Source organism: Ranitomeya variabilis, chromosome 5, assembly GCF_051348905.1.
Source record: "Ranitomeya variabilis isolate aRanVar5 chromosome 5, aRanVar5.hap1, whole genome shotgun sequence".
NCBI lineage: Eukaryota > Metazoa > Chordata > Amphibia > Anura > Dendrobatidae > Ranitomeya > Ranitomeya variabilis.
The window spans coordinates 419595016-419667104 of NC_135236.1; positions in this window are offsets into that span (position 1 = coordinate 419595016).

Below are 72089 nucleotides of genomic sequence, written 5' to 3' on the forward strand. Positions count from 1 at the left end.
TATACAATCTTTCACTGGTATGGATCCCATTCACAAGCTTGGTGATCATGTGGTGAATCTAACCCAAATGATTCAAGATCTGGCTAAAGAACACCAGTGCCTTAAATCATCACAGTTCCAGTTGCAGGGCCAGGTATTTAGCTTTATGAACACCCCCTATAGCTCTCCTTTTCTAGCTGTAACTGCAATGTCTGTACCTTCAAACATTCAATTGACCATTCAGGGAGAACTGTAGGATATGTGTGTAACATGTAATCCCCTTAAAAGATTGACTTTTATTAAATAGATACTCTAAAAATACCAATTCCCAGTGAAAAACAGAAAAACAAAAAAACAAAAGAGATCCAATTGTGCACCTACCCTATAATATGTCCCTATGCTTACCTACTGTCCCTTCCTAGCAGTGGAGGTTGGCACCCTGATAGAGACGATTTTGGGGCCCCCACTCAACGGCGGCTGACCCCAGCTAGCCCTGTTAAATGACTAATAAACTACAGGTGGGAAAACAATAAGCTAATAAAAGAAATGAAGTAAAGCATAGAGAAAGCAGACTAAGGTGCACAAATATAACCCCCATGTATTGTCCTCTACCAAACAGTGGTTGTGTATCCTGCAAATGAGCACTGATATAGACCTCTAACTAATTAGCTCAAAGCATACTATCTGCTAATGACCAAATGTGTAGATGTCATATGCCTTAGTTAGGATTGCAGATAAATACATAAAGGACAATAATAACACGGGGAGGTAAAAATTACCTACTTATTAAAACCTGGTTCAAAAACAATCCTAGACTGTATAGAGCAGCCTAAACAGGCTTTAGGCAGGGTACCAACCTACATAGATAGATAGATTACATTCATGGACCTACAATGGTGTCCGATATTCTTGATATCACACTATACAGTAATGACAGGGTTATAGCCAAAAGACACACAACTGAAGGTTAGTAGCTAAAATATAGATACCTGACGATAACCAATATCGGCAATATACAGTCTAAAAAATACCCATATAAGGTTCCAAGGACAGCAAAGAAAGGGTATTAACCCCAAACAACAACACTTAGCTTCCAAGTCATCGCCCCGACGCGTTTCCCCGAAGTACGGTTCCTCAGGAGGCAAAGATATGAGAACCAGTCATGCATGGATGCAGGTGCACTGATGCCTGGGCAGGTGCCTGCATCCATGCATGACTGGTTCTCATATCTTTGCCTCCTGAGGGACCGTACTTCGGGGAAACGCGTCGGGACGATGACTTGGAAGCTAAGTGTTGTTGTTTGGGGTTAATACTCTTTCTTTGCTGTCCTTGGAACCTTATATGGGTATTTTTTAGACTGTATATTGCCGATATTGGTTATCGTCAGGTATCTATATTTTAGCTACCAACCTTCAGTTGTGTGTCTTTTGGCTATAACCCTGTCATTACTGTATAGTGTGATATCAAAAATATGGGACACCATTGTAGGTCCATGAATGTAATCTGTCTATCTATGTAGGTTGGTACCCTGCCTAAAGCCTGTTTAGGCTGCTCTATACAGTCTAGGATTGTTTTTGAACCAGGTTTTAATAAGTAGGTAATTTTTACCTCCCCGTGTTATTATTGCCCTTTATGTATTTATCTGCAATCCTAACTAAGGCATATGACATCTACACATTTGGTCATTAGCAGATAGTATGCTTTGAGCTAATTAGTTAGAGGTCTATATCAGTGCTCATTTGCAGGATACACAACCACTGCTTGGTAGAGGACAATACATGGGGGTTATATTTGTGCACCTTAGTCTGCTTTCTCTATGATTTACTTCATTTCTTTTATTAGCTTATTGTTTTCCCACCTGTAGTTTATTAGTCATTTAACAGGGCTAGCTGGGGTCAGCCGCCGTTGAGTGGGGGCGCCAAAATCGTCTCTATCAGGGTGCCAACCTCCACTGCTAGGAAGGGACAGTAGGTAAGCATAGGGACATATTATAGGGTAGGTGCACAATTGGATCTCTTTTGTTTTTTTGTTTTTCTGTTTTTCACTGGGAATTGGTATTTTTAGAGTATCTATTTAATAAAAGTCAATCTTTTAAGGGGATTACATGTTACACAGTTTATTATTTTTCCCTATTTTTGCATCCAATTTTTTTAGGTTTAGAACTGTAGGATATACCAGGGAGAACTGTAGGATATACCAACACAATCCAAAAATGCTGCCTTCTTTTTTGGGCCAAATCTCAGTTTTAGTGGATTGAGGCAAAATGGAAAACTATTCTGTGGTTGGATGAATCAAAACTTGAAATTCTTCATGGCAACCATGAACGCTGGGTCCTGCGGACTTAAGAGGAGAGTGACCTTCCAGTTTATTATCAGCACACCGTTCAAAAGCTGACATCTCTGATGGTATGAGGCTGCATTACATGGGCAGCTCACACATCTTGAAAGGCACTACCGATGGTGAGCATTATATAGAGATTTTAGAACAACATATGATCCCAACCAGACAATGTCAATTTCTGGGAAAAGTTTGCATAATTCAGCAAGACAATGCTAAACCACATACTGCATCCTTCACAACATAATGACATTGCAGGGGAAGAGTTTGGGTGATGAGCTAGCTGCCTGCAGTCCAGAGCTTTGATCATTAGATAATATTTGGCTCATTATGAAATGAAAAATACAACAAAGACCCAGGAATGTTGAGCAGCTAGAAGCTGACATCAGACACTAAGAGCACAACAATCCTCTCCACAAAACTTCAACAATTTGTGTTCTCATTTCCCAGATGTTTACAGACTGTGTGACAGAAAGTTATACAATGGCAGTCGTGGCCCTGTTCCAACATTTGTTATATTTGTTGTTGACATTGCATTCTAAATGAGTTAATATTTTCAAATGAAATGGAAAAATGTTTGACTCTCCGCTTCTGATCTGTGTTCTACACTGTGTTCCAAATTATTATGCAAATTGGATTTAAGTGTCATAAAGATTTAATCGTTTTGTTTTTCAAATAAACTCGTGGATGGTATTGTGTCTCAGGGCTCAATGGATCACTGAAATCAATCTTAAACACATGTGATATTTAGTTTTCCAGGTGATTCTAATTAAAGGAAAACTACTTAAAAATGATGTTCCACATTATTATGCAGGCCACAGGTTTCAAGCAATATGGGAAATAAAAAGGATCTCTCTGCTGCTGAAAAGTGTTGAATAGTGCAATGCCTTGGACAAGGTATGAAAACATTAGATATTTAACGAAAACTTAGGAGTGATCATCATACTATGAAGAGATTTATGACTGAAACAGAGTTCATGCAGATAAAGGCATATTGAGGAAGGTTTCTGCCAGACAAATTCATTGAATTAAGAGAGCAGCTGCCAAAATACCATTACAAAGCAGCAAAAAGTTATTTGAAGTCGCTGGTGCCTCTGGAGTCCCTCAAACCTCAAGGTGTAGGATCCTTCAAAGGCTTGCTTTGGTGCATAAACCTACTATTCGGCCACCCCTAAACAGTGATCACAAGCAGAAATGGTTGCAGTGGGCCAAGACATACATGAAGACTGTTTTTCAAGCAGTCTTGTTTACTGATAAGTGTCGAGCAACCCTGGATGGTCCAGATGGATGGAGTAGTGGATGGTTGGTGGATGGCCACCATGTCCCAACAAGGCTGCGACGTCAGCAAGGAGGTTGAGGAGTCATGTTTTGGTCCGGAACAGCTGGTAGGGCCCTTTAAGGTTCCTGAAGGTGTGAAAATGACCTCTGCAAAGTGTATAGAGTTTCTGACTGACAACTTTCTTCCATGGTATAAAAAACAGAAACGTGCCTTCAGGAGCAGAAGCATTTTCATGCTGACAGTGCCCCATCTCATGCTGCAAAGAATACCTCTGAGTCATTGGCTGCTATGGGCATGAAAGGAGATAAACTCATGGTGTGGCCACCATCTTCCCCTGACCTCAACCCTATAGAGAACCTTTGGATTATGATCAAGCTAAAGATCTATGAGGGTGGGAGGCCGTTCACATCACAACAGCAGCTCTGGGAGGCTATTCTGACTTCATGCAAAGAAATACAAGCAGAAACTCTCCAAAAACTTACAAGTTCAATGGATGCAAGAATTGTGAAGGTGATATCAAAGAAGGGTTCCTATGGTAACATGTAACTTGGCCTGTTGGGAGGTTTTGGAGTTAAATAGCTTTTTTGTTCAGTGAATGTGACCTCCTAATGCTGCAAATTCCACAAATGAGCATTTTCAGTTCTTTAAAACATATCAAATGTTTAGAAATTCTACTGTGCCTAATAATTTGGAACAGTGCATTTTAAGTTTTTATTCATTTTGGAGATTATACTGTTATCATTGGGAGGTTTCTTCAATAAAATTCAATGTATGTTCTATCGGGTGATGACTTTTATTAGACTGATTGTCATTTGGACCGACCATTTAGGAAAATCAGAGAAAAATGTCATTTGCATAATAATTTGGAACATAGTGTATGTTCTGTTGTGAATAAAATAATTTCTCATAATATATGTACAGGTCCTTCTCAAAAAATTAGCATATAGTGTTAAATTTCATTATTTACCATAATGTAATGATTACAATTAAACTTTCATATATTATAGATTCATTATCCACCAACTGAAATTTGTCAGGTCTTTTATTGTTTTAGTACTGATGATTTTGGCCTACAACTCCTGATAACCCAAAAAACCTGTCTCAATAAATTAGCATATCAAGAAAAGGTTCTCTAAACGACCTATTACCCTAATCTTCTGAATCAACTAATTAACTCTAAACACATGCAAAAGATACCTGAGGCTTTTAAAAACTCCCTGCCTGGTTCATTACTCAAAACCCCCATCATGGGTAAGACTAGCGACCTGACAGATGTCAAGAAGGCCATCATTGACACCCTCAAGCAAGAGGGTAAGACCCAGAAAGAAATTTCTCAACAAATAGGCTGTTCCCAGAGTGCTGTATCAAGGCACCTCAATGGTAAGTCTGTTGGAAGGAAACAATGTGGCAGAAAACGCTGTACAACGAGAAGAGGTGACCGGACCCTGAGGAAGATTGTGGAGAAGGACCGATTCCAGACCTTGGGGAACCTGAGGAAGCAGTGGACTGAGTCTGGTGTGGAAACATCCAGAGCCACCGTGCACAGGCGTGTGCAGGAAATGGGCTACAGGTGCCGCATTCCCTAGGTAAAGCCACTTTTGAACCATAAACAGCGGCAGAAGCGCCTGACCTGGGCTACAGAGAAGCAGCACTGGACTGTTGCTAAGTGGTCCCAAGTACTTTTTTCTGATGAAAGCAAATTTTGCATGTCATTCGGAAATCAAGGTGCCAGAGTCTGGAGGAAGACTGGGGAGAAGGAAATGCCAAAATGCCTGAAGTCCAGTGTCAAGTACCCAGTCAGTGATGGTGTGGGGTGCCATGTCAGCTGCTGGTGTTGGTCCACTGTGTTTCATCAAGGGCAGGGTCAATGCAGCTAGCTATCAGGAGATTTTGGAGCACTTCATGCTTCCTGGCACCTGCTCACAGTGCCAAAACCACTGGTAAATGGTTTACTGACCATGGTATTACTGTGCTCAATTGGCCTGCCAACTCTCCTGACCTGAACCCCATAGAGAATCTGTGGGATATTGTGAAGAGAAAGTTTAGAGACGCAAGACCCAACACTCTGGATGAGCTTAAGGCCGCTATTGAAGCATCCTGGGCCTCCATAACATCTCAGCAGTGTCACAGGCTGATTGCCTCCATGCCACGCCGCATTGAAGCAGTCATTTCTGCCAAAGGATTCCCGACCAAGTATTGAGTGCATAACTGAACATTATTATTTTATGGTTTTTTTGTTTGTTATTAAAAAACACTTTTATTTGATTGGACGGTTGAAATATGCTAATTTATTGAGACAGGTTTTTTGGGTTATCAGGAGTTGTAGGCCAAAATCATCAGTATTAAAACAATAAAAGACCTGACAAATTTCAGTTGGTGGATAATGAATCTATAATATATGAAAGTTTAATTGTAATCATTACATTATGGTAAATAATGAAATTTAACACTATATGCTAATTTTTTGAGAAGGACCTGTAAGTCTGAAGGTCTTAGCACAGCACTTTCTAAAGCCTTATATAAAAGAGTAAATACTTTAGCATTAAAGCTAAAACATAAACTCCATTTTTTTTTACTTTAGCTGTGAAGTGCACATGGCATCACTCAAAGATCTAAAAGTTTACTGTGGAATTGTAAATTGGTAGAACACACAAGCGCTATTTCACAAGTGATACCCCCAGCAGCTGGAATCAAGACACTGTCACAAGGTATAAACGATAGTATTGGTAAAAACTGAAACCGCGCTTAAAGCATAGCTCCCAACCATCCCTCATTGTGTGGGACTGTCCCGGTTTTGAACCTTTGCCCCGCTGTCCAGCACGGGACGCCCTGCTTCCCGCAGACAGCAGGAGAAACAACTGACACGCCCCCTTATGTTAAGCCATGCCTCTTACCCTTCCGTATGGCTGCCTGCTTTCTGTGCACAGGACCTGTGATGAGGTCACAGGAGGGGAGGAGTCAGGGGTCACATGATCGGGACCTCCGTGGATTGCAGGACTCGGCTGTGCTGGTTGCCAACTTGCCACATGGTGCTGCTGGATGAGGTAAGTAATGCCTTGAGTGGGATCAGGAGGTGTACAGTGTGGATGTAGCAGAGCCATGTGTGTATGAGGTGTACAGAGCGGAGCCGTGTGTGTATGAGGTGTATGGAGCGGAGCCGTGTGTGTATGAGGTGTATGGAGTGGAGCCGTGTGTGCACGAGGTGTATGGAGCGGAGCCGTGTGTGCGCGAGGTGTATGGAGCGGAGCCGTGTGTGTGCAAGGTGTATGCAGCGGAGCCGTGTGTGTGCGAGGTCTATGGAGCGGAGCCGTGTGTGTGCGAGTTGTACGGAGCGGAGCTGTGTGTCTGCGAGGTGTACGGAGCGGAGCCATGTGTGTATGAGGTGTATGGAACGGAGCCGTGTGTGTATGAGGCGTATGGAGCGGAGCCGTGTGTGTATGAGGCGTATGGAGCGGAGCCGTGTGTGTATGAGGTGTATGGAGCGGAGCCGTGTGTGTATGAGGTGTATGGAGCTAAATGTGTAAGAGGTGTATGGAGTGGAGCTGAATGTGTACAAGGTGTACAGAGCAGAGCCGTGTGTGTATGAGGTGTGTGGAGCGGAGCCGTGTGTGTATGAGGTGTGTGGAGCGGAGCCGTGTGTGCACGAGGTGTATGGAGCGGAGCCGTGTGTGCACGAGGTGTATGGAGCGGAGCCGTGTGTGCACGAGGTGTATGGAGCGGAGCCATGTGTGTGCGAGGTGTATGGAGCGGAGCCCTGTGTGCGAGGTGTATGGAGCAGAGCCATGTGTGTATGAGGTGTATGGAGCGGAGCCGTGTGTGTATGAGGTGTATGGAGCTAAATGTGTAAGAGGTGTATGGAGTGGAGCTGAATGTGTACAAGGTGTACAGAGCAGAGCCGTGTGTGTATGAGGTGTGTGGAGCGGAGCCGTGTGTGTATGAGGTGTGTGGAGCGGAGCCGTGTGTGCACGAGGTGTATGGAGTGGAGCCGTGTGTGCACGAGGTGTATGGAGCGGAGCCGTGTGTGCACGAGGTGTATGGAGCGGAGCCATGTGTGTGCGAGGTGTATGGAGCGGAGCCCTGTGTGCGAGGTGTATGGAGCAGAGCCATGTGTGTATGAGGTGTATGGAGCGGAGCCGTGTGTGTATGAGGTGTATGGAGCGGAGCCGTATGTATGAGGTGTATGGAGCAGAGCCGTATGTATGAGGTGTATGGAGCGGAGCCGTGTGTGTACAAGGTGTATGGAGCGGAGCCGTGTGTGTACGAGGTGTACGGAGAAGAGCCGTGTGTGTACGAGGTGTACGGAGTGGAGCCGTGTGTGTACGAGGTGTACGGAGTGGAGCCGTGTGTGTACGAGGTGTATGGAGCGGAGCTGAATGTGTACAAGGTGTATGGAGCGGAGCTGAATGTGTACGAGGTGTATGGAGTGGAGCTGAATGTGTACGAGGTGTACAGAGTGGAGCTGAATGTGTACAAGGTGTATGGAGCAGAGCAGTGTATGTACAAGGTGTACGGAGCGGAGCCGTGTGTGTACGAGGTGTACGGAGTGGAGCCGTGTGTGTACTAGGTGTACGGAGCGGAGCCGTGTGTGTATGAGGTGTACGGAGCGGAGCCGTGTGTGTACGAGGTGTACGGAGTGGAGCCGTGTGTGTACGAAGTGTACGGAGTGGAGCTGTGTGTTTACGAGGTGTATGGAGCGGAGCTCAATGTGTACGAGGTGTACGGAGCAGAGCTGAATGTGTATGAGGTGTATGGAGCGGAGCTGAATGTGTACAAGGTGTATGGAGCGGAGCTGAATGTGTACGAGGTGTATGGAGCGGAGCTGAATGTGTACAAGGTGTACAGAGTGGAGCTGAATGTGTACGAGGTGTACAGAGCAGAGCCGTGTATGTACGAGGTGTATGGAGCGGAGCCGTGTGTGTACGAGGTGTACGGAGCGGAGCCGTGTGTATGTGTGAGGTGTACGGAGCGGAGCCGTGTGTGTACGAGGTGTATGGAGCGGAGCCGTGTGTGTAAGAGGTGTACGGAGTGGAGCCGTGTGTGTACGAGGTGTACAGAGTAGAGCCGTGTGTATACGAGGTGTACAGAGTGGAGCCGTGTGTGTACGAGGTGTATGGAGCGGAGGCGTGTATGTGCGAGGTGTATGGAGCGGAGCTGAATGTGTATGAGGTGTATGGAGTGGAACTGAATGTGTATGAGGTGTATGGAGGGGAGCTGAATGTGTATGAGGTGTATGGAGGGGACCTGAATGTGTACGAGGTGTATGGAGCGGAGCTCAATGTGTACGAGGTGTATGGAGCGGAGCTCAATGTGTACGAGGTGTACGGAGCAGACCTGAATGTGTATGAGGTGTATGGAGCAGAGCCGTGTATGTACGAGGTGTATGGAGCGGAGCCGTGTGTGTATGAGGTGTACGGAGTGGAGCCGTGTGTGTACGAGGTGTATGGAGCAGCAGAGCCGTGTGTGTATGAGGTGTACGGAGCGGAGCCGTTTGTGTATGAGGTGTACAGAGCGGAGCCTTGGGTGTATGAGGTGTACAGAGCGGAGCTAAATGTGTACGAGGTGTACGGAGCGGAGTCGCGTGTGTACGGAGCGGAGCCGCGTGTGTATGAGGTATATGGAGTGCAGCGCGTGTGTACAGAGTGGAGCCGTGTGTGCAAAGTGTACGGAGCGCAGCCGCGTGTGTAGGAGTAGCTATGTGTGGCCATTATATGGTACGAAGTATCATGCGCGGCCAATATACAGTATGGAGCATCATGTGTGGTCATTATACAGAATGGAGTATCATGTGGGGCCATTATACAGTATGGAGCATCATGTGCGATCATTATACAGTATTGAGCATCATGTGGGGTCATTATACGGTATGGAGCATCATGTGCGGTCATTATACAGTATGGAGCATCATGTGTGGTCATTATACAGAAAGGAGCATCATGTGGGGCCATTATACAGTATGGAGCATCATGTGCGGTCATTATACAGTATTGAGCATCATGTGGGGTCATTATACAGTATGGAGCATCATGTGCGGTCATTATACAGTATGGAGCATCATGTGGGGTCATTATACAGTATGGAGCATCATGTGGGGCCATTATACAGTATGGAGCATTATGTGCGGTCATTATACAATATGGATCATCATGTGCAGTCATTATACAGTATGGAGCATCATATGTGGTCATTATACAGTATGGAGCACTGTGTGGCCATATTTTTTTGTTTATAATTATTGTATATGAAACAGTGTGATCAGCAGTGCTAAATGGGTGTGGTTGGGACATGGATATGGGTGTGACTAATTATGAATGGGTGTGGTCAGAGGCGTGGCCTAAAATTTGCGGCACACTTTGTCCCTCTCTCCCATCTTCAAAAGTTGGGAGGTATGCTTAAAGAAGTTGTCCACTACTATAACTTTTTTTTTTCCTAAATCTTGCTATTATCTGCCACTGAAAACATCCACTGTCTTTATTTTAGCAATATTACCTTTTATCATGCTGTAGCAGCACATCTTTAGTGCTGGATCCAGCTCTCATGGGGTTAATCGACAACTTCCTTTCTCCTGAGTTATTGTGCTCTAATACTACAAGTTCCATGATGCATTGTACTCGCCTGTAACTCTTCACCTGGCACACCCACTCCAAAACACACCCCAATCCCTCCCTCCTCTCCTCCCTCTATCTTCAAAAAGATTTGTGATGTAATTTCTGTCCAACCTCCTCTTTCACATTTGTCCAACCCACACTCCATTACACACGGATAGATAGATAGATAGATAGAGAGATAGATAGATAGATAGATAGATAGATAGATAGACAGGTAACAAATAGATAGATGAATACATACAGATATATCTATACTAGCTATTGAACCCGTTCTACGCCCGGGTGGTGAGCATTTATATTGGTATATGGTCTCCATCCTGGTATGTGCTGCTCCCATCTTGCTCTCCCATCCTGTCATGTGCTGCTCCATCCTGCGCTCCCATCCTGTCATGTGCTGCTCCATCCTGCGCCCCCATTCTATCATGTGCTGCTCCATCCTGCGTCCCCATCCTGTCATGTGCTCCCATCCTGCGCCCCCATCCTGTCATATGCTGCTCCATCCTACACCCCCATCCTGTCATGTGTGTGCTCCCATTCTGTCATGTGCTGCTCCCATCCTGTGCTCCCATTCTGTCATGTGCTGCTCCCATCCTGCGCCCCATCCTGTCATGTGCTCCCATCCTGCACCCCCATCCTGTCATGTGTGCACTCCCATTCTGTCATGTGCTGCTCCCATCCCGTGCCCCCATTCTGTCATGTGCTGCTCCCATCCCGTGCCCCCATTCTATCATGTGCTGCTCCCATCCTGCGCCCCCATTCTGTTGTAATGTGCTGCACCCATTCTGCCTGTTCCTGTTTCCATTCTGCCATATGTTGCTCCCATCTTTCTCTCTCCGGCTCTACTGCCCGAGTGCGGCTGTGCTGAGTGCAGGTGACTGTGCTGAGTGCGGGCGGCTGTGCTGAGTGCGGGCGGCTGTGCTGAGTGCGGGCGGCTGTGCTGAGTGCGGGCGGCTGTGCGTGGCGGTGCTGAGTGCGGGCGGCTGTGCTGAGTGCGGGCGGCTGTGCGTGGCGGTGCTGAGTGCGGGCGGCTGTGCGTGGCGGTGCTGAGTGCAGGCGGCTGTGCGTGGCGGTGCTGAGTGTGGGCAGCTGTGCGTGGCGGTGCTGAGTGCGGGCGGCTGTGCTGAGTATAGGCGGCTGTGCGTGGCGGTGCTGAGTGCAGGCGGCTGTGCGTGGCGGTGCTGAGTGCGGGCGGCTGTGCGTGGCGGTGCTGAGTGCGGGCGGCTGTGCGTGGCGGTGCTGAGTGCGGGCGGCTGTGCGTGGCGGTGCTGAGTGCGGGCGGCTGTGCGTGGCGGTGCTGAGTGCGGGCGTCTGTGCGTGGCGGTGCTGAGTGCGGGCGGCTGTGCGTGGCTGTGCTGAGTGCGGGCGACTGTGCGTGGCGGTGCTGAGTGCGGGCGGCTGTGCGTGGCGGTGCTGAATGCGGGCGGCTGTGCGTGGCGGTGCTGAGTGCGGGCGGCTCTGCGTGGCGGTGCTGAGTGCGGGCGGCTGTGCGTGGCGGTGCTGAGTGCGGGCGGCTGTGCGTGGCTGTGCTGAGTGCCGGCGGCTGTGCGTGGCTGTGGTGAGTGCGGGCAGCTGTGCGTGGCTGTGGTGAGTGCGGGCGGCTGTGCGTGGCTGTGGTGAGTGCAGGCGGCTGTGCGTGGCTGTGGTGAGTGCGGGCGGCTGTGCGTGGCTGTGCTGAGTGCGGGCGGCTGTGCGTGGCTGTGCTGAGTGCGGGCGGCTGTGCGTGGCGGGGCTGAGTGTGGGCGGCTGTGCGTGGCGGTGCTGTATGCGGGTGGCTGTGCGTGGTGGTCGTGAGTGCGGGCGGCTGTGCGTGGTGGTGCTGAGTGCGGGCGGCTGTGCCTGGCTGAGCTGAGTGCAGGCAGCTGTGCGTGGCTGTGGTGAGTGCGGGCGGCTGTGCGTGGCTGTAGTGAGTGCGGGCGGCTGTACGTGGCTGTGGTGAGTGTGGACGGCTGTGCCTGGCTGTGGTGAGTGTGGACGGCTGTGCCTGGCTGTGGTGAGTGCAGGCGGCTGTGAGTGGCTGTGGTGAGTGCGGACGGCTGTGCGTGGCTTTGGTGAGTGCGGGCGGCTGTGCGTGGCTGTGGTGAGTGCGGGCGGCTGTGAGTGGCTGTGGTGAGTGTGGGCAGCTGTGCGTGGCGGTGCTGAGTGCGGGCAGCTGTGCTGAGTATAGGCGGCTGTGCGTGGCGGTGCTGAGTGCGGGCGGCTGTGCGTGGCGGTGCTGAGTGCGGGCGGCTGTGCGTGACGGTGCTGAGTGCGGGCGGCTGTGCGTGGCGGTGCTGAGTGCGGGCAGCTGTGCGTGGCGGTGCTGAGTGCGGGCGGCTGTGCGTGGCGGTGCTGAGTGCGGGCGGCTGTGCGTGGCTGTGCTGAGTGCGGGGGGCTGTGCGTGGCGGTGCTGAGTGCGGGCGGCTGTGCGTGGCGGTGCTGAATGCGGGCGGCTGTGCGTGGCGGTGCTGAATGCGGGCGGCTGTGCGTGGCTGTGCTGAGTGCCGGCGGCTGTGCGTGGCTGTGCTGAGTGCCGGCGGCTGTGCGTGGCTGTGGTGAGTGCGGGCGGCTGTGCGTGGCTGTGGTGAGTGCGGGCGGCTGTGCGTGGCTGTGGTGAGTGAGGGCGGCTGTGCGTGGCTGTGGTGAGTGCGGGCGGCTGTGCGTGGCTGTGCTGAGTGCGGGCGGCTGTGCGTGGCTGTGCTGAGTGCGGGCGGCTGTGCGTGGCGGTGCTGAGTGCGGGCGGCTGTGCGTGGCGGTGCTGTATGCGGGTGGCTGTGTGTGGCGGTCGTGAGTGCGGGCGGCTGTGCGTGGCTGAGCTGAGTGCGGGCGGCTGTGCGTGGCTGTGCTGAGTGCGGGCGGCTGTGCGCGGCTGTGCTGAGTGCGGGCGGCTGTGCGTGGCGGTGCTGAGTGCGGGCGGCTGTGCGTGGCGGTGCTGTATGCGGGCGGCTGTGCGTGGCGGTCGTGAGTGCGGGCGGCTGTGCGTGGCTGAGCTGAGTGCGGGCGGCTGTGCGTGGCTGTGGTGAGTGCGGGCGGCTGTGCGTGGCTGTGGTGAGTGCGGGCGACTGTGCGTGGCTGTGGTGAGTGTGGACGGCTGTGCCTGGCTGTGGTGAGTGTGGACGGCTGTGCCTTGCTGTGGTGAGTGCGGGCGGCTGTGAGTGGCTGTGGTGAGTGCGGACGGCTGTGCGTGGCTGTGGTGAGTGTGGGCGGCTGTGCGTGGCTGTGCTGGGCGCCGAGTGCTGGGGGCCTGAGCAGGCGGGGACACCGGCGCGCTGTTGGGGTCAGGTGCCAGAGTCGCCGCTAGCTCAGGCCCCCGGCGCTTGCTATATTTACCTGTCCCCCGTTCCACCGATGCGCGCTGCTCCATCCTCCACATCCTCTGGCTGTGACTGTTCAGTCAGAGGGCGGCACACATTAAGCGCGTCATCTCGCCCTCTGAACTGAACGTCACAGGCAGAGGATGTGGAGGATGGAGCAAAATTTTTCTAATTTTGGTTATAGACATTACCGCAATGAATTTTAAACAAAACAATTCAGATGCAGTTGAAGTTCAGACTTTCAGCTTTCATTTGAGGGTATCCACATTAAAATTGGATGAAGGGTTTAGGAATTTCAGCTCCTTAACATGTGCCACCCTGTTTTTAAAGGGACCAAAAGTAATTGGACAATTAACTCCAAGGCTATTTCATGGACAGGTGGGGGCAATCCCTTCGTTATGTCATTCTCAATTAAGCAGATAAAAGGCCTGGAGTTGATCTGAGGTGTGGTGCTTGCATTTGGAAGGTTTTGCTGTGAAGTAAACATGCGGTCAAAGGAGCTCTCCGTGCAGGTGAAACAAGCCATCCTTAACCCCTTCACCCCCAAGGGTGGTTTGCACGTTAATGACCGGGCCAATTTTTACAATTCTGACCACTGTCCCTTTATGAAGTTATAACTCCGAAACGCTTCAACGGATCTTAGCGATTCTGAGATTGTTTTCTTGCAACATATTGTACTTCATGATAGTGGTAAAATTTCTTCGATATCACTTACGTTTATTTGTGAAAAAAAAGGAAAATTGGCGAAAATTTTGAAAATTTGGCAATTTTCCAACTTTGAATTTTTATTCTGTTAAACCAGAGAGTTATGTGACACAAAATAGTTAATAAATAACATTTCCCACATGTTTACTTTACATCAGCGCAATTTTGGAAACAAAATTTTTTTTTTTTAGGAAGTTATAAGGGTTAAAATTTGAACAGCAATTTCTCATTTTTACAACATAATTTACAAAACCATTTTTTTTAGGGACCACCTCACATTTGAAGTCATTTTGAGGGGTCTATATGGCAGAAAATACCAAAAAGTGACACCATTCTGAAAACTGCACCCCTCAAGCTGCTCAAAACCACATTCAAGAAGTTTATTAACCCTTCAGGTGTTTCACAGCAGCAGAAGCAACATGGAAGGAAAAAATTAACATTTTACTTTTTAGTCACAAAAATGATCTTTCAGCAATAATTTTTTTAATTTCCCAAGGGTAAAAAGAGTAAATGGACCTTAAAAGTTGTTGCCCAATTTGTCCTGAGTACGCTGATACCCCACATGTGAGGGAGAACCACTTTTTGGGCGCACGGCAGAGCTCAGAAGGAAAGGAGCGTCGTTTGACATTTTCAAGCTAAAATTGGCTGCAATTGAAATCGGACGCCATGTCGTGTTTGGCCAGCCCCTGATGTGCCTAAACAGTGGAAACCCCCCATAAGTGACACCATTTTGGAAACTAGACCCCCTAAGGAACTTATCTAGATGCGTCGTGAGCACTTTTATCCCCCAAGTGCTTCACGAAAGTTTATAACGCCCGGATGTGAAAATAAAATATCCTATTTTTTCTACAAACATGATCGTTTAGTCCCCAATTTTTTATTTTCTCAAGGGTAGCAGGAGAAATTGGACCCCAAAAGTTGTTGTCCAATTTGTCCTGAGTACACTGATACCCCATATGTGGGGGGGAACCACTGTTTGGGCGCATGGCAGGGCTCAGAAGGAAAGGGGCGCCCTTTGACATTTTCAAGCTAAAATTGGCTGGAATTGAGATCGGATGTCATGTCGTGTTTGGCGAGCCCCTGATGTGCCTAAACAGTGGAAACCCCCCATAAGTGACCCCATTTTGGAAACTAGACCCCCTAAGGAACTTATCTAGATGTGTCGTGAGCACTTTTATCCCCCAAGTGCTTCACGAAAGTTTATAACGCCCGGGTGAGAAAATAAAAAATCCAATTTTTTCAACAAACATGATCGTTTAGTCCCCAATTTTTTATTTTCTCAAGGGTAGCAGGAAAAATTGGACCCCAAAAGTTGTTGTCCAATTTGTCCTGAGTACGCTGATACCCCATATGTGGGGGGGAACCACTGTTTGGGCGCATGGCAGGGCTCAGAAGGATAGGAGCGCCCTTTGACATTTTCAAGCTAAAATTGGCTGGAATTGAGATCGGATGTCATGTCGTGTTTGGCGAGCCCCTGATGTGCCTAAACAGTGGAAACCCCCCATAAGTGACCCCATTTTGGAAACTAGACCCCCTAAGGAACTTATCTAGATGTGTCGTGAGCACTTTTATCCCCCAAGTGCTTCACGAAAGTTTATAACGCCCGGGTGTGAAAATAAAAAATCCCATTTTTTCTACAAACATGATCGTTTAGTCCTCAATTTTTTATTTTCTCAAGGGTAGCAGGAAAAATTGGACCCCAAAAGTTGTTGTCCAATTTGTCCTGAGTACGCTGATACCCCATATGTGGGGGGGGAACCACTGTTTGGGCGCATGGCAGGGCTCAGAAGGAAAGGAGCGCCCTTTGACATTTTCAAGCTAAAATTGGCTGGAATTGAGATCGGATGTCATGTCGTGTTTGGCGAGCCCCTGATGTGCCTAAACAGTGGAAACCCCCCATAAGTGACCCCATTTTGGAAACTAGACCACCTAAGGAACTTATCTAGATGTGTTGTGAGCACTTTTATCCCCCAAGTGCTTCACGAAAGTTTATAACGCCCGGGCGTGAAAATAAAAAATCCTATTTTTTCCCCACAAAAATGATCTTTCAGTCCCCAATTTTTTATTTTCCCAAGGGTAACAGGAGAAATTGGACCCCAAAAGTTGTTGTCCAATTTGTCCTGGGTACGCTGGTACCACATATGTGGGAGAAAACTACTGTTTGGGCACACTTCGGGGCTCGGAAGGGAAGTAGTGACGTTTTTGGAATGCAGACTTTGATGGAATTGTCTGCGGGCATCATGTTCCATTTGGTGAGCCCCTGATGTGCCTAAACAGTAGAAACCCCCCATAAGTGACCCCATTTTGGAAACTAGACCCCCTAACACTAGAAGTCCCGGGAATTTCAAGATCCCCCCTGAAGTCCTGAGAGAGGGTCAAATGACCCTCAGTCCATATTGACACCTTAATTAGCATCCTTTTGTTTGTAAATGTGCTCTTGCCTGAGGAATCTGCAGGGGGGATTATCTAAGATAAGAGTGTGTAAACAGAAGAATGCAAGCTATTCCTGAGTGTGGGGGTTGCTTGTGAGAATGTGAGCTTCTCCTGAGTGTCTGCCCCCCCCAGCTGCATTGCATTAGCAAATTTGCATGCAGCTTTATGTGCTGTGGGGGAGAAACCTATTTTGTTCACAGGAAAGAAAATGGAGAGAAGGCACACCATTGAAGAGGCATTGGAACTGATTCTGAGCAACATAAACCCTTCTGACTCAGATGGAGAAGACATAGTCCTTCAACCGGATTCGGACTCTGAGCTGTCTTCAGGTTAGGCTGGCTTCACAGTCCCTTTTTTGCCTGTTCATTTGGCTCCTATGTTTTGCAGGGGTTGGTGCAGATAAGGGTCGGTGACTTCCGTGTGCACGGACCACGGAGGAAAGTGAAAAGCCTAAAAATAAAGAATTTCATATTCACCTCAGTCCAGCGCTGACAGTTCCTCTCACTTCCGGTGCCGCTCATTAGGCTTATGAATATTCACTTCACTGAGCCCAAGAGTGAACCAGAAGTGAGAGGAGAAGAGGCGCTGGAGGGAGGTGAGTATGTGGTGACAGCAGACAGCGCTATCTGTGGATTCACGGATAGCACACGGACATCACCCACGGTGCATGTGGGCCAAAAGGGATCCTGTTCTGCTTGTTTCAAAAACGGACAGAACAGGATGCTAAAAAAGGCAGTGTGTTACCTATTTTATTTCCTGACTATCTTTTTTATTTTGAACCAAAACAAAATGCTTATTTGAAATTATTTATCTTGCAGATGAGGAGACTCCGCCTCTACCAAAAAAGAGAGCTCGGTTGGCGAGTGAGCCGACAGAGACCGCAAAAGATGGCACAGTGTGGCATGAAGTACAAGTGGGGAAACATCTCCATTTGACCCCAATAGAACCGTACCCTACAGATGGAGAGCCAAGTGCTAAGGCCAGACGAAGTGTCCAGAGTCGCCTTCAGAGCTTCCTCTGTTTTATCAGTCTTGACATGCTTCGTAGCATTGAAGAATGGACTACTCAACATGCACGTCACACGGAGCAGGTGGATTGGTTCATGGGTCTCCCGGAACTAATGGCATTTATTTCAGTCATTATCTTGTGGGGGGTGACCAAGGTTCCATCACTACGTGACAGCTGGTCAGCAAACCTGGGAAACCCAAGGATCATTGCCACTATGACCCGAAACCGCTTTCAAGACATCATGCAACACCTACGCTTTGATGACATGTTCACGCGCAGTGAGCGAGTGGAGACCGATAAGTTTGCTGCAATCTCCGATGTGTGGAGATCGTTTGTCACCAACTGCATCGCATCCTACAACCCTGGTCGACACATCACTATTGATGAACAGCTTTTCCCGTCAAAGACTCGCTGCTGTTTTCTGCAATACATTGCAACAAAACCAGACAAGTTTGGCATCAAGTTTTGGGTGGCTTGCGACTTGAAATCAAAGTACATCTGTAATGTCCACCCATATCTTGGCAAGGACCCCAGTCGTCCCAGCGGGGAGAGACTGTCCGAAACTGTAGTGATGAGACTGATGGAACCATTCATGGACAAGGGCAGAACTGTAACCACGGACAATTTCTTTACATCATTGTAACTTGCACAACGACTGCTTAGCCGGGAAACCACTATCCTTGGCACAGTAAACAAGAGTCGCCGGGAAATTCCTCAATCCGCTAGACAGATGGACGGCACTGAATTCACCACTCAGGTGTTTTCAACCACTGGTGCCACACTGACAGTGTATGCACCCAAACGAAAGAAGGCCGTCTACATTCTCAGCAGCATGCACAGCGTGGTTGAGACTGAGGATACCAACAAAAGGAAGCCAAACACGGTCACACAATACAACCACACAAATTGCGGTGTGGATGTAATGGACCAAATGGTGCGGGAGTACAGCGTGCGTGCAGGAACACGGAGATGGCAAGTCGCCGTGTTCTACAACATGATTGACATGGCAGCACTCAATGCTCATGTTCTTTATCAGGCATGCACTGGGGTGCGGGAGAGACGGGTGGACTTCCTGGTTGAGCTTGCAAAAGAGTTAGGTGGCCGTCATGTGACTGAAAAGAAGGCACGCAAGGAGAAACTCCTTTGGCAACTTCCTTCCACACCCAGCCCTGGCAAAAGGGTGAAGTGTCAGGTCAAACATCGATGCACGAACAATTGTGCAACTGAGAGATGTGTTGACTGCTACAAATACACGTGTGGCAAATGTACCAGGGACATACCCAGGCAGTGCCAGGTATGTTCCGACATGTTCAGACAGACTGCTGAGTGAGTGCTGAAATGCTAGTCACACAAGGACATGCCACTCACACACACACAGCCCCCCACTGCAGCCTATTGAAAATATGTGTGGAATTGTTTTATTCCTTGTATTTTTTTTAACATTTTTATAACAAAAATGAAAAGCATCCTTTACCCTTTCCCCCCTCCCCTCTTCCCACTCCTACACCAACATCCCTCCCTGTTGTATAATTTGATTATATTGTTTTCTTGTTCACTGTTTTATCGCATTTGTTTGGCAATGCCGCTTATACACTGCTCATCTTGAAAATGTGACTATTTGTTTGATGTTGGTGTGAAATAACCCTTTAGTGAAAAAAAAATCTTATTGGTTTTTAAAAAAAAATAAAAAGCATCGAAACAAATAACAGTTGTTCTTTTGTATATTTTTCACACTAAAATTTCAGTCCTCTTGTGCGAATTTTTTTCGCGCCAAATTTGCACAAGAATGAACATGCTGCGATTTTTTTTCGCTAGTGTGATTGAGGCCTAAAGGTACAGTTACATGTTATGATCTCGTTGACGATATCGTTTGAAAACCTCACGTGGTCACGTCGTTCATGCGATGTCGTTTTCACATCGTTGCGTGTAACGTGAAGATATCGGACGAACACATCGTTGGATCGCTGATCGCAGATTTGAGGTCAGGATCTCAAATCTGATGATCCTCGTCCAATTATGTGTCAGAAGATGTGCAGCATCGTTCAGTGTAACGCTGAGATGAACGATGTCGGTCTAAATTCTCCTATTCCTGCCATTGTGAAAAATCGTTCTGCAAATGTTTGCAATGAGGCTAACGCGGAGCCAAAATTTACATCGTTAACAAGATAGTTGTATGTGACGCCTCTTGGACGATGTGAAACTGATTGCACGAACGATGTGATCACGTGACATTTCTAACTATATCGTCGACGAGATCGTAACATGTAACGGTACCTTTGACAGCTGCGGATCCGCAGCAGTTTCCCCTGAGTTTACAGTACAATGTAAACTTATGGGAAACAAAAAACGCTGTGCACATGCTGCAGTAAAATCCGCGCGGAAACGCTGCGGATTACATTCCGCAGCATGTCACTTCTTTTCTGCGGATTTTCACCTGCTCCAATAGGAAACTGCAGATGAAAATCCGCAGAAGAAACCACAGTAAAAAACGCGATAAATCCGCAGTAAAAACCGCAACGGGTTTTGCACTGCGGATTTTGGAATTCCGCTGCGGAAAAATCCGCAGTGGAATCCGCAAAGTGTGCACATAGCCTAAAGGTACCTTCACACTAAACGATATCGCTAGCGATCCGTGACGTTGCAGCGTCCTGGCTAGCGATATCGTTGTGTTTGACATGCAGCAGCGATCTGGATCCTGCTGTGATATCGCTGGTCGTTGCTGAAAGTTCAGAACTTTATTTGGTCGTCAGATCAGCGTGTATCGTCGTATTTGACACCAAAAGCAACGATGCCAGCGATGTTTTACAATGGTAACCAGGGTAAATATCGGGTTACTAAGCGCAGGGCCGTGCTTAGTAACCCGATGTTTACCCTGGTTACCAGTGTAAAATGTAAAAAAAACAAACCGTACATACTCACCTTCACGTCCCCTGCCATCCGCTTCCCGGTGCCGGACGTAAAGTAAAAGCAGAGCACAGCAGTGATGTCACCGCTCTGCTGTTAGGGCCGGCACTCAGTCAGTGCAGGGAAGCGGACGCCGGGGGATGCGAATGTGAGTATGTACTGTTTGTTTTTTTTACATTTTACACTGGTAACCAGGGTAAACATCGGGTTACTAAGCGCGGCCCTGCGCTTAGCAACCCGATGTTTATCCTGGTTACCCGGGGACCTCGGCATAGTTGGTCGCTGGAGAGCCGTCTGTGTGACAGCTCTCCAGCGACCACACAACGACCAAACAGCGACGCTGCATCGATCGACATCGTTGTCTGTACCGCTGCAGCGTCGCTGAGTGTGAAGGTACCTTTAGACACAAATGCTTCTGGTCATTACTCACAGCTGTACCTTGCTCTAAAATTTCTAATTCTCTATTTAAAATATATAAAAAATGATTCATTGTTTCAGCACTTTTTTGCTCAAATAAAACTAAACTAAATACAATATGTATAGTCTTTATATTATCAAATACAATAAACTGAAAAGAACTAACTTGAAACTTGAAACTACATGGGTAAACTTGATGGAAAACAGCAAACAACCTCCTGTGGTGCAACAGTAATGGCCTTAATTACAGAACAGAAGACAGTGAATAGAGATAAGATAAGCTATAGATAAAATCCTTTAGGTCATTTGACCCTTCTCTGGGTTTCAAAGGTAGAAATGTCAAATGACCCGTCTCTGGGACTTCTAGTGCTAAGGAACTTATCTAGATGTGTCGTGAGCACTTTTATCCCCCAAGTGCTTCACGAAAGTTTATAACGCCCGGGCGTGAAAATAAAAAATCCTATTTTTTCCCCACAAAAATGATCTTTCAGTCCCCAATTTTTTATTTTCCCAAGGGTAACAAGAGAAATTGGACCCCAAAAGTTGCTGTCCATTTTGTTCTGAGTACGCTGGTACCCCATATGTGGGAAAAAACTGTTTGGGCACTTCGGGACTCAGAAGGGAAGCAGTGACGATTTGGAATGCAGACTTTGATGGACTGGTTCTGAGGGCGTCATGTTCCGTTTGCAGAGCCCCTGATGTGCCTAAACAGTAAAAAAAACCCACAAGTGACATCATTTTGGAACCTAGACCCCCATGGAACTTACTTAGATGTGCCCCCTCTTTGGAACTAATCTACTGGTTCCTAATTAGTAGTGCATGGAGGTGTGGTACAATTTGAAGCAGTCCTTCATACACAGGCCAGGTTTGTCGGGGCAGGTGTCGCATTGATAGATGGTGTCCTTGCGTACTCCTCGTTTGTAGCACACTCGGCACCTTTTTTGCGGCTTACCTTTTCTACCAGTTGGCGGGACCACCCCCGGAAAATGCTGACCTGGTACAATACGAGCACCCTCAGTTCCGGAAGTACTGGGGCCCGCTCCTTCCCTCGTGCCAAACATCAGGGCCTTAACCACTACCTCCTGGAACTGAAGGTACGTCGTATCGGTGTGGCGTGCACATCGTGACAGCAGGAAAGCGTTAAGCATTGCCATTTGTACGATGTACACCGACAGCTTTTTGTACCACACCTTGGCCTTCCTCAAAGCACTGTACGGTTGGAGGAGTTGATCGGAGAGATCAACGCCCCCCATGTTTTTGTTGTACCCCAGTACACAGTCCGGTTTGCAGACCTGTGCAGAGGTACCCCGTACAGTGCTGAGGGCGCTGCCATCACCGTGTATGGTGGTCAACAGAAGGACATCCCTCTTGTCCTTGTACTTGACCACCAGCAGGTGGTCGCTACATTGGGCTTTGCTCTCACCTTTTCTGAGCATCTGCCCAAGTAGCGTCTTCGGGAGGCCTCTCTGATTTTTGCGGACAGTACCGCAGGCTGCGGTACCTCGCGCAGAGAGGGATTTGTAGAGTGGGATGCTGGAATAAAAGTTATCGGTGTAGAGGTGATAACCTTTATCCAGCAGTGGGTGCACCAAATCCCACACTATTTTCCCACTCACTCCCAAGACAGGGGGACACTCAGGCGGTTCAATCCTGCTGTCCTTCCCTTCGTAAACTCTAAAGCTGTGGGTGTACCCTGAGGTACTCTCACACAGCTTGTAGAGTTTGATTCCGTACCTGGCCCTTTTGCTGGGCAGGTATTGACGGAATCTGAGCCGCCCCTTAAAATGAACCAAGGACTCATCCACACAGATGTCCCTTTTGAGCACGTACACTTCAGCAAACTTTTTGCTGAAGTGTTCGATGACCGGCCGAACTTTGAACAGACGGTCAAAATTGGGGTCATCTCGTGCGGGACACTGTGCATTATCGGAATAATGCAGGAATTTGTGGATGGCCTCAAAACGCGTCCGAGCCATGACCATTCGGCACACTGGAGTGTTATATAAAATATCCACACTCCAATATTGCCGAAGTTCTGGCTTCTTCACGATCCCCATGTGGAGGACCAGGCACCAAAACTGCATCATTTCAACTGCGTCTACAGGAGACCAGTTAGAAAATGATGAACCGGGGTTTTGCTCCAAAAATTGCCAAGCATATAAATTAGTTTGCTCCACCATGAGGTTAACAAAATCCTCAGAGAAAAAGACTTTGAAAAAGTCTATTTCTGTGAGGTCGGTGGTGTCAAACCTGATTCCTGATTCTGCCACAAAATCAGGAATCAGTGGCTCGTAATTTTCGGGGGGCGAGGTCCATATGGGGTCCGAAGAAGGGCGCGCTGGTTCATCTTCAGGAGTGGGTGCTGCGTCATCTTATCTCCTGGGGCGTCTGCGAGGCGGTTCCGCAGGACCCGAGGAGGAAGATGAGGAGGAGGAGGAAGAGGATGAAGAATCTGAAGAGTAAAGGAATGTGGGATCCTCTCCCTCGCTATCAGTGTCGGAGGCAAGAAAAGAATATGCCTCCTCTGCTGAATAGCGCTGCTGGGACGAACGGGACATTTTTTTTGTGAGTATGGTGCTTGGGTGCAATTTATTGGAACTATGTGTACGTGTGGGGGGGGGTAGTGTTTGGTGCAAACTTCTGAAAAGTAAAAGCTAAAAGAAAAAAAGCAAATAGGGAAAAAAAATACCTGTGAAAGGAAAAGTCTAAAACAGCAGGCCCTAGCTCTGATAAGTGAACTGCGTCACTTATCAAAGTTCGGCGCCTGCTGGGTGTGTGAATGGGGATGTGGAAAAAACGCCAGGCACGAGAGCTCTGATAAGTGAACCGAGTCACTTATCAAAGTTCGGCGGCGGCGGCTGGGTGCACGGACGGGGATGTGGAAAGAAAAAAAAGAAACGAAAGGCACGGGTTCAGACGCAGCGGCGGGGTGCGCGCAAGGGGATGTGGAAAAAAAAAAAAGAAACGAAAGGCACGGGTTCAGACGCAGCGGCGGGGTGCGCGCAAGGGGATGTGGAAAAAAAAAAAAGAAACGAAAGGCACGGGTTCAGACGCAGCGGCGGGGTGCGTGCAAGGGGATGTGGAAAAAAAAAAAGAAACGAAAGGCACGGGTTCAGACGCAGTGGCGGGGTGTGCGCAAGGGGATGTGGAGGAGAAAAGTGAGCACGAGTGTTGATCGGTGAAATGCGTCACCAATCAACGCTCGGCGGCACTAAGGGGGGTGAAAAAGAAAAGAGAGCACGAGTGTTGATCGGTGAACTGCGTCACCAATCAACGCTCAGCGGCTGCTAAATTTGGGCACGGACGGACGCTGCGCAAAGTGAGGGTGGAGGGGGAAGGGGGGATGGGGGGTAAGGGGGGATGGGGGGGGTAAGGGGGGATGGGGGGGTAAGAAAGATCGGGCCGGGATCGGGGTATCAACACTTACGGTTGTAGTCTCTCTTCTTTCTTCTGTCTTCTTTCTTCTGTCTTCTTTCTTTTGTTTTTTTAGCGAGAATTATGGTGTCACAGGCTACTGTGGCACCACAAGTCTCAGCACAGGAGGGGGATCTGACAGCGTGACCGCTCTGCAGGAACCCTCACCAAGTGTGAGGATTCCTGCAGAGCAGTCAGACAGGTCAGGGACAGGTGAGACAGGTCACAGAGCGGTCACACCGCTGCTGTGACCTGTGATTGGTGGGATCGATGATCACATCGATCCCACCAATCAGGGGAGGCCCTGGTGACGCCGGTGTTGCTAGGCACCAGCCTATGATCGGAGCTCACAGCTCCGATCATAGGCAGGTCACCGGCAGGTCACCAGTAGGTGACCGGCAGGTGACCGGTAGGTCACCCCCAGGACACCATCAGGGCACAGCGCGGGCACACCGCTGCTGTGCCCTCTGATTGGCAGAGGATCCGGAGATGAGGCAGGGCACAGGCATTTATATTCAAGCAGGGCACAGCGCGGTAACACCGCCGCTGTGCCCCGCCATTGGCGCGATCGATTTGATCGTCGATCGCGCCAATGCGGCGGGTCTGTGCCCTGATTGACGCGATCGACGATCACATCGATCGCGCCAATCAGCTGCAGGATCCGGACCCATGAGGAGGCAGGGCAGGGCAGAGGGGGCGCCGGTCCAGGCAGGGCACAGCGTGGTAATACCGCCGCTGTGCCCTGCGATTGGCGCGATCGATGTGATCGTCGATCGCGCCAATCCGGGGGGTTTTGGCCGGTGCCTGGCGTCGCCAGGCACCGGCCCCAGGATCGAGTACATCGGTACTCGATCCTAGCCTGGGACCTCACTGTTTCAGCCAATCTGATTGGCTGAAACAGTGAGAAAGGCTGTGATTCGCTGTTCAGAATTGAACAGCCAATCACAGCGATCGGGAGGCCGGGGGGGCGGCGCCATACCCCGAAATGCCGAAGCCATCTTCCCCCAGGTGAGATGGCGTCGGAATTTTAATGCGATCACCGCGACTTAAGTCGCGGTGTCGCATTAAAGGGCATGACGTACTATCCCGTCGGCGGTCATACGGGCCCACCCCACCTCGACGGGATAGTACGTCGGATGTCAGGAAGGGGTTAAGCTGCGAAAACAGAAAAAACCCATCTGAGAAATTGCTACAATATTAGGAGTGGCAAAATCTACAGTTTGGTACATCCTGAGAAAGAAAGAAAGCACTGGTGAACTTAATGCAAAAAGACCTGGGAGCCCATGGAAGACAACAGTGGTGGATGATCGGAGAATAATCTCCATGTTGAAGAGAAACCCCTTCACAACAGCCAACCAAATCCAGGAGGTAGGCGTATCAATATCCAAATCTACCATAAAGAGAAGACTGCATGAAAGTAAATACAGAGGGTTCACTGCACGGTGCAAGCCACTCATAAGCATCAAGAATAAAAAGGCTAGACTGGACTTTGCTAAAAAAAACATCTAAAAAAGCCAGCACAGTTCTGGAAGAACATTCTTTGGACAGATGAAACCAAGATCAACCTCTACCAGAATGATGGAAAGAGAAAAGTATGGCGAAGGCGTGGTACAGCTCATGATCCAAAGCATACCACATCATCTGTAAAACACGGCAGAGGCAGTGTGATGGCTTGGGCATGCATGGCTGCCAGTGGCACTGGGTCACTAGTGTTTATTGATGATGTGACACAGGACAGAAGCCGGCGAATGAGTTCTGAGGTATTCAGAGCCATACTGTGTGCTCAGATCCAGCCAAATGCAGCAAAACTGATTGGTCGTCGTTTCATACTACAGATGGACAATGACCCAAAACATAAAGCCAAAGCAACCCAGGAGTTTATTAAAGCAAAGAAGTGGAATATTCTTGAATGGCCAAGTCAGTCACCTGATCTCAACCCAATTGAGCATGCATTTCACTTGTTAAAGACTAAACTTCAGACAGAATGGTCCACTGTTGTGAATTTGGATTCTGGGCTCCCCCGGTGGCTACTGGTGGAATTGAACTGGTGTCTTCATCTTCTCTGTTCACCTGTTCCCATCAAGATGTGGGAGTCGCTATATAACCTTGCTGCTCTGTTAGTTGCTTGCCGGTCAACAATGTTATCAGAAGCCTCTCTGTGCTTGTTCCTGCTCCTAGACAACTACTAGATAAGTTGGACTCTTGTCCATGTTTGTTTTTGCATTTTTGTTCCAGTTCACAGCTGTAGTTTCGTTACTGTGTCTGGAAAGCTCTTGTGAACAGGAATTGCCACTCTGGTGTTATGAGTTAATGCCAGAGTTTTAAAGTAATTTCTGGATGGTGTTTTGATAGGGTTTTTAGCTGACCATGAAAGTGTCCTTTCTGTCTTCTGCTATGTAGTAAGTGGACCTCAAATTTGCTAAACCTATTTTCATACTACGTTTGTTATTTCATCTTGATTCACCGCCAATACATGTGGGGGGCCTCTGTCTCCTTTCGGGGTATTTCTCTAGAGGTGAGCTAGGACTAATATTTTCCTCTGCTAGCTTTATTTAGTCCTCCGGCTGGTGCTGGGCATCTAGAATCAACGTAGGCATGCTACCCGGCCACTGCTAGTTGTGCGTTAGGTTTAGTTCATGGTCAGCTCAGTTTCCATCTTCCAAGAGCTAGTTCCTATATATGCTGATGCTATGATCTCTTGCCATTGAGATCATGACAGTTTGACCGGCCCACTAAAGGGTTAAAATCCTTGGCTGAGAAAGGAGAGAAATAAGTAGTCTGCTGAAATTTTTTTTTTTTTTTTTTTTTTCTCTCCTTTGAATGGCTCTGTGTTCACCTGTTTGCAATGGATCTTCAGAGTGTAACTGCAGGTTTGAATAATCTCGCCACGAAGGTACAAAATTTGCAAGATTTTGTTTGTCATGCACCTGTATCTGAGCCGAGAATTCCTTTGCCGGAATTTTTCTCGGGGAATAGATCTGGGTTTCAGAATTTTCGAAATAATTGCAAATTATTTTTGTCCCTGAAATCTCGCTCTGCCGGAGATCCTGCACAGCAGGTCAGGATTGTGATTTCCTTGCTCCGGGGCGACCCTCAAGACTGGGCTTTTTCATTGACACCAGGGGATCCTGCGTTGCTCAATGTGGATGCGTTTTTTCTGGCCTTGGGGTTGCTTTATGACGAACCTCATTTGGAGCTTCAGGCAGAAAAAACTTTGATGTCCCTATCTCAGGGGCAAGATGAAGCGGAAATTTACTGCCAAAGATTCCGTAAATGGTCTGTGCTTACTCAGTGGAATGAGTGCGCCCTGGCGGCGACTTTCAGAGAGGGTCTCTCTGATGCCATTAAGGATGTTATGGTGGGGTTCCCTGTGCCTGCGGGTCTGAATGAGTCCATGACAATGGCTATTCAGATCGATAGGCGTTTGCGGGAGCGCAAACCAGTGCACCATCTGGCGGTGTCCACTGAGAAATCGCCAGAGAGTATGCAGTGTGATAGAATTCTGTCCCGAAGCGAGCGGCAGAATTTTAGACGGAAAAATGGGTTGTGTTTCTATTGTGGTGATTCTACTCATGTTATATCAGCATGCTCTAAGCGCACTAAAAAGCTTGGTAAATCTGTTTCCATTTGCACCTTACCGTCTAAGTTTATTCTATCTGTGACCCTGATTTGCTCTTTGTCATCTATTACCACGGACGCCTATGTCGACTCTGGCGCCGCTTTGAGTCTTATGGATTGGTCCTTTGCCAAACGCTGTGGGTATGATTTAGAGCCTTTGGAGACTCCTATTCCTCTGAAGGGGATTGACTCCACCCCATTGGCTAATAATAAACCACAATACTGGACACAAGTAACTATGCGTATTAATCCGGATCACCAGGAGATTATTCGCTTTCTGGTGCTGTATAATCTACATGATGATTTGGTGCTAGGATTGCCTTGGCTGCAATCTCACAACCCAGTCCTCGACTGGAAAGCTATGTCTGTGTTGAGCTGGGGATGTAAGGGGGCTCATGGGGATGTACCTGTGGTTTCCATTTCATCATCTATTCCCTCTGAAATTCCTGAGTTCCTGTCTGACTATCGTGACGTCTTTGAAGAATCCAAGCTTGATTCGTTACCTCCGCACCGAGAGTGCGATTGTGCCATAGATTTAATCCCGGGTAGTAAATACCCAAAGGGTCGTTTATTTAATCTGTCTGTGCCTGAACATGCTGCTATGCGTGAATATATAAAGGAGTCCTTGGAAAAGGGACATATTCGTCCATCGTCATCTCCCTTAGGAGCCGGTTTTTTCTTCGTGTCAAAAAAAGACGGCTCTTTGAGACCATGTATTGATTATCGGCTTTTGAATAAAATCACTGTTAAATATCAATACCCATTGCCGTTGCTGACTGATTTGTTTGCTCGCATAAAGGGGGCCAAGTGGTTCTCTAAGATTGACCTTCGTGGGGCGTATAATTTGGTGCGAATCAGGCAGGGGGATGAGTGGAAAACCGCATTTAATACGTCCGAGGGCCACTTTGAGTATTTAGTGATGCCTTTTGGTCTTTCAAATGCTCCGTCAGTTTTCCAGTCCTTTATGCATGATATTTTTCGCGATTATTTGGATAAATTTATGATTGTGTATCTGGATGATATTCTGATTTTTTCGGATGACTGGGACTCTCATGTCCAGCAAGTCAGGAGGGTTTTTCAGGTTTTGCGGTCTAATTCTTTGTGTGTGAAGGGTTCTAAGTGTGTTTTTGGGGTACAGAGGATTTCCTTTTTGGGATATATTTTTTCCCCCTCTTCCATTGAAATGGATCCTGTCAAGGTTCAAGCTATTTGTGATTGGACGCAGCCCTCTTCTCTTAAGAGTCTTCAGAAATTTTTGGGCTTTGCTAACTTTTATCGTCGATTTATTGCTGGTTTTTCGGATATTGCTAAGCCATTGACCGATTTGACTAAGAAGGGTGCTGATGTTGCTGATTGGTCCCCTGATGCTGTGGAGGCCTTTCGGGAGCTTAAGCGCCGTTTTTCCTCTGCCCCTGTGTTGCGTCAGCCTGATGTTGCTCTACCTTTTCAGGTTGAGGTCGACGCTTCTGAGATCGGAGCTGGGGCAGTGTTGTCGCAGAAAAGTTCTGACTGCTCCGTGATGAGGCCTTGTGCCTTCTTTTCCCGTAAATTTTCGCCCGCTGAGCGGAATTATGATGTTGGGAATCGGGAGCTTTTGGCCATGAAGTGGGCTTTTGAGGAGTGGCGCCATTGGCTTGAGGGGGCCAGACATCAGGTGGTGGTATTGACTGACCACAAAAATTTGGTTTATCTTGAGACTGCCAGGCGCCTGAATCCTAGACAGGCGCGCTGGTCATTATTTTTCTCTCGGTTTAATTTTGTGGTGTCATACCTACCGGGTTCTAAGAATGTTAAGGCGGATGCCCTTTCTAGGAGTTTTGAGCCTGACTCGCCTGGTAACTCTGAGCCCACAGGTATCCTTAAGGATGGAGTGGTATTGTCAGCCGTTTCTCCAGACCTGCGGCGGGCCTTGCAGGAGTTTCAGGCGGATAGACCTGATCGTTGCCCACCTGATAAACTGTTTGTTCCTGATGATTGGACCAGTAGAGTCATCTCTGAGGTTCATTCTTCTGCATTGGCAGGTCATCCTGGCATTTTTGGTACCAGGGATTTGGTGGCAAGGTCCTTCTGGTGGCCTTCCCTGTCACGAGATGTGCGAGGCTTTGTGCAGTCTTGTGACGTTTGTGCTCGGGCCAAGCCTTGTTGTTCTCGGGCTAGTGGATTGTTGTTGCCCTTGCCTATTCCTAAGAGGCCTTGGACGCACATCTCGATGGATTTTATTTCAGATCTGCCTGTTTCTCAGAAGATGTCTGTCATCTGGGTGGTGTGTGACCGTTTCTCTAAGATGGTCCATTTGGTTCCTCTGCCCAAGTTGCCTTCTTCTTCCGAGTTGGTTCCTCTGTTTTTTCAAAATGTTGTTCGTTTGCATGGTATTCCTGAGAATATCGTTTCTGACAGAGGGACCCAATTCGTGTCTATATTTTGGCGGGCATTCTGTGCTAGGATGGGCATAGATTTATCTTTTTCGTCCGCTTTCCATCCTCAGACGAATGGCCAGACTGAGCGGATTAATCAGACCCTGGAGACATATCTGAGGTGTTTTGTTTTCTGCTGACCAGGATGATTGGGTTGCTTTTTTGCCATTGGCGGAGTTCGCTCTCAATAATCGGGCCAGCTCTGCCACTTTGGTGTCCCCGTTTTTCTGTAATTCGGGGTTTCATCCTCGATTTTCCTCTGGTCATGTGGAATCTTCGGATTGTCCTGGAGTGGATGCTGTGGTGGAGAGATTGCATCAGATCTGGGGGCAGGTGGTGGACAATTTGAGGTTGTCCCAGGAGAAGACTCAGCTTTTTGCTAACCGCCGTCGTCGTGTTGGTCCTCGTCTTCATGTTGGGGACTTGGTGTGGTTGTCTTCTCGTTTTGTCCCTATGAGGGTCTCTTCTCCTAAGTTTAAGCCTCGGTTCATCGGCCCGTATAAGATATTGGAGATTCTTAACCCTGTTTCCTTCCGTTTGGACCTCCCTGCATCCTTTTCTATTCATAACGTTTTTCATCGGTCATTATTGCGCAGGTATGAGGTACCGGTTGTGCCTTCCGTTGAGCCGCCTGCTCCGGTGTTGGTTGAGGGTGAGTTGGAGTACGTTGTGGAGAAAATCTTAGACTCTCGTGTTTCCAGACGGAGACTCCAGTATCTGGTCAAGTGGAAGGGATACGGCCAGGAGGATAATTCTTGGGTGAATGCATCTGATGTTCATGCCTCTGATCTGGTTCGTGCCTTTCATAGGGCCCATCCTGATCGCCCTGGTGGTTCGGGTGAGGGTTCGGTGCCCCCTCCTTGAGGGGGGGGTACTGTTGTGAATTTGGATTCTGGGCTCCCCCGGTGGCTACTGGTGGAATTGAACTGGTGTCTTCATCTTCTCTGTTCACCTGTTCCCATCAAGATGTGGGAGTCGCTATATAACCTTGCTGCTCTGTTAGTTGCTTGCCGGTCAACAATGTTATCAGAAGCCTCTCTGTGCTTGTTCCTGCTCCTAGACAACTACTAGATAAGTTGGACTCTTGTCCATGTTTGTTTTTGCATTTTTGTTCCAGTTCACAGCTGTAGTTTCGTTACTGTGTCTGGAAAGCTCTTGTGAACAGGAATTGCCACTCTGGTGTTATGAGTTAATGCCAGAGTTTTAAAGTAATTTCTGGATGGTGTTTTGATAGGGTTTTTAGCTGACCATGAAAGTGTCCTTTCTGTCTTCTGCTATGTAGTAAGTGGACCTCAAATTTGCTAAACCTATTTTCATACTACGTTTGTTATTTCATCTTGATTCACCGCCAATACATGTGGGGGGCCTCTGTCTCCTTTCGGGGTATTTCTCTAGAGGTGAGCTAGGACTAATATTTTCCTCTGCTAGCTTTATTTAGTCCTCCGGCTGGTGCTGGGCATCTAGAATCAACGTAGGCATGCTACCCGGCCACTGCTAGTTGTGCGTTAGGTTTAGTTCATGGTCAGCTCAGTTTCCATCTTCCAAGAGCTAGTTCCTATATATGCTGATGCTATGATCTCTTGCCATTGAGATCATGACAGTCCACAAACAAACAGCAACTGAAAACCACTGCAGTGAAGGCCTGGCGGAGCATCAAAAAGGAGGAAACACAGCGTCTGGTGATGTCCATGAGATGAATTCAAGACTTCAGGCAGTCATTGACAACAAAGGGTTTTCAACCAAGTACTAAAAATGAACATTTTATTTAAAATTATTGAATCTGTCCAATTACTTTTGGTCCCTTTAAAAACAGGGTGGCACATGTAAAGGAGCTGAAACTCCTAAACCCTTCATCCAATTTTAATGTGGATACCCTCAAATGAAAGCTGAAAGTCTGAACTTCAACTGCATCTGAATTGTTTTGTTTTAAATTCATCGTGGTAATGTCTATAACCAAAATTAGAAAAATTTTGTCTCTGTCCAAATATATATGGACCTAACTGTATGTCTATTTCCATAGATATGTCCATATCCATGTTTCTAAACCCCTTCACCCCTGGAGCTTTTTCGTTTATCGCTCCCCTTCTTTCCAGAGTCATAATTTTTCCGTCAATATGGCCATGTGAAGGCTTATTTTTTGCGGGACAAGTTCTACTTTTGAACGACACCATTGGTTTTACCATGTCGTGTAACAGAAAATGTGAAAAAAATTCAAAGTGCAATGAAATTGCAAAAAAAGTGCAATCCCACACTTGTTTTTTGCTTGGCTTTTTTGCTAGGTTCACTAAATGCTAAGGCTGTGTGCACACATTGCGGATTTGATTGCAGATCCGCAGCGTTTTTTGCCACACAGAATTGCATCAAATCCGCAGTGTAGTGCACAACCAATGTAAGTCTATGGGAGCCGCAGACTTGTTGTGCACATGTCACTTCTTTTGTGCGGAACTGCAGCGTTTCTGCACCCTTAGACTTTCATTGAGTCGGGCACATCCGCAGCAAAACTGCAGATGTAAAAAAGATCTGCAGTTTAGACGCGGATGTGGGTCCGAGAAACGCTGCAGTTCGGGAGGAGGGAAGTGTGTGGGCGAAATGTGGGCAGTGGCTGTGTGCATGTATGTGTGTGCTGGGTCTGCGGGCTGTTCGGATGTGTGCGGTACTGTTCGTGTGTGTGCGGGGCTGGTCGGATGTGTGCAGGGCTGTGCGGGGGGTATTTTGGGGTGTGTGTGCAGGCATCATCCGATGGGACTACAAGTACACAGCATCCAATCTGCAGCTAATTCGGATGTAATCTGGACAGTGGACACACACCCTACGCTATCCATACATCTATCAATAGATATATCTATCCAGATATATCTATAGATAGATATATGAATAGTAGAAAACAAGGAACAGCACTTATTACTAGATTACTTCTCTTCGGGTGCAGGGCCCCAGGCAACCAGTCCAGTGATTGCTCCAAATTCACAGAGATCAAAAAAGAGGCAGCACTCCATTGGTTCAGTGAAAAAAATGTGGAAGGTTTAATCGACCCACATAGCCGGGCGACGTTTCAGCTCAAACTGAGCCTTTATCAAGGCTTGATAAAGGCTCAGTTTGAGCTGAAACGTCGCCCGGCTATGTGGGTCGATTAAACCTTCCACATTTTTTTCACTGAACCAATGGAGTGCTGCCTCTTTCTTGATCTCTAGATATATGAATAGATAGATATATGCATCTAAAGATCTATCTATATGTAGATCTGTCTATCCATTTTATCTATCATCTATCTGTCTATCTGTGTGTGTAATGGAGTGTGGGTTGGACAAATGTAAAAGAGGAGGTTGGACAATAATGACATCACAAATCTCTTTTTTTTGTTCAATAATACATCTTTATTTAGCTTTCAAAAACGCACAAAACCGTGCAAAAACCGCAACAAAAGCGAATTAAAAAATTCATCAAAACCACGAAAAAAATGCACCAAAAACTGCACCAAAAGTGCATCAAAACTGCACCAAAAACTGCATCAAAAACCGCACCAAAAACTGCATAAAAAACCGCACCAAAAACTGCATAAAAAACGCATCAAAACTGCACCAAAAACTGCATCAAAACCGCACCAAAAACTGCATAAAAACCGCACCAAAATTGCATCAACACTACACCAAAACCACACCAAAAACTGCATCAAAATTGCACCAAAAACTGCATCAAAACCGCGCAAAAACCGCACCAAAAACTGCTTTAAAAACGCATCAAAACTGCACCAAAAACTGCATGAAAAACACACAAAAACCGCACCAAGAACTGCATCATAACCTGCATCAAAACTGCACCAAAAACTGCATCAAAACCGCACCAAGAACTGCATCAAAACCGCACTAAAAACTGCATCAAAAATGCATCAAAACTGCACCATAAACTCCATCAAAACCGCACCAAAAACTGCATCAAAACTGCACCAAAATTGCATCAAAATCGCACCAAAAACTGCATCAAAACCGCACCAAAAACTGCATCAAAACCGCACCAAAACTGCAAAACTGCACCAGGATTTGATGCAGTTTTTGGTGCAGTTTTGATGCTGTTTTTGGTGCGGTTTTTGCACGGTTTTGATGCCGTTTTTGGAAATAAATAAACTGAAAATGTGCATGATTTGAATGGAAACATGCATGAAAAAACGGATTCGGAGGCCGGATTCATCAATTCACATTTCAGTTTCATACGTTTTTCGCCGGATCCATCGCGGTGGGTTTTTTCATCGGGCAGAAAAACCGTTCCTCTGTATGTGTTTTCCGTCCGGCGGAAACAGCTTTTTTGATGGATCCAGCAAAAAACGAATGAAACGTGTTGCCATCAGGTGCAATCCGGCGCTAATACAACTCTATGAGAAAAAACGCATCTGGCGGAAAAAAAACGGATCCGTTTTTTTAAAAACTCAACGGATTGTGCCTGACGGCAAAAACCAGATGTGTGAAAGCAGCCAGATATATGGATAGATACATCTATGTATCAATAGATATATCTGTCTCTAAATATACCTATAGATAGATATATCCATAGATATATAATAGAAAGGCCGCTGTTTCTAAGGCTACTTTCACACTTGAGTTTTTAGCAATCCGTCACAATCCGTCTTTTTGGGAAAAAAACAGATCCTGCAAATGTGCTCACAGGATGCGTTTTTTACCATTAGACTTGTATTAGCGATGGATCGCGACGGATGGCCACACGTCGCGTCCGTCGTGCAACGGATCTGTCATGTTTTGGCTGACCGTTGGCACAAAAAAACGTTCAAGTGAACTTTCTTGTCCATCACGTCCGCCATTTTCAACCGCGCATGCGCCACCAAAACTCCGCCCCCTCCCCCCCGCACTTCAGAATGGGCAGCGGATGCGTTGAAAAAATGCATCCGCTGCCCACGTCGTGCACAAAATTCAAAACGTGCATCAGTACGTCGGCCCGACGCATAGCGACGGATTCGTACCGAAGCAAGTGTGAAAGAGGCCTTAATGAACGTTTAATTTAATAAAAAATACGGAATAAAATGGCGTGGGCTCCCGCGCAATTTTCTGCACCAGAGGGGGAAAGCCGACGGCCGGGGGCCAATATTTGTAGCCTGCTATGAATATCAGCCCGCAGCTGTCTGCGTAGCCTTTACTGGCTATTAAAATAGGGGGACCCCCCAAAAAATTATGTGGGGTCCCCCTATATTTTATAGCCAGAAAGGCTACGCAGACAGCTGTGGGCTGATATTCATAGCCTAGAGAGGGGCCATGGATATTGGCCCCCCCGGCTACAAATACCAGTCCGCAGCCGACCCGGAAATGGTGCATCTGTAAGATGCGCCAATTCCGGCACTTAGCCCCTCTCTTCCCACTCCCGTGTAGCAGTGGGATATGGGGTAATAAGGGGTTAATGTCACCTTGCTATTGTAAGGTGACATTAAGCCGGGTTAATAACGGAGAGGCGTCAATAAGACGCCTATCCATTATTAATCCAATAGTAATAAAGAGTTAATAAAACACACACACATTAGAAAAAAGTATTTTAATATTCTTCATTTAACCATACTTACCATACTTCAGTGCCTGCAAAAAAACATAAAATAATAAACCATATACTACCTGTCTGCCGTAGTCCAATTAATAAAGAGTGTCCCACGACGATCTTCCCTATAGAACAGTGACATCAGGTGATGTCACTGCTCTATAGGACCTTCAGTGACACACTGACAGGAGACAATGGCTCCTGCAGTGCATCACTGAGAGGTTACCTTAGGACAAAGTCTCACTTTATGGCAATTGCTGCCTGGGAAAATTTCTCACAGAGCAATGGCATAAAGTGAGACTAGGGACTATTTTCTCACAGGGGCATAGGAATACATTGTGAGGAATACATTGTGGAAGGATACCTTCCATCATTGTGTTCCTGGAGCCCCTGGAGAGCGGTCGCATCAGCTGATGCTCCTGCTCTCCACGGGAGATCGTCGAGGGACACTCGTTTTAATTGGATTTCTGCGGATCAGGGAGTATAGTGTTTGTTTATTATCTTAATATTTTTTACAGGTGACAATGGCTTCGGGGAACAAAGTGACAAGTGATGGTGAGTATGTAATCTATGTTATATGTACTGTATGTCTGTATGTATGTTATATGTATGTACTGTATGTATGTACTGTATGTGGCATGTTGCATGTCCCATGTCATCGCATGTCCCATGTTGCATGTTGTCGCATGTCTCATGTTGCATGTCCCATGTCGCATGTTGTCGCATGTTTCATGTCGCATGTCCCATGTCGCATGTTGTCGCATGTCCCATGTTGCATGTCGTCGCATGTCGAATGTCGTCGCATGTTGCCACATGTTGTCGCATGCCAGCGCATGTTGCATGTCCCATGTCGTCGCATGTTGTAGCATGTCATCGCATTTTGCATGTCGCTGCATGTCGCATGTTGTCGCATGCCGGCGCATGTCCCATGTCGTTGCATGTCGCATGTTGTCGCATGTCCCATGTCGCATGTTGCCACATGTCGCATATCACATGTCCCATGTCACATGTTGTCGCATGTCCCGTGTCGCATGTTGTCACATGTTGTCGCATGTCACATGTTGCCACATGTTGCATGTAGTCACATGTAACATGTTGTCACATGTCGCATGGTGCATTTTGTCACATGTCATCTCATGTTGCATGTCACATGTTGTCACATGTCACATGCCGTCGTGTGTTGCATGATGTCACATGTTGTCACATGTTGCATGTCACAGGTTGTCACATGTCGTCACATGTTGCGTGTTACATGTTGCATGTCACATGGTGTGTGTTGTATGTCTGTATGTACTGTATGTCTGTATGTACTGTATATGTGTATGTGTTTTTTATACATTGAACACATTAGCCGAATGATGGGACTACTACTGTCCCATCATTGGCTAATGTGTCACTCACTGTCACTGTAGCAGGCAGAGCCCGATGGGACTTGTAGTCCCATCGGATGATGCTTGCACACAGAGACACACAGCAATGATGCCCAACCACCGCAGACCCCAGCACGGCCTGCGGACCCACCGCACCGCCCGTCGCCGACACATCCCGGCACCGACACATCCCGGCGCAGGCACCGGCACATCCTGGCACCACGGCACATCCCGCAGACTCCCCCGCCCTTCCCAGAACACAGCGTTTACATCGCTGCCTACTAACTAGCCCCGCCCACCCCCAGCACAGCCCTGCAGCCCCCAGCGCCGCCCACAGCCCAGTCACTCTTGATGAGTGACTGCTGTCTGTGGCGGCTGGGTCACGCCTGCTCATGATGTCACGTCAATTTCCAGAGACTGGAAATTGATGTGACGTCAGTGGAAATTAGCGGCGGCTGCAGCCTGGGGGTCACGTAACCCGGACTCAGCCTCCAGCATAGCGCCGCTCACAGGCGAAAACGGCAACGGAAGGTATTTACACAATTCATCAGGGGCCCCGGGGGGACACATTGGGGGGTTAATTGAAAGTAGTGGACAACCCCTTTATGGATATGAAACAGGGAGGAAAACATGCATGTGTGCTGTGGGGTATTTAGCTCTAATGCATGTTTTCCTCCCTGTTTCATATCCTTAAAGCACGGTTTCACCTTTACTGTGGAATTATTTTAAAGCAGATCCTAAATAATTTTCGGAAACACCAGTCAACATTTCAGTCTCTGAGATGTACAGTGGGTACGGAAATTAATCAAACCCCTTTAAATTGTTTATTCTTTGTTTCATTGTAGCCATTTGATAAATTCAAAAAAGTTCATTTTTTTCACATTAATGTACACTCTGCACCCCATCTTGACTGAAAAAAACAGAATTATAGAAATTTTTGAATATATAGTAAAAAAGAAAAACTGAATTATCACATGGTCATAAGTATTCAGACCCTTTGCTCAGACACTCATATTTAAGTCACATGCTGTCCATTTCCTTGTGATCCTCCTTGAGATGGTTCTGCTCCTTCATTGGAGTTCAGCTGTGTTTAATTAAACTGATAGGACTTGATTTGGAAAGGCACACACTTGTCTATAGAAGACCTCACCGCTCACAGTGCATGTCAGACCAAATGCGAATCATGAGGTCAAATAAACTGGCCAATGAGCTCAGATACAGAATTGTGGCAAGGCACAGATCTGGCCAAGGTTACAACAGAATTTCTGCAGGACTCAAGGTTCCAAAGAACACAGTGGCCTCCATAATCCTTAAATGGAGGAAGTTTGGGACCACTAGAAGTCTTCCTAGACCTGACCATCCAGCCAAACTGAGCAGTCGTGGGAGAAGAGCCTTGATGAGAGAGGTAAAGATGAACCCCAAGATCACTGTGGCTGAGCTCCAGAGATGCAGTAGGGAGATTGGAGAAAGTTCCACATAGTCAACTATCACTGCAACCCTCCACCAGTCAGGCCTTTATGGCAGAATGGCCCAACAGAAGCCTCTCCTCAGTGCAAGAGATATGAAAGCCCACATAGAGTTTGCTAAAAAAACACATGAAGGACTCCCAGACTATGAGAAATAAGATTCTCTGGTCTGATGAGACGAAGATAGACCTTTTTGGTGATAATTCTAAGCGGTATGTGTGGAGAAAACCAGGCACTGCTCATCACCTGCCCAATACAATCCCAACAGTGAAACATGGTGGTGGCAGCATCATGCTATGGGGGTGTTTTTCAGCTTCAGGGAGAGGACGGCTGGTTGTCATTGAAGGAAACATGAATGTGACCAAGTACAGAGATCTCCTGGATGAAAACCTCTTCCAGAGTGCTCTGGACCTCAGACTTGGCCAAAGGTTCACATTCTAACAAGACAATGACCCTAAACACACAGCTAAAATAACAAAGGAGTGGCTTCAGAACAACTCTGTGACCATTCTTGAATGGCCCAGCCAGAGCCCCGACCTAAACCCAATTGAGCATCTCTGGAGAGACCTGAAAATGGCTGTCCAGCAACTTTCACCATCCAACCTGATGGCACTGGAGAGGATCTGCAAGGAAAAATGGCAGAGGATCCTCAAATCCAAGTGTGAAAAATTTGTTGCATCATTTCCAAGAAGGTTCTTAGCTGTACTAGCTCAAAAGGGTGCTTCTACTCAATATTGAGCAAAGGGTCTGAATACTTATGACCATGTGATATTTCAGTTTTTCTTTTTTAATAAATTTGCAAAAATTACTAGATTTCTGTTTTTTTTCAGTCAAGATGGGGTGCAGAGTGTACATTAATGAGAAAAAAATGACCTTTTTGAATTTACCAAATGGCTGCAATGAAAGAAAAAAGTGATAAATGTAAAGGGGTCTGAATACTTTCCGTACCCACTGTATTCACTTCTTATCCTCTACTTGCCTGTTGGGGCAGGTACATTGGCCAATAATTTGGGCACAGACACAATAATAATCCAGTAGTGTTACACTTGTATGACTAAAAAGGAAAGAAGTGGTGTACACAACACAGGTAAATAGCCAAGAATGAAAAAGAAAATCTTTTTACTAAGATTAAAACATACTCCATTTAGAATGACAACATTTTTACCCCAAGTAATATTCAGCAGGTTGTATATAAATAATGTGAACTAGACAAAATGGCCCCAAACACATCCCCAATAACACAGCAACCACATCTAAGAAATTTGCTCAGTCTCTGTGAGAGAAATGGTCAAAAAGAAAGTAAACTAAGGCTAAGTTCACACTGGGCATTTTTGCACCGTTTTTGCAGCATTTTTGGTGCGGTTCTGCTGCGTTTTTTCATGCATTCTTTTTCCCATTCAATTCAATGGGTGAAAGAAGTGGCATGTTCTAGGTCCACAACACCATGCAAAGCACAAAATACTGATGACAAAAAAACAAGCTGTGTGCATGAGATTTCTGAAATCTCAGACATAACTGGTACTGTAAAACACAGCTGAAAAGTAGCATAAAAAAGTGTTAAAAGACTCAGCAAAAACGCCAGTGTGAACTTAGACTAACAGGTTCTAAAGCTAAACTAGGGAATGAAGTATATGGAATACCCAATACCAGTTACCCAGAATTGAAATTAAAGATAAGGAATACAAAAAAGAGCAAATCCTGTAATATCTCAAAGTAAGTATAATTTTGGGCTCAGTTAGACAACCGTATAACATGGACGACAATTGCATCACAATGCTCGGAGCGGCTGGCAGCACACCTAACCCGAATGTGACAGCTGCATAGAAATACATACAGTCACGCTCAGGTCAGGAGAGCCACCTGCCAGTCTGAGCATTGCAATGCAATCGTCATCCGTGTTAGGCCGGTTTCACACGTCCTGATATTTCCAGTATCGGAAAAAACTATACCGGAGATATCCGTGTCTGTGTGTCCATGTGTGTAATACGTGTGGCACACATGTGGCAACTGTGTGCCACCCATGTGCCACATCAGTACCACATGGACATCCGTCGGGGAAGAAGCACTACTGTAAGAACTGTTTCCCGGCGGCTGGTGCTGAAGACGGCTCTCATCATTCTCCCCTGCTATGCTGGCGATCGGCGTAAGCAGAGGAGAATGATGATAGTTATCTTCAAGTCCGAATGATGACAGCAGGTGGGGGCTTTTGGGACTCTTACCCCCATCATCCGACACCTACTGCCGCTAATAGCAGTGATAGCAGGAGCGGATGATCGGGGTATTCCACAGCCGCCGCCTGCGATTTAACAAAATAAATGAATGAAAAACCTGACATGGGATTCCCCCCTATTTTCTTGGGAATGGGAAAAAGAACCAAAAAGGCAAAACTCACAACTGCGGGCTGAAACCCTCAACTGTCAGCTTCTGCAAGGTTGGTTACCAAGAATAGAGAGGGGTCCACGCATATTAGATGTGCCTATTCTGGTGCTTAGCCCGGCTCTTCCCACTTGCCCTGTAGTGGTGGCAAGTGGGGATCATATTTGTGGGATTGATGTCACCTCTTTAATGTCAAGTGACATCAAGCCCACGGCTTAGTAATGGAGAGGCGTCTATAAGAATAACAGCAAGGTGAACTGAGGAGGAGATTCTTGCATTATAAATACAGTGCATTCCAAAGCAATGTATGAAGTGTATTCTCTGACTGCTCCTATTAGACTAACAGCAGAATATTTTTTATCACCATTCAAGCTAATAGGATAAACAAACTTTTCCCTTGCATAGGCTGAAGCACCTTAACTTTTGAGAAATTTGTGAAATGTGGATAACCAAGATGGTGTATGTAAGATCTTACTAAAGAGTTAGGAATGTTCTCCATTTTTGAGTACAGTCAAAAGACATACAGTGAGGACTAAAAGTATTCTGATGAAATATTTTTGCATACTGAGGCAGGACCATAAACATTGTCCTTTATTTAGGAATTTGTTTTCCAATTAAACAATCTATCTAATAAGAACTGAAGACGAACAGACAGAAGTAAGACCAAAGTTCACACATCCTTATTTTCAGATGCTAAAAAAACCCAACAGCATAGGACAGCACTAGAACCAATGTTATTCCGTTTGGCTGTTCAGATGAATATTTGTTTTTTCACTGACTGAATCTGCGCGTGAAGAAAAATCAAAGCATGCTCTAGTTTCTTCTGAGTGTCTGATGAGACTCGCCTAATCAAATCTATGGGTGCACCAAAAAACAGATTCCATATGGATCAACAGTATAGCATTCAATTTTTACAGCTACATTGCAATTCTTTAACAAAGGAATATGTATTTTCTCTTGCAAATTTCAGTAACTGCTCATGTTTGAAAACGAATGCCATACAGATGATAATTGAGATGTCATCTTTTTTTCTGTATGAAAGATTTTTGTGATTTTTTATACGCTTTTTGACCCTAAAGATGGCAATAAAATGGAATATTTATGCATTTTAATTGTCAGTATTTCTATCATCAGGGGTGATATCACTTTATGAATGGAAAACAATGATACTCAGAAGCTTTTTACATATAACATTAGATCATTTTATGTAGGAAAAAGCTGAGGAGCAAAAAGCGCAATAGCGTGTTATCCAATGAAAAATGACAATAAGGGGCGGGGAATTGCTCACCTGGTAAAGTTGTGTATCACAAGGATCAAGCTTAAACTTACTTGTCTGTTCTGCTGATGGAGATCCAAAAGAATGGTCCAGGATACAAAGCAGATGCGGTTTTATTATCGTGTTTCAAAGCCTTCACGCTTCTTCAGTCGGGTATAGCCAAATACAGTACGATGCATATGATAAGTGGTTATATCCTGATGAAGTCTGAAGACTTCGAAATGCATTGACAATAAAACAGCATCAAGTTGCAGACGACCCATATATTGTTTCTCTTGTGGGATATCAATTTCATATCATGTTAAATACAATTATGCAGCAAATAAAGCATATTTATAAAAGAAGTTTGAAGCAAACCTGTCACAAAATATCACAAACTACATACATTATTAAATATCTCTGTTAAACTTGATTAGAATATTAATTTGATAATCCATGTGAGAATGTCTCTTTATTCTTTTGTGAAAGTTTCCTTGTCTAATATTAAAATGACCATTTTATTTTGTGGTTTTGTGAATTGATTAAGTTATCACGCTTTAGCAATGGTATGCATACTGGTGTTACTAAACAAAATGTATGCAGCAAAGTTTCAAGTATCCACATAAAAGCCCACAGAAGCAAGTCTACACCACATCTGTAATTGTTGTTGCTTAACTTTGTGCCGACTTCAGCAGCAAATTTTTTTTTAAAAAGATACTCGTTACTTCTGCTTCCTTTATTGTGGTCTGTTTGTAAGCCAGTCTCAGTGCATATGTACCTCCTGTGGTCCTCTGACTGGCTGCAGTGGTCACGTGGGATGAAACAATGGCACAGGAGTCCGGGATGTACTGAGATTGGCATAAAATCAGTCTTAGGAGAGGTAAAAGTAGCTCGGGAATTGAGTATCATGGGTTTTAAACTGCTGTAAAATCCCTAAAAAATATTTGCATCTTAATTTTGCATTAAATCAATGTTGGAACACTAAATAGTAATATAGTTAGAAGATAAGACTAACTGTACTTAAACTGAAAAAAAGATTAAGGTACCTTTTGGTGGAGTTTGCCACTCAGTCAATCAATGTGAGTGTCAGTCGGGTGACTGTGTAAGGGAGGCTAAACCAGGACGATTTCTAGAAAAATAATCTGACATGCAGCCTCTCTTGCATTCTCTTTTATCTGGAAATTATCATCCTGAATATTGGATCAATGTTTCTGTTCAGAACAGAAGTCTCTTGCATTGATATACTTTCCAGGCTGTGCTATGCAATCATAATTTATTAATCATATTCATATATTAGTAATGTACCAATAAGCACTTTGTATTGAATACTACTTTCTTTGTGGCTTGCATAATGTTCAGGGCCAACTCAGAACTTGGAAAAATGCTAAAGGGAACAGCTCCTATTCAGGTCAGGAGAACAGCCAAAAATAGATGGATTCTGACAGTCTATTGACTACGTACAAGAGTTGCCAGCTGCTGGCAGTACTTAAGTTATCCTAGAAATGTGTACTGCCCAATGAAAGCTGGCTGTCTTCCAGGGCAGAGAGTGACAGCTGTATGATAGACCTGTGGAAATGCTGAGAACTCAAAAAACAGAATAAGCCTTGGGAAGAACCTTCTGATGCTGCTGCCAGATCACTTCCATAGAGTAGAAACTGGGCATACTGCGTTATATCAGCCTTTTGATATGTCTATTTTGCTGATGGAGCTGGTGCTTTTGACTACATGTGAATATAAAGGTCTTGAAAGCTTAAAGAGAACCTGACAGCAGACACATACCGGCCAATCCACAGGCAGCATGTATCAGGCACCGGATGTATCATGTCAGCCTGGTATGTTTGAGTCTGAAATACTGCAGCGATTCAGAAAAAAACATACCTTAAAAGCCACCAGGCACTGAGCAGCTCTGGAGATTAGTCGGACAGGAATTAAGAGGTTTCCACCCACTCGCTGCCCTAATGTGACATTTCTGTGCCTATATACACACATACGCAGACACCTGTCTCTCTAGGTCAGCAGGTGGGGAGAATGCATCGGGGGCTGAGCAGTGCTGAAGACTATTCAGACAGGTGGGCTCCTGGCGGTTTTAAATTATGTTTTTCTCTGAAACGCCGCAATGTTTCAGAGTCGGATATACCTGACTGAGCTCGTCCGCCATTGCTAATACATTCTGCCCATAGATCAGACAACATGTATCAATTGTCAGGTTCACTTTAAATTTTTGAAGTGGACATTTCCATTTCTTGATCTAAAATACTGGACTATCATGTCAATTATAAATCTGTATGTACCCATTACGGCCACCTAAAAGTAGAGCTATTAGATAGGCACTTCTTTTAGAATATAACCAAAAAAGCTACCTGAAAAGATACTATCAACAAAATTTAATTTAAAACCAATATATTTTTATTATGTATTAGAAACACTACACAGAACAAAACACAAAAATCCGAAAGAGGCACATAAAAGGTATATATCAAAAAGCAGTTTTAACAAGGTATATCAATGTTCCATATATCATGATATTTATGCCCTCGCTTTCAATTTTATTATCAATATAGACAAGAGCTATGGCAAAGAACTACCAACACCCGCATTAAAGCTTAGTAGACTCAATTATCTACTTATAGGTCATCCAAGAATAAGGTGCATAGTGCATAGTGCTTATCATAATCAAATGCCAATATAGGGCGCCGCTAAATAAGGTATGTACCTGGAGATCTCTTATTTATATATAATTAGTATAAAGTGCTAAGTGCACATATAAATAAGTTATATACCTAAAAGTCTATTTGTTTAAATATAGCTCGTATACAGTGCTAAGTGCACATGTTGGTTCTTACCAGTGCTCATGTCAGCGTTCTTGTGCCTCAGCCTAACACTCCAACGCACGTTTCGCACGTTGCGTTGCTTCCTCAGGGAGTGACGCCAGAAACCATATAAAAATAGCAGTATGTGACTGTAAATAGTTGAAAGTTAACCTGGTTACGTTTAGTTCTTGTTAATGTAGAGACAATAGGATAATGGACAGTGAGTGATCAGAACTTTATTGCAAATAGTTAGCACCTTTTGTGCTCCTTATTGGTTTTACATTTACATCTCTAGAGTGCGAATGAGACACTCTATTCTACACTTGATCAAAGAACAAAAAAATTGGTCCAACAAATTAACCAGTTATGCCCTGTAGCCACACCCTGGACCTACGTTGGGGGTTTGAGACGGGTTCCCCCATATTGCACTAAGAACAGTGGGAAGGACACCTGGTATGGGATCTCACTGAAAATCTGCTGAACTTGATTGTGTGAAAATGTTATATGATGGTATGAATTTAATTGAAAAAGTAATGTTATGTTTTATATTACCGTATTTATATGTCTTGTTATTGTTATGCAACGTTCAAGTGACAAGTGCCTTCCATAAAGGGAAGAAAAAAGTTATATTCTTTACTCGTTGCAATGCATTGCAGAAAAATTAATTTGTATGTTTAACTTATGTTTTTACTCTGTTCCAGCCTGAGAATGTGCTGTGCTTAATGGAGGGCGGTATGTGGTGCCCCTGAGGTCCGGTCACCACAGAGGTACTGCACCTCATCCAGAGGTGTGGGACTCCGCTCTCAGGTAAGGAGGGGGTACTACCCAGGACCCACACACTTGCATACAACATCATATCACTTTAGCCTGGAAAGATGGGCAGACCCTAGAGAAAGTGGTGGGATCTCACTCAGGAGGGAAGAGTAATGACAGTTGGAGGGAAAGTAGTCAATCGGTGAGAGGAAGTAGATGGATTGAGACATGCAGAAAGGAGCTCCCAGGGAGAGGGAGCTAAGGAAAGGTGAAGCTACAGAAAGAAGGAGAGAGAAAGAGACTTCAAGGGAAATAAGGGGTCCTAGGGGCACGGGTAGTGAGGATTCCACTTGTGGGGCCCGAATCCATGCCGACCGCAGTTGGATGGAGGGACCAGGTCACCATGGGGGAACCGGCCCCCAAGAATAGTGGAGAACTACAAGGCTCAGCTAGCCAACCAGAGGTTACAGTATCTGCATGTGCTGCAGCCACATCCAGCATATTCACTGAAAAGGCAGCCAGATAGGGTCAAGGAGACTTAGTGTACGTCGCCCGACAAGATCCGAGGCTGCTGGTTTGGGACACTTTGTGTGAAACCACAGGGCAGGAGAGGAGAGAGCCAGCGCAGCGAGACAGCCAGGAAAGAAAGAAAGAAGAAAGGGTTCTGGCAAAGTGTACCCCGAATTACCTGAGAGCTGCCTGGACCACAGACCCAGAGGACACAGCACCCCGGCTGGGGACTGCATCTATGAACTGTGAGTAAAGGTGTGGAAGCTGCATCCTGCTGTGTCCTCTGAATTATTGCTGTGCCACCTGCCCTGAACCACAACATTCATCATCACATTTAACACTTTCACTGCCCTGGGGTCTTGCTCTACCTGTGGAGAGCAGTACCAACTCTGCTGCGTCACCAACTGCCCCAGTGGACCTGAACCGCAGTATCGGCCATCCTTTGCCGAACACCACGGCTGGCGTCATGAACAGTCTCCCCATAAACTTTATTCCCCTTTAATATCATCATTTTTTTATTGGACTCCCAGGGCCACAGACTGAGTAAATGCTGCCGTGACCACCCCTTTAAGAACTGTCAGATCCAGCCTGAGTACCCCAAGGCCCTATCGGGCGCTCCATATGATGATGAGAAAACCACGGTAAGACCTCGTTCACACAATCGTAGACCCCCTTATCTGAAAGAATTGTGTTGATCATGCTAATGTGACACGGATCAAATCCGATCTGAGTTTGAGCCAAGTGTCAGCATAGTGTGATCCGGTTCTCTTGGATGAGAGAACCGTAGAATGCTGTGAAGATAAGATGGAGAACAACATTTCTCCATCTTCTCCATTCTGTGAGTTTTTGTAAAAATTGGACTGCACTCAGATTTCGTTTCAAAATGAAATGGCAGCATACGTTTTTTTCACTAATGCATTTGTAGGAAGATGGACCTGAATAGTAATCTCTCTCGCATGTCCGGGCCGGAACTGTCCGGACTGTCACAATTGTTGCCAGGGGAAGCACTTTCTGACAGGAATAGACCTTTGCACCTGACTGCTGAGGGCGGGTGTGATATAAAGGGGACTGGAAACAGGGCTTTTGGTGGAAACCCAGTGTGTGCAACAGGAGAAGGTTGACTCCCTCTCCGCAGACCGACGCCAACTGTCCAAGTCCGCTTTGCAGCATTCCTTCCCCCGCGCATACAGACTGTGCAGTTCCAGAGACTAACTCCCCGTTCATCCCCGCCCCTAAAAGCTCTAACCGGTCGGTGCATCATACACCTGCTGACTCTTTTCGCAACGCTGATCCGGCATCACACGCGGTTCACAGCTTTGAGACCGTGGCCTTCACTCCGGGACTTTGTACTTCTTTGGCTGAGCAGCAAATCTTTCTCCATTCTGCACCTCGTACCAGGATCACAAGACCACGTGTAAAAAGATCATCATACTTTGCCGCCGTACAGAGACAGTGCTTCTCCATTCCGCGGGACCGGCTCAGAGACGTCACACGCCACCTACGCACCATTGTGGGATTTTCCAGCCACCATCATCCAGAAGGTAGAGACTGATAAGTTAGGCTACTTTCACACTAGCGTCGTGCACTGCACGTCGCTATGAGTCGTTTTGCAGAAAAAACGCATCCTGCAAAAGTGCTTGCAGGATGCGTTTTTTCTCCATAGACTTTTATTAGCGATGCAGTGCGACGGACCGTCGCCACCAAAAAACGTTGCTTGTAATGTTTTTTGGTGCGTCGTCTGCAGCATTTCCGACCGCGCATGCGCGGCCGGTACTCCGCCCCCTCCTCCCCGCACCTCACAATGGGGCAGCGGATGCGTTGGAAAACTGCATCCGCTGCCCCGTTGTGCAGCGCATTCACAGCTAGCGTCGGTGCGCCGCAACGTCGCATAGCAACGTGCAGTGCACGACGCTAGTGTGAAAGTAGCCTTAATCTGTTATTTCACTTGTTGACGTTACCTAATTGCTATAGCTATATGGTGGGCCTGTATGTTTACACCCCCTTACTCCCTGCGTGGAGTATTTACTGTTGAGACATTTTCCTATATAAAATCTGTTAACTCTTGCTCTGCCTCCTGCTCGTCACTGCATCCCGCGTTCCTGCTAGCACCTTACACTTTCTGCATGTGAAAAAAATCTGGCATCAGCACTGTCCAGTTAACATAACACAAAATATCTGATAGTACTCGCATGTTTTATACGTTCGTGTGAATGAGAAAAAAAGACAGCAACATCTTTTTTATTTTTATTCTGTAATTTTTATAGAAATTTTTAATAAGTAGTTAACAGACAATAAGCTTAAAAACATACGTGCATGTGTGGTATGACAGAGTATTACTTAGAAATATATAATAGGCATAACAAATGAACATTTGTCCCTCCACCTCCTACTCTTCTGATGGAAATACAATACAGTAATAGCCCTAAAGGGACTTATGTATTGTTTCTTAAGCATCTTCCTTATATTTTATTTCCCCCAAATATTAATTTTGTGGGAAGATAAATAAATTACCTTTACTTATCTTACTGTCCTGGATAAGTATTGCCAATTTATGGGGGTCCATTCCTCTTGAGTGTTTCACAACTCCGGGCTTTCGCTCAAGAACAGCTGCTTCATTCTAGCCATGACTTAGGTTGTGCTGCTATCATACCTTGTGTGTGTGTTTGTATCTGTGCTGTTCTAGTAATTCCATGCACAAATATTCATAGCATTCAGCTGGGAACCCTGCAGATGTGTATTGACCTTTTTTAGATAATGATAAGAGGGATATTCTGACCAGAATGGTTCTGTAGACATTACTACATTTGTACTCGGTTCAGTAGGAAAATAAATTCTCATAGTTATGAATACTGTAATTTTTTTTCAGAAGAGTTGCATATTTCTAATGATTTCACTATACACATAAATCAACAAGAACCAAAGGAAAAAGAAGCAGCATAAAGTCCAGATAAATATGTAAACAAACTTTATTAACAATTTATTACAGGTTTAAAATGAGCAGAGGGAAGTGGTCCCCGTGCTGTACTCAGCACGCACCTACAGAAACAGGGGGTATGTGCCTGCGGCTTCAGGCGCAGGCGCAGATGTAGTGTGTCCACACAGCCATCCGTAGTTTATGTCTGATCTGCGCATGTCAGGCCCTGTGAATGCGGCCGCAGTGCCAGATATTCATTTACTTTCATCTGCCTGTTTGGCGCGATCAGCGCTATGCGGTCTCAATATGATCACATGGCCGCTCTCCCTGTTCCCGATCACATGGCGCTGTCTCCTGTGTGAAGCATGGGGCCCCATGTGTTCCATTAGGAGCGGCGCTCAGGTGTGCTGGGTGCAGGTTGATTGGGCGCTGTGTGGTCATTGGCTAGCCCACTGCACACATCCATCAGTGTGTGCTGTCTTTTACTATTTATTGAACCCAGCGCTATGCTTATGCACCCCTTGAGAAAGGCGATAGCCGAAACGTGCGTCGGGGGATACAGGGGTGAAGTGCCAATCCACGCCGTGACTTGTTTCCACATTACCTGGTATGTATAGTATTATACACTTAGTATGAAATATGCTTGTCAGCTAATCTTATGGACCTGTGTGTCCAATGCAGGCTTCTTTGAATCCTATGCACAGTCACCTTAATTTTCTGCTATACTAGCCTTGGCTATAATGTGGGCATATATATACTACAGGCACATACCCCCTGTTTCTGTAGGTGCGTGCTGAGTACAGCACGGGGACCACTTCCCTCTGCTCATTTTAAACCTGTAATAAATTGTTAATAAAGTTTGTTTACATATTTATCTGGACTTTATGCTGCTTCTTTTTCCTTTGGTTGTTGATTAATTTAGGCAGTGGTCCTATATGTTCCTGCCCTTGGTCCCAGTTTTTCTGTACTGAATATACCCTATCTGGGTTTAAATACTATGTTGGTGACCTTATATTGTTCCACCTTAGTGTGTTACTTATAAATCAACAAGGCAGTTTTTTTTTATTAATAGTGTTTTTGAGAAATAGATAATTTCTTTCACGGAGTAGTTTTATTCTGCCAAATATCTCTGCAAATTCATGCATGCTTGTGGATCAGTCTTGTAACTTGCTTTCCTAGATCACTGGCTCACAAATGTGCGTGAAGCTGTAATGTATTAATAATGTGGAAAATTGAAGGCAGTTGGAAATGCTGACTGTTCTAAAAACAGAAACCGGCCATAGCAAGAACTTTGTGTCACTGCTTCCATTTCATTTCAACAGCATATCAACTTGAACAGTCTGATGTGTCTCAAAATTGTGATTAATAATTGTTATCTGTAGCTATATCTCTAAGGATTTGTGCTCCGATTTATTAAATATGTTACACAAAAACTATTATCATTTATTTACAAATTCTAAAGAAAGCCATAAAAAATACAAATTAAATTTGATTTGCTAATATAGTTTGTGTTTGGGTTTTCCAACTTGGATGAAGCTACAGTATCCCTTCCCCCCCAGGACATTCTGTTGTTGGGGATGATTTAGGGTATGTGCACACGTCAGGATTTCTTGCAGAAACTTCCTGAAGAAAACCGGAAATTTTCTGCAAGAAATCCGCATTTTTTTTTTGCGTTTTTTTCGCGTTTTTTTTAGCATTTTGCAAGCGAAATTAGCTTGCAGAATGCTAAAGTTTTCCAAGCGATCTGTAGCATCACTTGGAAAACTGACTGACAGGTTGGTCACACTTGTCAAACATACTGTTTGACAAGTGTGACCAACTTTTTACTATAGATGCTGCTTATGCAGCATCAATAGTAAAAAGATATCATGTTAAAAATAATAAAAAAATAAAAAAATGGTTATACTTACCCTCTGCAGACAGCTGATCTCCTCAGCGGCGTCCGTTCCTATAGATGGTGTGGTGCAGGACCTTCGATGACGTCGCGGTCACGTGACCGCGACGTCATCGCGGTCACGTGACCGCGACGTCATCGCAGGTCCTTCACCACACCATCTATAGGAACGGAAGCGGCAGCATGCACGCTGAGAGGCGGGAAGACTCCGGGGGCCATCGAAGGTGAGTATATGACTATTTTTTATTTTAATTCTTTTTTTTTTACCAATTATACGGTGCCCAGTCCGTGGAGGAGAGTCTCCTCTCCTCCACCCTGGGTACCAACTGCACATGATCTGCTTACTTCCCGCATGGTGGGCACAGCCACATGCGGAAAGTAAGCAGATCAGTGCATTCCTAGGTGTGCGGAATCCCCGCAATTCCGCAAATTTAATGAACATGTTGCTTTTTTTTCCGCGATGCGATTTTTTCGCGGAAAAAAATGCAACATTTGCACAAGAAATGCGGAATACACTTAATATAATGGGAGGCATATGTAAGCGTTTTTTTCGCGTTTTTATAACGTTTTTATAGCGAAAAAAATGCGGAAAAAACGCGAAAAATACTGAACGTGTGCACATGGCCTAAGGGTTTGTCTGCATGGTGAGCTGGATTTTTTTCTGTATTTTTGATGCTTTGATTAATTATTTTTACAGTTTCTTTGGTGACCAAAAACACAATTCTCGAGTTTTTGATGTTTTTTCTCTTTACAGTATTTGCCAGTTAATTAATTCAATATTGTAATAGATTGGACTTTTACGAATGCGGCAATACCAAATATGTAATTTTTTCCCCTCTCTTTTTTTTCAACAAGGGAAAAGCTTTTTTTAGATTTTAGAAACTTTAAAAAAAAAAAAAAAAATGAACTACCGTATTTTGCGGATTATAAGACTCAGTGGATTATAAGACGCACCTCAAATTTTGAGGAGAAAAATAGGAAAAATCCTTTTTTAATAAAATGGTGGTGCTTCTTACAATCAGTGTGTCTTATTGCTTACCGGGGAAAATGGGGGTGTATCTTATAATGCGGATATACCTTACCAACCTCAGTGGAGCAGGGTTCCAGGGTCACTGCTGGAGGAGGCAAGAGTGGAGCGTTGCTGCAGGCCGCAGGCTGGGATAAGGGGGGTGTTCGGATGTGCGCCGCTGCATGTGTTTGGTGGTGCGGGGGCTCCGCCGACATTTTGTCAAAGCCCAAAGCCCCCGCACTTACATGGTTTACTATGCGGTGGACTCCTGGAAAATGGCTGCTTGGGCGGCACATGCGCAGATGAAGATCATGGCACCAAGATCTCGGGAGATGAGATTTCAGCCCCAAGATCTCCATCTGCACATGCGCCACCGCCGGGAGCCATTTTCCCAGAGTGCACCACATAGTAAACAGTGCTGGGGCTCTGGGCTTTCACAAAATGTCGGCGGAGCCCCCGCACCACCGAACACCCCCTTATCCCAGCCTGCGGCCTGCAGCAACGCTCCACTCTTGCCTCCTTCAGCAGCGACCCTGGGACCCTGCTCCACCGAGTTTGGTAAGGTATATCCACATTATAAGATGCACCCCCATTTTCCCCCAAAATATTTTGGGAAAAAAGTGTGTCTTATAATCCAAAAAATACCGTACTTTCTAGTCCCATTAGGAAGCATTTGCTTTAACTATAAAACACAATATGCAATACAATAGTATTTCATAACGTAGTGAAAATCTTTGTCTCCTATGGAGCTCAGCTTATGACCAAGCTTCACAGAAGGAATGAGATGACTAGAGATGAGCAAATTTGATTGGGTCCCTGCTTTTTCGGCAAGCTATAGCACTTACCGAATAAGCTGCAGAGGGAACACGGCTTCTGGAGTGCTCAGGCTGATCAGCTGTTCGGCTCCGCAGCTGCATGTGTCGCAGCTGTGTGACAGTCACAACACATGCATGGAGAGTCCAACAAACAGGTTTTCCATGCATATGTTGTGACTGTGACACAGCCGCGACACATGCAGCTGCGGAGCCAAACAGCTTATTATCGGAAGCGCTCCAGGTATCCAGGTTCCCTCTGCAACTTATTCGGTAAGCGTTATAGCTTGCCGAATAAGCAGGGACCCGATCAAATTCGCTCATCTCTAGTCATCTCTTGCCATCTAGAGATGATATCTTTGGTAGACCCCAGGCTATCATTGTAACACTTCGGTACCCCGCAATCATGCTGCAATCCAATTAAACACTGCTGGAGAGATTGACAGCGGCATTTAAGTGTTCAACAACCATGGCCGGAGATTAGTGCTATCTGTTTTAGGCCGGCCTCACACTCAGCGTATGTAAATACGGTCCGTTTTTTACGGCCGTAATACGCAGAAAAGTCCCCAAAATAGTGATCCGTATGTCATCCGTAGGCAGGGTGTGGCAGCGTATTTTGCGCATGGCATCCTCCGTATGTAATACGTATGGCATCCGTACTGCGATATTTTCTCGCAGGCTTGCAAAACCGACATCTAATGGATTTATGTGCTCAAATGTTCGTTAAAACATATATACAGTATATACTGTATATATATATGTCATTGAGACACATATATATATATATATATATATATATATTCTGTATTTATATTTAATTCTGCGCGATATATGTGAAAAGCCGGTAATTCAATTGCCGGCTTTTCATTTCTCCTTCCCAAACCCGACAGGATATGAGACATGGTTTACATGCAGTAAACCATCTCATATCCCTTTTTTTTTTTGCATATTCAACACTACTAATGTTAGTAGTGTGTATGTGCAAAATGCGGGTGCTGTAGCTTGTAAAATAAAGGGTTAAATCGCGGAAAAAGTTGGCGTGGACTCCCGCGCAATTTTCTCCGCCAGAGCGGTAAAGCCAGTGACTGAGGGCAGATATTAATAGCCTAGAGAGGGTCCATGGTTATTGGCCCCCCCTGGCAACAAACATCTGCCCCCAGCCACCCCAGAAAAGGCACATCTGGAAGATGCGCCTATTCTGGCACTTGGCCACTCTCTTCCCACTCCCGTGTAGCGGTGGGATATGGGGTAATGAAGGGTTAATGTCACCTTGCTATTGTAAGGTGACATTAAGCCAGATTAATAATGGAGAGGCGTCAATTATGACACCTATCCATTATTAATCCAATAGTACGGAAATGGTTAATAAAACACACACAAATGATTACAAAGTATTTCAATGAAATAAAGACACGTTGTTGTAATATTTTATTAGACTCTTAATCCATCTGAAGACCATCGTCCTGAAACAAAGTTAAAAAACAAACAACAATATTGCATACCTTCCGTCGTTATGTCCCACGATGTAAATCCATCTGAAGGGGTTAAATCATTTTACAGCCAGGAGCTGTGCTAATGCACTCGCTCATGCCTGTAAACCCCGGGTACTGAAAGGAAAGCTGGGTGATCTGTAGTTACCTTGAGTTGCGGTGAGGCGCCCTCTGCTGGATGTCCTCATATGAACTCGAGCGTGGGAACTTTTCCAAGGCTCCAGTTCATGAGGACATCCAGCAGAGGGTGCATCACCGCAACTCAAGGTAACTACAGATCACCCTGCTTTCCTTTCAGTACCCGGGGTTTACAGGCACGAGCGAGTGCATTAGCACAGCTCCTGGCTGTAAAATGATTTAACCCCTTCAGATGGATTTACATCGTGGGACGTTACAGATCATCGGAGGGTATGTATATTGTTGGTTTATTATTTTTCAGAGCGAGGGTCTTCAGGTGCATTGAGAGAGCAATAAAATATTAAAACAACCTATGTGTTTATTTCATTAAAATACTTTGTAATAATGTGTGTGTGTTTTATTAACCCTTTCATACAATTGGATTAATAATGGATAGGTGTCATAATTGACGCCTCTCCATTATTAATCTGGCTTAATGTCACCTTACAATAGCAAGGTGACATTAACCCTTCATTACCCCATATCCCACCGCTACACGGGAGTGGGAGGAGAGTGGCCAAGTGCCAGAATAGGCGCATCTTCCAGATGTGCCTTTTCTGGGGTGGCTGGGGGAAGATGTTTGTAGCCAGGGGGGGGGCCAATAACCATGGACCCTCTCTAGGCTATTAATATCTGCCCTCAGTCACTGGCTTTACCACTCTGGCGGAGAAAATTGCGCGGGAGCCCACGCCAATTTTTTCCGCCATTTAACCCTTTATTTTAGCAGCTACAGTGCCCAAATTTTGCACATACACACTACTAACATTAGTAGTGTGGAATATGCAAAAAAAAAGGGATACGAGATGGTTTACTGTATGTAAACCATGTCTGATATCCTGTCGGGTTTGTGAAGGAGAAATGAAAAGCCGGCAATTGAATTACCGGCTTTTCACTAACACCGCTGCGTATTTCTCGCAAGTCACACTGCTGGTCCATGTGTAATCCGTATTTTTCTCGCCCCCATAGACTTTCATTGGCGATTTTTTTGCGCAATACGGTGACAAACGCAGCATGCTGCGATTTTCTACGGCCGTACAAGACCATATATTACGGATGCGTAATATACGGCAGATAGGAGCTGGGCCATAGAGAATCATTGGGCCGTGTGTAATGCGTATTTTACGGACGTAGTTTATGCGCTCATACGTCCGTAAAACTCGCTAGTGTGAGGCCGGCCTTATACAGATAGCCAGTATTTGTCACATATGGAGGGAGTTTCAGCTCTTGAGACTCCTCCACACTTATGGTACCCTACCCATGACATGAATTTATGTCCTGATACAGTACGAGATTAACCATCCTCTCCATTCTTTTCCATCAGAAAACCCCTTTAAGGGTATGTTCACACAATGCCTTTGTCAACTGGATTTGGAGTATGTCAGCTCTGAAAACCTCCTGAGACAGTGCTCATAAAATGATCAAACTAATAAACATATTAATTTCTATGTAAAAACGACTTGCTGTTCATATATTCTGGCTTTTGAGCGTCTTTTATCCACTTGCAAAATCGCCAAACAGTTAACAGAAGTGAGTGAACCATTCTTCAGGTGTTTTCCACTTGGAAGATGCTCCATACTTGCAATACAAGTCAATAAGTCCATAGGAAGGCTCAAAAGCTGACAGGAAGTAGCCCATAAATATTTTTGAGCAATTTGTTGGTGTTTTTGCTTAAAAAAATGCTACTGGTTTCTTCATTGCTGAATGGAGTTTAAAAAAAAGACAATAAAAAAACAGTATAAGGTGCCCCATAAAACACTCAAAAAATGCCCACCTGTCACCAAAAACACACTCAGAGAATTATCAAAAGAAAAATACTGAAAAGACGATTCAGCAAAAAAAAAATGTAAAAAAAAAGCAGTTATTCTCTGAAGCAGTTCTCACTTGAAAACCTAGTTGTTTTCACCCGCCTGAAAGGTGCTACAATATATTAATTTGGAGGCCAGGCTGTTTAGATCACAGAGCATTACTTACCCTGTTTGGAACATCACAGCTGTGTTTCTGACGGGTAATTACTGTGGCATTACACATGGCTTTTAACCAGGTGAGCGTCTGTGTCATTATGTCTAGTTTTAAAGGGAACCTGTCACCACGTTTTTGGAAGATGGGATAAAAATAGCGTTAAATAGGGGCAGAGGTGGGCGTTACATTAGTGTGTTTGTTATGCGTTTATTACCCACCTAAGTTGCCGAAATACCTTTGCAAAGTCTCCGTTTTCGCCTGTCAATCAGGCTGGTCTGGTCAAAAGGGCGTGTTGTCTTCCCCCAGATTTTGCATAGTTTTCCGTTGGTGGCGTAGTGGTGTGCGCATGCCCAAGGTCCCGAATCCTCTGCCAGGGGATTTAAAAGAGCGCGCTGTTCGTTATTTCATTGGTGATCGGTGGGCGCGGCCATCTTCCTTTGGCCGCGCGTGCGCAGAAGCGGCGCTCTGCTGGCCGCGGCTTCAGGAAAATGGCCGCCGCGATATCCATCTGCGCACGCGCGGCATCCCGCGGCCATTTTCCTGAAGCCGCGGCCAGCAGAGCGCCGCTTCTGCGCACGCGCGGCCAAAGGAAGATGGCCGCGCCCACCGATCACCAATGAAATAACGAACAGCGTGCTCTTTTAAATCCCCTGGCAGAGGATTCGGGACCTTGGGCATGCGCACACCACTACGCCACCAATGGAAAACTACGCAAAATCTGGGGGAAGACAACACGCCCTTTTGACCAGACCAGCCTGATTGACAGGCGAAAACGGAGACTTTGCAAAGGTATTTCGGCAACTTAGGTGGGTAATAAACGCATAACAAACACACTAATGTAACGCCCACCTCTGCCTCTATTTAACGCTATTTTTATCCCATCTTCCAAAAACGTGGTGACAGGTTCCCTTTAAAGTAAGCCTAATTGTTATTCCAATCTTAACAAATTATCACCTACCCATGGGATGGTGATTAGTGATGAGCGAGTATACTCGTTGCTCGGGTTTCCCCGAGCACGCTCGGGTGATCTCTGAGTATTTGTTAGTGTTCTGAGATTTAGTTTTTGTCACCTCAGCGGAATTATTTACAGCTGCTAGCCAGGCTGAGTACATGTGGGGGTTGCCTGGTTGCTATGGAATTCCCACATGTGTTCAGCCTGTCTAGCAGCTGTAAATCATGCAGTTGAGGTGACGAAAACTAAATCTCCGAGCACTTACAAATACTCGGAGATCACCCGAGCGTGCTCGGGAAAACCCGAGCAACAAATACACTCTCTCATCACTAATGGTGATAACTTACTAATTGCTGGGGGGCCCACTGTGATTGCTGTGACGTCTGCTTTGTGTTCCAGACAGTGCTGGTTTTAATGCAGAAAATCTAGAGAAGTCGGCACTAAATGAAAGTATTCCATGTCAAACACAATGCAACAACACTGCAAACATTAAGTATATGAATTACGTTATTCTCATAATACAAGGGCAACTCATGGCATGGATATTCAGTAGGAGTCAATGATAACAGTTTTCAGACATCCAAAAAAGCAGAGTCTCTTGAAAAGGCCGAGAAGGGAAGGAGTTGGTGCCTGGACCTGTAGCGGGACGGTTGAATGAGCAGCGGAGTTGGCTTGTAGCCACCATTACAAGAGACCAGGCAAGAGAAGCAAGGCCCGAGTGAAGATGCAAGAGACCAGACCCGAGTGAAGACCCAAGAGACCCATGATTAGTGGTAACCTTGGGAATGATTAAAAATAAAAATGGCATGAACATTTAAAAATAAATCTACGAGATCATAGCTGCTGAGCTGTAGAAAAAGACTTTTCACAGTTAATAACATATAGAAATATTGCAAGCCTGATTATCTTGGAATTGTAATATAAAGAATTTAATATAAAATGTTTTCAATTTGTGTTTTTAGGCATTCAGAAAATTGCAGAAACATGTAAGTCATGTGAAATATATTCTAGTTAGAATAGAATACTGTAGTGGATCACTTAAGCTAATAGAAAGCAGTATTACTTTCCTCTGCTCATTGGCACAGGCCAAATAACTTCCTGTGTATTCATAAATGCCTTCCAAAACAAAAATATGCAAGTTGGATTTCTATTTTTGCTGTTCTTTCTGTCATTTGCCAAACTGTTTGCATTACAGAAATATGAAAAGTATTTCTTAGTCACCAGATAGGCCTGCAATGCTACTGTATGTAGACAAAGCTTATACATATTCACATTTAAAGTGCTAGCAACTGCACAATGATTTATTTAACCCCTTCCATATCAACCAGATTCTAAGAATGGAAGTAACAATTAGCGATAAAGTGAGATAATCAGATTAAAGGGTTTGTCCAATCAGGAAGTAATTTCCCAATTTTGCCAATCATTTTATTCCTGCAATAGATCAATAAAGCATAGAAATAAAGCATTTTTGCAAATAGATTTGATTAAAATAATAACAATAGTAATAGCTATGTCTTATGCAGACCTATTTGCTATATACATTTATTACAGACTACAAGACACCCTGTATAGTTTAGTTCTGGAGTCATGTATTACTTTCTTTCACGTACCCCCTTTTCTGTTGTTTGTAGGAAGTTTGTAGACTGTAACCATAGAAACACATATGTATGCACAGGGGTTTTATACTCCGATACTCATGCAGTCCCTCATCCGTCTTTTAAGACAAGGGTGCAATTAACACAGTCCTGATCAGGCTCGATCCTCAGGTCACTGATTTTTATTTTTCCCCCTTTTGGGAACAGCAGTCCCTTTAAGTTGCACAGTCCATAGGGACAGAAAAGAGTTTCTGGCAATTTAAGAGTCCACAGTTCCACAATCTAGCATGGTGGTACACAACTTGTGTAAGCAAACTTGGAGGGGGGAAGAAAAACTTTGGCCATCCTGGCCAGCATCTGGGGGTTTCTGGAACACTTCAGGGCCTCCAGCCCTCAGGAACGCAGAACAGTTCCTTTTAGTGGCTGTTTCCTGTGCACAATCTTTAGGTCACATTTTAATTACAGTTGCATCACACCAGGTCTCATGGCTGCACTTCACCATTAGACTGATGGCCTGTAAGTTCCCTGACCTTGCCATCATTTGGGGCAGGAACTAGTACCTCTCGGGAAGACGCCTTCTCACTTCCTGCCAAACAATAAAGCAGTCACTGAAGTCTTCCTCCATGAAGTCTTTCTTCAGCCCCTGTCTCACAAAGGCCATCAACTTCCACAGCTGACCATGGCCTCTTTCCCCATCGGGACTGTCCAAATGGGCCCAGACCACCAGGTTGAGGTTTGCCTCTGACATCTGGGACTGCGGGTTCTCCAGGCACTTGGCCTTATGGCGGGCCGCAAACCAGGCCGCCATCATTAGCTCCGTCTTGTCCTCCTTCCTTTCTAGCATGCCACTTGGTCTCACCTTCTTGTCTGCCATCTCCAGCAGCTAGAGCACTCATCATCTGTCAGCCTTTGCTGCCTCATCACCTACGAATGTCATCATCCCTTCCGGTTTCCAAGGTCCAACATGGATCCACCCTTTTCTGGAAGAAAATAAAAAAATGCGGCACTCACTGTTCCTTTAAAATAAGTCCTTTATTCCTTGGTGCGGGACATATTAGCGGCGGGCAGGGTGTGCAGGGAAAGAAAGAAGTACGATGGCCATTTTCCGCTCAGCAAAAAGCTTCTATGGGTCTAAACGTCTGGTGCCGTAGAACCGTATATCTATTTCCTTTTCAAGGCAATCAGGTAGCAGGCACCAGCATGATGATACAATATATCCAAATAAATTTATAAGAGCATAGATAAATCTGTTCTGCTGTTTAAACCTAATAGGCCATGAGCTCTTGTATTTCTAATCCATTTTGCCTCTGTTTGTAAGAGTAATTTATTGTGATTTAATCCTTGTGGATGGTATTTGTCACATTCTATTCAAGCAAAGCGGTCCGGTTGCGCTCTAGCACTTTACAGACAAGGCATGTCCAAGTATGCTTTAGAGTGTGTGGTGCATCACACTCACTTGTAGGCCGCAGATCTCCACTGCCTCCAGGCTTCCGTCCTCAGGAGCCGCAGCACAAAATGCATGGGACACCAGGTTCTTGGCAACAGTCAAACTTTTATTAAACAGTCCAAGTTCATCAGGTAGATACAGATAGGGTAGAGCACAGCAATTCAGATTTTCTTCCTCCCTAACACAACTCCTCCTCTGTTCTGCTACATGTTCATCCTGGACTATGACCAAGCCCGCTGACTCAACCAGCCCCAGGGATTCGTTGTCCACCTGCCTCCAATGTAACACCATGTCCACCGACCTCGTGATGTCAGAAGACCAGGCCCACTTCAAGGGACCTGGCCTGAGCTCTAGGCTCCAGATGTTGTTGCAATGTCCATCAGGAATCTCCATTTGGCCACTCACTGCCCTGAATATTTGGCCATGCTGCCCTTAGAAACCAACCCCACCTGAACTTGAATGCTCCTCCACACTTCACTGGCTGACACTGAACTCCCTCTAACCAGAAAGTGCCCCCCTTCCTATCAGCACTAGTACTCTCCCACTGGGCTGTTCCTAACCTTAACCATTTGCTATCTTACATGCTAACCTTTTATCCTCATGCTATATTCGATGCTGTCCTAAGCTTATCCCTATGTTATATTCACATTATCCATTAACACCCTATATATTGTACATCACCAAAATACATTACATTAGACACGTTATTTTTACATATAAAACTGCATGACCGTATTCACATAGTGCGTATGTTGTCTTCAGGGACAGGAACAGGATAAGACAGTCTACATCCCTACACTCAGATACTCAATGGGTAGGATATTTTGGTCAAGACAATTGCCATTTTGATTTTTCAATAACTTCTTAAATTGGAAGTTCCTTGATTCCATTGAGCAAGGGCAAAGTCTGTAATACTATTGTAGGAACTCAAGGATTCTGATAGCATGGGGCAATGAACAGACAGAGACGGGTTTCTTTAGTGCAAATAGTGTATTTGTACAACAGCAATAACACCCAAAACAATATACTGATAACCCACAGTGTCCTGGAATGAAACGAGTCCTTGAAATATATACAGTAAATCGGCAGAGTTCTTAAGGCGGAGTCCTCAGCAAGGTGAGCAAAAGGTGAGTGTAAGGCCGGCCTCACACTGGTGAGTTTTACGGACGTATGAGCGCAGAAAATACACCCGTAAAATACACATAACACACGGCCCAATGATTCCCTATGTCCCAGCTCCTATCAGCCGTATTTTACTGATCCGTTTTATACGGTCTTGTACGGCCGTAGAAAATCGCAGCATGCTGCGTTTGTCACCGTGTTGCGCAAAAAAATCGCCAATGAAAGTCTATGGGGGCGAGAAAAATACGGATTCCACACGGACCAGCAGTGTGACTTGCGAGAAATACGCAGCGGTGTTAGTGAAAAGCCGGTAATTCAATTGCCGGCTTTTCATTTCTCCTTCACAAACCCGACATGATATGAGACATGGTTTACATACAGTAAACCATCTCATATCCCTTTTTTTTTTGCATATTCCACACTACTAATGTTAGTAGTGTGTATGTGCAAAATTTGGGCGCTGTAGCTTGTAAAATAAAGGGTTAAATCGCGGGAAAAATTGGCGTGGGCTCCCGCGCAATTTTCTCCGCCAGAGTGGTAAAGCCAGTGACTGAGGGCAGATATTAATAGCCTAGAGAGGGTCCATGGTTATTGGCCCCCCTGGCTACAAACATCTGCCCCCAGCCACCCCAGAAAAGGCACATCTGGAAGATGCGCCTATTCTGGCACTTGGCCACTCTCTTCCCACTCCCATGTAGCGGTGGGATATGGGGTAATGAAGGGTTAATGTCACCTTGCTATTGTAAGGTGACATTAAGCCAGATTAATAATGGAGAGGCGTCAATTATGACACCTATCCATTATTAATCCAATAGTACTAAATGGTTAATAAAACACACACACATAATTACAAAGTATTTTAATGAAATAAAGACACAGGGTGTTGTAATATTTTATTAGACTCTTAATCCACCTGAAGACCATCGTCCTGAAGGTCCCAAGGTCCGGAGGCTTGGCTTGGCACTTGGCGTCTGAATTTATAGTGGGACTCACGTGGAGGTAATATGTGTGGAATCTGACTCTGTGCATTTTTTTGTCTGGATATTTTTTCAGTATATTACTCATATGAGGCTAAAGGACAATTATGGGGGCTTGAGAGATTAATGGAAGTCTCTCTTATGGTTTTTTCCCTTAAGACATGCTATGGAGACATTGTCTGTTCGGAATTTTTTCCTTTATTCTAGATGTATATCTATTAAAGATTTTTACACTAGTGTTACTGCCTAGTCCTCAATAAGAAATGTTGCAGTATGACAGCTACTATATATAAAAAATAGATTTTGAACATTTACCCCTATAATAATAAGTTTTGTAAATGTATTTAGGTTACTAAACCTGTTGTCATCAGAGTCCCACTTATATGCCTTGCCTTCTGGTTTTTTGCTTGGTATGAGGCACCATCTGTTTTTAATGTTGTGTTATTCGAAATAAATAAAATGTTTATATGTTTCTACTAAAAATTGTGTTGAAAACACTTCTTGACCCTGTGAGGGGTCAGTATGTTTGATTATTACTAGGAAGTGTGGCCCATTCCCATATAGGGTTTAAAGGGCCAGGGTGGTATGTTTATCATACTGTATATATGTTTTAACGAACATTTGAGCACATAAATCCATTAGATGTCGGTTTTGCAAGCCTGCGAGAAAATATCGCAGTATGGATGCCATACGGATTACATACGGAGGATGCCATGCGCAAAATACGCTGACACACCCTGCCTACGGATGACATAGGGATCACTATTTTGGGGACTTTTCTGCGTATTACGGCCGTAAAATACGGACCGTATTTTGATACGTTGAGTGTGAGGCCGGCCTAACAGGTGACGTGGTGCAGATCCAAACACTGTTGGTGCAGAAAGAGTCAAACCCAGGGATGAAGTAAACACAGGGAAGTCCAGGTCAAGTCCACAAGTTGATCCCAGGTGTGGCATGAACACGGGTAAGTCCAGAAACTAGTTCACAAGTTGATCCCAGATTTGGCATAAACACAGGTAAGTTCAGAAACAGGTTCACATAAGTATTTTACTGGTGTTGTTTCCAACAGCTCCCACCGGGGGGAGTAAATGAAGGATTATGTAGCAACTCACAGTCCAGAAACAAGTCCATAAACAAAGTTCCAAAAACACAGTTCTTACCAGGAGGAATGAACCAAGGGTTTAGTTCCAAGTCAGCAGACTAATGATAACATAGAGAGTGTAGCTTACATATGCAGGGAATGTCCAGAGCCAGAGGTAGAGACACCCTCAGAACCAGCAGCTGAGCTGAAGGAGAACAGAATCAGAATACTCCAGCAAAGAGGCTGACACCTGACCCGGGTTTTAAACAAACGAACAGGAAGTAGGGCCAACAGAAACAGCAAACTCCATCTTAACAAAGGGCAAAATCATTCACAAGGTGACTTAGAAAACCCAGAATACTGACAAAGTCACTCTATCCTCAACTGCAGCCACTGAGTGCTGTGGGGTTTCTCAGTGTGTCAGGAGTGGTCAGTCTTGTTACCACAAGAAGGCAATTTGCATACTTCTGGCCACATTATGACTACACATTGTACTGCCTTGCTTAATAAACTTTCTTTGAGCGAGGCAGCAGCCATCTAGTTGGCACATGACCGCTTGTATGCAAATCACATACTTGCATTCAGGCATCCGCCACTCTCTGCATCGGCACTGTAGGTTTCACAAGTCTGCAGTCACATAGGGAGATTGCAGACTTGTAGGCTAAGGCTAGACAATCCCTTTAAAACCTCCATACACATTAGATATCTGTTGGCCGAATGCTGTTTTACCTGACTTCCCCACATACAGAATCCTTGGCTTAGTCAAATGTTCCTGTGTTTTGAATAAGACCAGGGTCACACAACTGTATAACATGGCTGAGTGCTATGCGATAAATCATCACATAGCACTCAGCCCTGTGTTATACTCTGGGGCAGCTCAGAGGATCTGCCATTCTTTCCTCATTCCCCAAAACTGTTTCCTCAAATCTTACTCCCCCACCTCCCCACCATATTGTGTCCACACCCATTCCTTCATCTTTCCCCATACTGTGTCCTCAAATCTAACCAACCTCCTCCGTTACAATAAATCTTCGGCGTCCACTGAAACACTTGCCACTAATGTGCGCCTCTACAGTGCTGGCAAGTGACATCTTCAGCGGGATCACATGACCTGATCCAGTGATCAGAGCTTCAGTTGTACTCGCATCTGAGAGACGCGTGCACAATTGATCGCTGGGAGCTGGTGTGCTGCATTGGCCAACTCCCAGTCCGGGAGTGCAGCAAGATGCACCCGCTGGGTAGACACCTTGGACCTCAGTGTTAGGCCCCTGACAGCACACTCTGTGCCAGGGGAAAATGTCCCGCCTACCCATCCTCAGATACGCCTCTGGATTGTAGATAATACACATTACATGTTTTTCCTATATTACGGTATCTCTTTAAATTTATATAAATAGAGGCAACAAATAACATCATGGAGACTAATATCAGAATTAGATTTCAGTTCCATAGATTACGTGACATTTACATTTTCACACGTCTATTTTAAAAATTACATTTAAAGCATGCTATTTAAATCTATCCAGCACCTAGTGCTAAAGAAATCTGCAATGAAACTTAGAGGTAGCCTATCTTGTATTTTCTATTCTTAAAACAGCTGAAAGCCTTACATGGAAGTCAATAGCTCTATAAATATATCTGACAATGTATAATTATAACTGTTATATAATAATACACTTCTAATTCCAGTGGTCTTTGAATACACTGCTAGCAATCAGTATTGCAAGCCCAGTAATATTGATTTCACCTTTTTAATATAATCTAGAATTATTATTAGTCCAGTATGAATTAAAATATCTGAGGTCACCATTTCACGATGAATTATTGGAAGTCCAAACATTAGAAAGTAGTTAAGGTATTCATTTCCAGTGTAATATTTAATTGAAAGTTGAGAATTGTCTTACATTTTGAGCTTCTCAATTGTACTAAGATCAAAGAATGTAGTCAGATATTTACTGGATAATCATTCCAGGAAAATAAAAAGTTGAACTGGCCTTCCTGAGTAGTGTTCTGTTGCATCCCTGCAAGAGCGCTGGGCCCGAAGGAGACAACAACAAAGAAGCACTGTGCGGAATGAAACCTATGGTCTGTATAGGAGGTGTAGCATAGCGACTGGTCATGTGAATGATGGATGGTATGTATCGCAGAGGTGGGTGGCCCTGTGATGGAAGCCTGGGTATGTTTTGCTCAAGCAGATCTACTGCTGAGGGGTTTGTTTACATTGGGAAGGCTTCCAGGTGATTGGAGAGATGGGTGGGTTCAGTCACCTACAAACCCAGCCAAAGAGGCGTGTCTGAACACGTAAGATGGTTTTGTGTGTAAGGACCTGTGGTGATGTCACGCTCATCTGACTAGCCATGTGACAGGTACTTGGGTGTGGTTACACCTATGTAAAGGAGGTGTGTGTAGCACATGGAAGGAGATTGAGTGGGTGTGTGTCAGAGTGGACACACTTCCAGGTGTCCTGGCAGGACACTGCAGAATGGCCTGTGTGTTGGACGGTTCCAAGTGGGGACATCCTGGAAGCACACAGAGACCATTCCAGGCTGGAGAGCCTGCATGCTGGACATAGCACGGACGGTTGGTTTTGGAGACTCCTGGGAGTGGAGTCGTCCTGGAAGCACCTGGAGACCGTAGACCTGGACGGTCTGTGTTGAGGACCTGGGACTGACCTGAAGTCAGTGTAAGGAGTGGAACTTCTGAGAGGTAACCCCGGACAACGGGATAATATACAGCAGAGAAGCCTATCTGCTACGTGAACTGTCTAATGTTTCATGGCTGTAATGAAATGGACTGTACCCTGTCTGGTTTATGCAGAGTTTGAATAAACCATATGGACTGATATGTGTGAGATATCGTGCCTGAAGTGTTTATCCTGCTGCCAAGCGAGTATCCCCAAGACCCGTAGCCGGGGAAACGCTACAGAGAGAAACCTTACCTATCAAATGAGGAAGATGGTGTTATGTAGGGCGGAGAGGGAAGAGGTCAGAAGCAAGGCCAAAGAAAGGTGGACCACACAAGTGTGCAACTGCAACCAGCAGCTACCTTGTTACTTATTGGGAAGAAATCTGTTTCACAAGCAAACTCTGGAGCAGGAGCCCCCAAGTTTAGGAAGTCATTGGTTTGGAGTTACAGACTACATATTGCCTAATATAACACAATGCCACCTGATTATCTGGTCCAAAGTTTACGTGGTTGAAGAACATTGTATCATGCTGGTGCATTAAAAAGAGTTCAATTCAAAGTTGATTCCTTTTTCAGGTGGTTTTACCTTGCCGTGTGCTGCAAAAAAGGCTGCTTACACAAAGCTTGTTTTGCAGTGCTTTTCCTGCTTTTGTTTGGTGCACTTTTGGTGCAGATTATAAGTATCATTTGTCTACAACACATGTTTAATAAAGTTAGATTCATTAACGAAAAAATCAGCAAAAACGTATTGTTGGGTTTGTTGCGCTTTCTCGTTGCTTTCTTTGGGTGAAAAAATGCTGCAAAAATGCTGAAAGAAGTAACATGCTGCAGTTTAAAAAAAAAGCAGCAGCTTTCCAATTTAGTCAGGGAAAAAAAACAATCTGTGGGCATGAGATTTCTGAAATATTACAGCTTTTAATTTGCATAAAAAAGCTGCAAAATCTCTATCTTTGTTTGTCATACCATTTATCATTTTAATTCTAAGAAATATTCAGTGTTCCTGACACTCTCATTGTACCTGTTAGTAATTGGCAGCGCTCCATCTACACTTCCATGTTTTACCTTGTATCTACACACCTAACCAAAGCGCAAATTTCTTCCTCTCACTTTCTGTACTCCGAAATTTACAATGTAACACTTCTCTGCACTTTGGAGTTTATATTTTATGTAGAGCAAAAGTGTCCACAAAGGTGACAAAACTCAGTTGATGGGAACTTTAAGGCCGGCGTCACACTTACCGTATGAAAAATCGGTCCGATTCTCTCTGCCGAGAGTCGCACAAGTGTTCTCTCTATGGTCATCTGTGTGTAATGCGTTTGCAATGCGATGGTGCGATTTTCTCGCACCTATGTATCGAATGACATGTGTATGACATGTGTATGGCTTTACATTTATCACTGCTTTTCCTTATTGAATTTAATGGTTCAATGGGCTGAAATGAGGAAAATGCGTGCATATTTCTCACAAGTTACACGGATGGTCAGTGTGGTGTCCAATTTTTTCTCGCACCCATAGACTTGCAATGGCGTGACTTGGCCGATATATGCGTAAAATCGCAGCATGCTGCGATTTCACTCGCACGTATAATACGCTCAAGAAAAAAAAACGGTGATGTGAGCTTCCACACAGATTAACACTGGCCCGAGTGCTATGTGATGTTTTCTCGCATAGCACTCGTCCGTATTATACGCTAGTGTGACTCTGGCCTAACTAGAACTTTCTTTGCTACCACTTGGCTTTGTGTTGTATGGACCATTTAAAATTGTCCACTGGAACTTCAGTTTATTTTGTGTTCCTCTTGTAACAAATTTTCTTCCAGCTCTAACATCTATGTCAGTCCACCCAAACCCACAGCTTGGGGTCCGATCCTCAGACTCTCCGCTGTGGCAGTACTGTGCTGTGTGGAGTGTTACTTTTACATGTGATCAGTAGTGATTTCACTACCAAAGGGGACTGAGTTCTGGCTATTAGAGAAGCCTGACCTGAAAGGTCAAGGTTCACAAGCCCGACTGCAGTGCAAACTCAGGCTAAGTTCACATGTACGCAAAAAAAATTGTCCATTTTTTACCCAGGAAAAACAATAGATTTTTTGTCTGTATTATAATACGTATGTTATCTGTATGTCTGTTCTTACATCTGTATGGCATACGGATTGCGTTAGTTTTTATATCAGTGACTATTACAATTTAGAAGACCAATAATGTTAATAATTACAATGTATCTATAAAAATCAGATGCTATGCATTTTTTTGTGTGTAATTATAGACGTGAATGAGTGAATCTGATCCGTAATATGGAAGAGACCAGTGTATGCTACAATTTTTTTCCACGCAAACATTTAGTGCATGTAAAAATACAGTGACCTGAACAAGTTAATATCCTTGGCCGGAGTGTGGTAAATTTTTTCCGCAAACGCCATTTGGACCAAAAATATGGTCATAAGATCATAGCCTAATAAAGAGTCATTTGAACAACTAGAGAACATGGAGTATAAAAAACACCAATCAATTGAAAAGATAAAATACAATTCTTTATTGATACATCTAAAATCAATAACACAGGCCCAGTCATAGGGCAAATGTACAAAGAGGGAAATATCCAAGGAACCTGCTAATACAGCAGGTAATCAGGACCAATAAAGTGTCATTTGAATAAGTGAGTATGGCAAAACCTAGACCAGAGAAAGGGGGGGAGGGAAAAAGAGTAATAGTAAATGTTCCAACATCCGGGTTCTAAACAAAGGACTCCTACAGACGCTGCCAAGAACAAAGAGATCCCAGAGCCCCCCTTAACGATCCCAATGGAAAGCCATCACTCACCCATGATAACCGGTAATGAAGGTCCTCCTGCTGACCCCTTGACGCGCGTTTCGCGTGAGTGCTTCTTCAAGAAGTTAACCCCTTCAGATGGATTACCTCGTGGGACGTGATGGTTCACCAGAAGGTATGTATCTTGTGCGTTTATTATTTTTCCAAGCGAGGGTGTTCCTGATGGATTGAGAGAACAATAAATTATTACAACAACCGCTGTGTTTATTTCATTAAAATACTTTTAAATCATGTGTGTGTGTGTTTTTTAACCCTTTCCAACAATTGGATTAATAATGGATAGGTGTCATAATTGACGCCTCTCCATTATTAATCTGGCTTAATGTCACCTTCCAATAGCAAGGTGGCATTAACCCTTCATTACCCCATATCCCACCACTACAGGGAGTGGGAAGAGAGTGGCCAAGTGCCAGAATAGGCGCATCTTCCAGATGTGCCTTTTCTGGGGTGGCTGGGGGCAGATGTTTGTAGCCAGGGGGGGCCAATAACCATGGACCCTCTCTAGGCTATTAATATCTGCCCTCAGTCACTGGCTTTACCATTCTGGCGGAGAAAATTGCGCGGGAGCCCACGCCAATTTTTTCCGCCATTTAACCCTTTATTTTAGCAGCTACAGCGCTGAAATTTTGCACATACACACTACTAACATTAGTAGTGTGGAATATGCAAAAAAAAAGGGGATATGAGATGGTTTACTGTATGTAAACCTTGTCTCATATCCTGTCGGGTTTGTGAAGGAGAAATGAAAAGCCGGCAATTGAATTACCGGCTGTTCACAGATATCGCGCTGAATGAAATCTAAATACAGAATATATATATATGTGTCTCAATGACACATATATATATATATATATATATATATATACTGTATATATGTTTTCCCGAACATTTGAGCACATAAATCCATTAGATGTCGGTTTTGCAAGCCTGCGCGAAAATCTCGCAGTACGGATGCCATACGGATTACATACGGAGGATGCCATGCGCAAAATACGCTGACACACCCTGACTATGGATCAATATTTTGGGAACATTTCTCCGTATTACGGCCGTAGTACGGACGTATAATACGTGGCGTATTGTCTTACGCCAAGTGTGAGGCCGGCCTTAGAGTGTATACATATATAGAGGCTATGCAAGGTGTGTCCACAATTATAACCGCAATTAAATGCACATTGCCTCAAGTGTGTATGGCACATAGTAAGGCCGGAGTCACACTAGACCGTAATACGGATGAGTGCTATGCGATAAAAAAATCGCATAGCACTCGGACCAATGTTAATCTATGGGGCAGCTCCTATCATCCGTTGTTTTCTCGGTCGTATCGTACATGCGAGAGAAATCACAGCATGCTGCGATTTGCACCGTATATGGGCCGAGAATCACCAATGAAAGTCTATCTGTTCTGCAATGATTTACTGTATGTATACCATGTCTCATATCCTGTCGGGTTCTGCAATGATTTTACAGAACCCGACAATTGAATTATCGGCTATACTGCTATCTAGCTCTGTATGAAATATATGTTTCTCACTGACATACTGTATATAGACTGTATGTATGTTTTCAAGAACATTTGAGGCCATGGATCCATTATATGTCCATTTTGCAAGCTGGCGAGAAAATCTCGACACACGGATGCCATACGGATGCTTACATGCAACAAAATCACATCCTCGCACTTCACACGGATGACATACGGATCACTGTTCATGAAACATTTGTGCAATTCTTGTCCATGAAAAATGGACCGTTATTTTATACGTTGTGTGTGACGCCGTCCTAACATGGAGACTAAAAGTAGTGACCCTAAAAATCAGACAAAGAATACAAGAAGCAGTACATACAAAAATCAACACTCACCCTCGTAACTACATGTCCCTGTGTGTATGTCCACAGCCCCAATACATGGTTTGCGTGTACTTCCTTGGTTTAAACCATGAAGATACTTGACAAATGAGAAATTCACAACTTACATTGGTCCTCTCTTTGCCAAATACTAAGTTAAAACTACGGTAATAATTTTACTGGAGTCAAATGGTATTGCTATCTGAATTAGACTCAGCACATATATTTTAAATCCAAACTGGAGAAATATCACATCTGCACCACCGTAATTGGTTAGACCCTTATACCTCAGGAGTAGGGTTGAGCGACCTTGACTTTTTTAGGGTCGAGTCATGTTTCACGAAATCCGACTGTTGGAAAAGTCGAGTCGGGCGAAATCGGCCGATTACTGCGCAAAGTCGAGGATCGGCCGGAACACGAAACCCTATGCACGTCAATGGGGATAATTTTTTTTAATTTTTTTTTTCTCTCTCTCTCTCTCTCTCTCTCTCTCTCCCCCTCCGTCCCAGCACAGAAAATTTCGTTTTACACATTCCAAATCGCTACTGCGCACAAGCGATAAAATGATGATAGGCGTGCACGCCCTAACCCCTATGTCATCACTCTGCCCACGCTCCTTCATTGGCTGTAAATATGGCGCTAAACGCGTCATACGAAAAGCGACTTTGGCGCCAAGATCGCGTACCGCCTGGCCGACCCCACACAGGGATTGGGTTGGGTTTCATGAGACGCCGACTTTACCAAAAGTCGGCGACTTATGAAAATGAACGATCCGTTTCGCTCAACCCTACTCAGGAGTATGTAATGATACACCGTATAAGCCT